At 40.7% G+C, this 66,378-nt stretch overlaps 2 protein-coding genes, 1 long non-coding RNA gene and 1 pseudogene across 4 annotated transcripts; 2 read left to right on the forward strand and 2 right to left on the reverse strand.

Annotated features, from left to right (window-relative positions):
- Positions 1–602: 602 nt before the first annotated feature.
- SLC25A4 (solute carrier family 25 member 4) lies at positions 603–4,693 on the reverse strand. Its single transcript, XM_082444862.1, has 4 exons — positions 4,461–4,693; positions 2,365–2,851; positions 1,697–1,837; positions 603–792 (listed from the first exon to the last, which is right to left on the reverse strand). The coding sequence occupies exons 1-4, from the start codon at positions 4,569–4,571 to the stop codon at positions 635–637; spliced, it is 897 nt and encodes a 298-aa protein (XP_082300988.1). The 5' UTR covers positions 4,572–4,693; the 3' UTR covers positions 603–634.
- A 7,721-nt stretch (positions 4,694–12,414) lies between these two features.
- LOC309651592 (uncharacterized protein) lies at positions 12,415–18,020 on the forward strand (the record flags this gene model as incomplete). The annotated part of the gene is made up of 3 exons (XM_082444425.1): positions 12,415–12,447; positions 12,570–13,344; positions 14,047–18,020. The coding sequence occupies 3 exons, from the start codon at positions 12,415–12,417 to the stop codon at positions 14,064–14,066; spliced, it is 828 nt and encodes a 275-aa protein (XP_082300551.1). The 3' UTR covers positions 14,067–18,020.
- Positions 18,021–19,592: 1,572 nt separating this feature from the next.
- LOC309651594 (beta-citrylglutamate synthase B pseudogene) lies at positions 19,593–32,490 on the reverse strand (annotated as a pseudogene). Its single transcript has 2 exons — positions 32,463–32,490; positions 19,593–22,744 (listed from the first exon to the last, which is right to left on the reverse strand). The product of its transcript is annotated as a beta-citrylglutamate synthase B pseudogene (transcript).
- Positions 32,491–37,642: 5,152 nt separating this feature from the next.
- Positions 37,643–49,427, forward strand: LOC309651811. Its single transcript, XR_014258417.1, has 2 exons — positions 37,643–38,271; positions 38,541–49,427. It is a non-coding gene; the product is annotated as an uncharacterized lncRNA (long non-coding RNA).
- Positions 49,428–66,378: the final 16,951 nt, after the last annotated feature.

Genomic DNA, 66,378 nt, shown 5'->3' on the forward strand with positions numbered 1-66,378 from the left:
GCTCTTGAAACTGTGATTTAAAGCTTTTAGTGGAACCTCAGAATTCCTGAAGACAGTATGAAAGTGCATAAAATAAGGTAAGATTATAGAAGCTACGATCCGTGTTACCACTAAGAGTCTACAGCAGCATCGCAGGAGGTAAGGTGAAGAGAGACGGCATAACCTATTTCAGTTTGAAAACCAGAACCTTAAGCCCTGTAGGTGCTCACGTGATACACAGTATAATATCTGACATTTAGAAGCTTGGCCACGGAGTTATAAATGAGTCATGCTAGAAAATAAGATTGATGGTCTTATGATTTTAATCCATTTGGCAGTTAATAAGAATTCAGTAAAATAGCATGCATTAAGTGGTCTTCACTGACATTTCACATTCAGTTATTCATTATTGTATCTTCAGTTAATTATATAAGTATGATAAGTTATTTTCTATTTGCTGTGGGAATTTAAATGTAAAATAAATACAAAATACATTTGTGGTTTAATGAACACTCAATGAAGCCTTTTTTTTTTTTTTCCTGAGGTATTCCTTTCAATCTGGTTTCATCCCAGATCTTTCTTTTTACTTCCCTTAGGAAGAGTCTATTAAACCACACGATGGATCTGGAACCAATGAACTTGAGTTTTAATTACATCAGACATACTTTTTGATCTCATCATACAATACCAATACAAAAGCACCGCCCATGCCTCTCAACACGTTGGACCAGGCGCCTTTGAAGAAAGCCTTGGGTCCTTCGTCTTTTGCAATCTTCCTCCAGCAGTCCACTGTCCCAGAGTACATAATATCCGCTGTGGAAACAAATGTTGGTAAGGGCTCCATAATTCTGGGGGAAAGAGACTTTTCCTCCAAAAGACATCTGCCCACGTTGTCACCAGTGCTATAAAGGTCACTTTGAGCCTTCCGCCCAGCTCTATGCACATTCAACAGGACGTCCCCTCCCCTTGCATAACTGCTGAGGGGGGGTCTCTGGTGATTCCCACTTCAGCTCAACTCAAGATCAACTGAAGAACTGGGGCGATAAACCAGCTAATTCACAGAAGTCAAACAGTGAAACAGGAAGGCAGCTGGGTAGCGCGGAAGTATTCAGCTGGGTGGTCCCCTTGTTATGGATGAGAAAACTGAGGCCTAATCTCAGATTATACTGCCTCAGGTTAAAATAAGAGACGCAATTATTTGGTTGAACCATAAGAAACTGCCAACATTCGATGTTTTTTACTGTAAACATGGCAATTTCATATGTTCCGACCTATGGAAGCTAAAACTTTTCCTATCGCAACAGACTGCTTCAGGCCATCTCTTCCCCCAGCTAAATCACCCTCCCCAATAATACTTGTAATAACTAGATAAGAGAAGAAGTATTTTTAAATAAACTAGCTGACTACTTCAATTCTTTCCCCTTGTTTCTGCACCCAGGCTCTAAGGGAAAAGGGCCTAAGGCCTCTATGATGCTAGATACCTAGTTAAGTTCACTTCTAAATATCCCATTTTTGGTGTTCTTATCATTTCTTTGATAAAAATAAAAAATCTTTTTTTAAAGGAATAGTTGAGAATGTTGGGGAGGATTCATTATCATCTTTCTTTCCTAAATTCTTAGCACAATTTTAACAACTTAGAATAGTGAAGGCTGTAAAGAGCACTGACTGGTATTCTCCTTGAGCAGAAAAATCAGATTCTGAGAGGTCTCAGGCTTACCCCCTTTCCGACCAGACTGCATCATCATCCTACGGCGGACCGTGTCAAAGGGGTAGGACACCAGCCCTGCGACCGCCGTCACGGTCTGGGCGATCATCCAGCTCACGATAATGTGCACATTCTTGGGGTCAGGCAACATCCCTGTGGGCAGAGCCAAGAAACCAAATGACCGTGACATGATTCCTCTGAGCAGCTGAGCAAAAAGCAGGTGGGGATGGAGAACAGGCCACCACACCTCCAACTCCATGCCCTACCCTTCCAGAAGAGTCCGCCCTTCGTGGGGTGCCTCGTGAGTAACCAGGCAGCCGACAAAAGTTGGTGGCACCCTCCCTGGATCCGCAAAGCCAGAGCTGTGCCCAGTGCACAGGGCATGTTGAAGTGGCTCCAAGTTAAACTTGGTAACTGATAGAGGGAGCTGGGCTCCCCCTTCGTCCGTCCTCGCTGAATAACTCAGGGCCAGTTTATTTCAGTAGAGGACAAGGAGAATCCTCCAGCTATTGATCCACGCCTCAACACCTCCTCACTGAGAAGCCTCAGTTTAGGCCAGGGACAAGGGACAAACAAGATTAACAAATACAAAGTCCTTTATCAGTTAGAGATCCCTCAGGATCCTCTCTGCACACACCCTCCTCCTCCCCACTCTGCACCCCCTGATGCCCTTCTCTCACCCTTGGCCGTATCATAGACTCCAAAGTAGGCGGCTCTGTAGATAATGATGCCCTGCACAGAGACGTTGAAACCCTGGTAGAGACCCCTCAGGCCATCAGACTTGAAGATCTTGGTGAGACAGTTGCCCAGACCAGTGAACTCACGCTGGGCAGCACCCTTGCCCACGTCGGCGGCCAATCTGGTCCTAGCAAAGTCCAGCGGGTAGACAAAGCAGAGAGAGGTGGCCCCAGCTGCCCCACCGGAAGCCAGGTTACCCGCAAAGTAGCGCCAGAACTGCTTATGGCGGTCCACGCCCCCCAGGAAGATCTGCTTGTACTTGTCCTTGAAGGCGAAGTTGAGAGCTTGGGTGGGGAAGTAACGGATCACGTTGGCCAGGTTACCCCTCCAGAAGGAGAGAACGCCCTGCTCCTTGGGGATTCTCACCACGCAATCAATGATCCCTTTGTATTGCTTCTCAGCACTGATCTGTTTGCTGGCATGCTGGACCTGTGGAGGGGAGGAGGAGGAGGGTGGTGGAGGACAGGCAGGGCAGAGAGAAGGAAAGATGACAGGAGAACAAGGTTTGCACTTCCTGGATTTCCTTGTTTAAAAAGTATGGGGAGGGCTTCCCTGGTGGCGCAGTGGTTGACAATCTGCCTGCCAACGCAGGGGACACGGGTTCGAGCCCTGGTCTGGGAAGATCCCACATGCCGCGGAGCAACTAGGCCCAGGAGCCACAACTACTGAGCCTGCGCGTCTGGAGCTTGTGCTCCGCAACAAGAGAGGCCCGCGCACCACGATGAAGAGTGACCTCCACTCGCCGCAACTAGAGAAAGCCCTCACACAGAAACGAAGACCCAACACAGCCAAAAAATAAATAAATAAATAAATAAAAAAAAAAAAAAAAAAAAAAAAGTATGGGGAAATCAAATGATTATTGAGTAAATGTGTTAGCTACTTGGATAATACGCCCCCCAAACCCAATTTTGCCTCAATTATCAGGGCATCTGAGAGAAAAGTTTCTGCTCCAAATAAACAGAAAGGATGATTTGATTACATAAAGGGAGTCATTTATTTGTTGCATTTTTTCCTAGGTGCCAGAACTATACTAGAGGCTTACTGGGAGATAGACATGATTAAAGATCCTTGCCCCAAAGGACACCTGCTCTGATTTGACAGACATGATCGGCAGGAGATGAGAATTCCTCAGTCTCTCTCTAGTCTCCCTGGAGACCAGGATCTCTGAGTAGTAGATGTTCTAACAGCAGGAGAAGGAATCCACTAGGCATTCAAGCCTGAAATTTTTCAAGCGGATTATCCAAGTAATTAATTATTGAGGGGTTTGTTGCCGTGGGCAATTTGTTGGGGTTTTTCTTGTTACTGATCATTTTGACTCCCAAATTGAGAGCGCCCAATTCCTCATTGGAGGGGCCCTTGCCTTTTGGGCAAGTGAAAAAAAAAGGATACATGGGATGATGAGGACAAGCCATTCAGAGACCAGGCTGGGGAGGAAAAGATTTGGGGACAGGATGAGTAAAGCGATCTAAGTTTATTCTGAAAATTGTTTCTTAGTCTCTCAAAACCTGTTTCTTTATGTGCAAAATGGGGAAAAATAATATCCACCTTACAGAGGTCATACAAAGATGAACGAATAATAGATATGTCAGCCTATAGCACAGCGCATGAGACATCGTAATCATGTCGAGTAATAACAATTATTTTGATGTTTTTATTGTAAAAGGTGGATGCAGGTAAGAGGGTGCAAGGGACTTTGAAAATCAAGAGGTGAGGCCGACCCAAGAAGCCTGAGTGCCCGCGCTGTCCCCGGCCCGGAGCAGGATCTGGCTGGCTGCAACCTACTCCGGGTGGGTTTCCATATATAGACACTCGCACGCGGGGCGCCACCCGACACCAGGAACCCGCTACTGACTGACGCTGGACCTGTCTCTGAGCAGAGGGCACCTTCCCCTTCTCGCAGGCCGCGCGCCGGGCCCAGGCCTAGAGCGGATTTTCGGCGGCGCCCCGCTTCCCCTCGCCCCGCAGCTCGCCCGGGCCCCGCGCGCCCCGCCCCGCGCCCAGCTCGCCGCGCCCGCGCCCGCGCCCGCTCGGTCTTCACCTGCAGCAGCAGTTTGACCCTCTCGATGGGGGCAACCGCGGTCTTGGAGATGGCAGCGGCGACGCCGCCAGCCAGGAAGTCCTTCAGGAAGCTCCAAGCCTGGTCGCTCATGGTGACAGCCGGGCGCACACCGCCTCCGGGAGCCGCGCTCTCGCTCTCTTCGCCTGACCAGGCACAGAGTCCCCGGCTCTGTCCCTGCGCGACGCGAAGGGGCCGGTCGTTCCGCCCCGCAGCCCGCCTTATATGCCCCGCCCAGCCTCTCGCGAGAGAAGTAGGGACCCCGGGGCCGTGCGCGCCCCGCGCATTGGCTGGGCAGGTGCGTGGACCCCCCCACCCCCGGCCGGCCCCCTCCTCTGCAGAGGGCAAAGGGGGCGAAGGCGCTTCCGGGAGGCAGGGGTGGGCCGGGGACTGTGCCGTTACTTGGGACGTTTAAAGGGCGAATTCATGTTATCTGTCCCGCGAGCAGAGGGAACACCGTGTCTGTGCAGCATGTGGGCCGCTGTATTTATAGCACAAGGAGGCTTAGTCCCGGGCCTTACCTGGACGCAGACACAGGACCTGCAGCTTCCAGCCCAGCTCGCTTTAGCCTCGGGCCTGCACGCGACCCGTCCCTGGCCAAGGCCTGAAATGCTACTTTTTCTTCTTCTTCCTTGTAACTGTGTCCCTCACCAGAGCTGCCTGCCTGGATGTGGGCCTCTGAAGAGTTGTGTGCGTTCACAAATAAGATCCGCCAAAATAAATACACTAACGTCACTTGATGCTGTGGTTGCTTCATCTAATTTGGCAACCTGCTGAATCCCCTCTTCTCACCATTCAATCGTTCAATCCTTCATTCTGCTATCAAATGTTTCTGTGTCGGGCACTCAGTGCCACCAGGACAGGCTGAGTGCAGGGGGCCACTAGGTGAATACTTATTTTAGCAAGTTGTGTGTGTGTGTGTGCTGTTTTTCTATTGGGTCAGCCTGTAACCCCATGATACATAGCCCCAAAGACCTTATAGGATACAGGATACCTTTTTTTTCTTTTTTTTTTTTAAATCCCTTAAGGGCTTAATGTTCCACTCTGCTCTCAATGGAATCTCAGCACATACTCTGGGCGGAATGTTCTCAGGCAGCTGGTGGCTTTCTGAGGGTCAGTGCTGTTACCCTTTCCATTGGAGTAGCTGGGTGACCGGGATGTTAAGTAAGAGAAGGTCGAATCCTTGACTGTATTTGCCTCTTTTTAATAGACACCTGGGGTGGGGGAGATATATGCTATCTAGTCCTAGGAATTGATTGCAATTAATTTGTGGAGTTTTTTTTAAGAAAATATATTACTATGAGCTTTGATTTTCCTTAACATTTTTTCTAGACAGTTCATATAATCACACAGGTTTTCAAATACAGCTGTTCCTTCCCCTAGAATGATTGCTCTAAACTCTTTACACTATCCAATTCTCTTGCCATGTTTGTTAATGTTCCTTTGTACACTGGACAAAGTTTATTCACTTTTTTCACAAGCTTGCTGTTGAATGCAGACAGACATGTTAGGCATTGAGTGAGCTGCAGCTTTGTGTCACTCTGGGTTTGGAGGCTTCAGTAGAGCTGAGGTCACTTAGCTGGGTGCCAGGACCACAAAGGGTACATGTTTATCTGAGGTTGGAGAAGACTAGAGTTCAGAAATCCAGGTGAGCTGTATGAAAGCTAGCAAAGTGCAAATTTACCAAGGTCAGAGCAGGCAGAAGGTCAAGGATTCAGCATGAACAGAAAAGTCCACAACCACTTAAAACTCAAAAAGTTGGGAATTCCCTGGTGGTCCAGTGGTTAGGACTCCGTGCGTTCACTGCTGGGGCCCAGGTTCAATCCCTGGTTGGGGAACTAAGATCCCACAACTTGTGAGATGTGGCCAAAAAAAAAAAAAAAAGTTTTGTCTGCCTACATGCCTGGATTTATTTTTACTGTCGAGCTGTTCAATTATTAAAACATCACAAGAAGATTTTTTTAAACAGACATTTAAGTTAAATATTAACTTATATTAATTCAGGAAGTTTTATCATCTTTGTTACCCTTAATTTTACCAATCAGAATTTTTAGTATTTCCTAAGTGGGAGATATCATATCTCTCCTTGGCTTCTGTCCAATTATCCTGTCACGTCAGAGGAGCTGTAGCTGGAATCCTTGACAAGAGGTTTTCCATGGACATCTGCACACTGTCCTCTCCCTCCATGGGCTTTCTCAGAAAGGAGAGGCCTCAGATGCCCCCAGGAGCATGAGCTGCCTGTGATCACAAGATCTGGGTATCACTTACACAGGCAGGGGTGAAAATGGCGCTCAGTAGAACATGCGTCTGCCCGCCAATCCCGGTACTTGGTGGCTTTCTGCCAGCCTGAGGATGGACAAGGCATCTGAGATAAGAGAGAAAACTCTGCTTTCAAATGTGGCATGGTGTCCTGGAGACTGGGGTGGGGTGGGGGGAGGGCTATGTAGAAATGAGAGTAGGGTATTGAGCGGTTTTTTGGATTTTAGTGGCAGCTTTTAAAGAATTAGTCTCTTTTTACCAAATTGGGACTAGAGAACGGGAGCTGCTAAAGAGAAAAAGGCACAAGAAATTTAAAAAAGCAAACAAAAAAAAACACTTAAGGACTTGGTGATGGTGGGGCTAATGCACTGCCTGTGTGTAGGTGTATCTCTAAAACTGCAAGGAAGTAGAACACACTATTACGATTTGTTCATGTGGTAAACTCCGGCCTTAAACAAAAAGGAATGAATTCTGAAAATTTATTTTTTGATCATATAAGACCAAACATGAATTGCTGAATTTCAGTCAAAGATTGAAGTAGACTCATTCATTTTCATTCATTGATGCATCGTTTCCAAAAGACCAAACAAAACAAATGCTATATTTCTCCACAGTTCTCGCTCGGGGTAGCTTAATTAATTAGAACGATACCTTAATTAACAAATTCTTTATAAGAAAGCGTCTTAATAGTAAAGCCCTTATTAAAGTGCACACACACATCACATGCCTTCAGAAATCATGTGTATTCATGCAAAACACTCCAACTACCAGCTCCTACTTAGCTCATGCCAAGAAAATTATGCAACTACAAAATGTGTCTTCTTTTTAACCTATTTGTTCATTGCAGAAACTGCTTACCCTTTAGTGATCAACTCCCTTGGGTACCCACTCTCCTCCTTCCTTTATCCATCAAAATAGAAATGATCTGAACCATTCACTCACCATTCATTCATTCATTCATTTCCTTTTCATCTTTCAACAAGCATTATTGCATGCCTACTCTAGACACCAAACACTGTTGGGCACTGGTGATACAAAAATCAGAAAGGTAAGAGTGCTGCCCTAGAGAAGCTCACACGGCAGGAACAGACATACTTGTGCTGCCTATAAGTGTGTTCCAAGGTGGTGAGACAAGGGTCCAAGTAGGGCTGTGGTTGTGCTTCCAGGTGAGTGACTTTCAACGTGCTACCTGAGTCAGAACTTGTATTTTTATTTTAGGAATGCTTAGGACACAAAAGTTTTGTTAGAAGGATCTTAGGCATTATTACTTAAAGGAGGTGATTTCTGGGGCAGAGGAGCCCCTGAATCATCAAAAAGATGGTCAGAGGGATTTCTTCTCCCAGAAGTCCCTCCTCGCTGGAGAAGCTGGCTCAGCTGTTGCTGGCGGGAGAAGCCTGCAAGCTTGCAGCCCCTGCAGCCGGTCCCCCACTCACAGAGTTGGACACCCCCTTCCTAAAGAGACCCATAAGCTCTTCTCTCCCACCCAATCTTAGTACCCCCTCTTTACTTTATCCGCGACCCCAGTAAGCATTTTCAGTCTTCTGTAATACAGTCAAGCTTATTTTTATGGATGTGTAATAAAGTCTTCTGATCATAACCGTCCACCCTTCATGATTTACCGGCTTCTGATTTCACTGAACTACAGCCTCTATGAATAAAACCAATACTCACCTGGAGTTGTCTTGACTGGTTTTCTAAGTGTTGTACATTTTGAACTGGCTTCCCCAGTATTTAGTGTTTCCTTATCCTAGAATTGCTTTTTTTAAATACTTGCTTTATTCCTGTTATTATTTAAATCAGTGTTTAATAAATGTTATCCAAGAGGCCATTTTTGCTCATCTGTACTGTTGAATAACAATATGTTGCTATTTTAATATAGGAAGTCTTTTCCCCCATATGCTTGCTTTTACCCCATGACCCTTCCTTTTTCTGTCAGGTAGACATTCTGTGTCATGGCCTCAGAAAAAGAAAACATTCAGAAAGCAAAGAAAATAAAGAGTCTATTCTTGGCATTCGAATTTCCAAAGGAAGAAAAAGAATTCACGTCTACACAGGAGATTTGGTAGAATACCTGAGGGAAAGCAGAACTTCCTGCTCAGCACATGCTTCCAAAGATTACCTCAAGTTTTCCCAAACCTGCGGTGAAAGGAAGAGAGTTAGTTAGAGAGAAAGCAAGGAGTGATGTGTTCGTTTGGGTCTAGAGGAGACGGGGCCCTGTACTCTCCCCAGCCCGGGGTCGCTGTGAGAAGCCAGGGAGACATGGCTGGGTGGTGGTTTAGGACACAGTCAGAGACAGCCTTGCAGAGTTCATCCAGCATGAAAGGGAGCAGGAGAACAAATCCCAGGCACCTGCAGTTTAGCCTGCTCGGGTCAAGGACCCTAGAAAAACCCATTACCTTCCTCCTGCCCCTGTGTGGTGTGGGAGCACCAGAATACCATTCTGTAACCAAGGACACGAAAGTCAGCCGAGGGCAAGACCGACCTGAAGAGCCCTGTGGCTGGAAATGAGGCAAGTGTCAGGCGTGACCTTGGCGGGGCAATGACTGAAGACCAGAAGGGAATAAGGGAGGACCTGGCAGCTGATGCCAGCGCGGGGTGATCCAGACCACGTGCCCTTCCTCCCCAGCCTTAGTGCTACAGACATCCCTGGAATGTAGATGGAATCCACCGGAAAGCGGTGGAGAGAAAAAGGGGACCCAAACTGTTTCTACCACTTGGCGAAAGGGAGCCTCTTCATAGAAATTAAATTGCTTTGCACAGCTGAGTTCGTGGGGCAGTATTTGTAGTTGCTATAGTATTTTCTTAATTAAAAAAAACAATATACTAAAGGCATATCACAGTTTCGGAAACCACTGTCGCTCATACTGTCAAGCACATTTCTTTAAGAAGGAGATGCAGACTTAATTGAGAGGGAGAGAGAGAGGGAGGGAGTGTTGAGAGGGAGGACCTTCAGGGCAGTTTACTCTATAAATCTCTGTGAGACTCCAACTTTTGCATTTCTATTAAATGGCTAAACTAAATAGGCACAGTAACTGACTCGTTTAACATACAAGCTCCATGATGTATTAAACATAATAGTTGTTCAATAAATGTTTTTTAAATGAGTAGGGAAATATCAAGCTTCAATTTCTAGTGCACTAGTTTGTTTTTTTTACAGTGAACCTGTATGATGTTTTATTTCTTTATTTTTATTGAAGTATAGCTGATTTACAGTGTTGTGTTAATTTCTGCTGTGCAGCAGTGATTCAGTTATATATATATATATATATATATATATATATATATATATATTCTTTTCCATTATGGTTTATCTCAGCATATTGAATATAGTTCCCTGTCCTATACAGTAGTACCTTGTTGTTTATCCATTCTATATATAATAGTTTGCATACCCTAACCCCAAACTCTCAATCCATCCCTCCCCCATCTCCCCTCCCTCTTGGCAACCACAAGTCTGTTCTCTATGTCTGTGAGTCTGTTTCTGTTTTGTAGATAAGTTCATTTGTGTCTTATTTTAGATTCCACATATAAGTGATATCATATGGTATTTGTCTTTTTCTTTCTGTCTAGTGTACTAGTTCTTAAATTTTTCAATAATGGAGCACCTGGAACCCACCTTAACTTTTGTGTAGCACTATGAACTGTGGGTATATAGAATTTCATCATATAAAGTAGGAGTAAATATACTAGCAGAAATATGATTGTCTCTAACATGTGTCCGCCATGTAAAATCATAGTCACTTCAGTGGTGGATTTGTCAATTTCTCCTGTAGTTGTGACAAATTTTCCTTTATACGTTTTAAGGCTTTGTTCTTACAGGCAAAGAAAATTTGAATTGTTATACCTTCTTGGTGAATTTAACTTTTATCATTAAGTTTTAGTCCTCTTTATCTGTAGTGATATTTGTGCCCTAAATTCTTAACCCCCTAAATGAACAGAGCAATACCTGCTTTTCTTTGGTTTGTATTTGCCTAGTTTATCTTTTTCTACTCCTTTCCTTTCAACCATTCTGTATATTTGAGGTATGTTTTCCATAAACTTTTATATTTTCTTTTCCCCTTTTTAAAAAAGTCTAAGTTGATACTCATTCTTTTAGCTGGAGAGTTTGGACCCATTTCCATTTGTTGTGACCATTGGTATTTTTAAATTTTTATTTTTAAATAATTATAGATTCACAGGAAGTTGCAAGGGAATCACTACACATATTTAAAATTTTTACTTGTGCCATTTTATTTTATAATTTCTATTTGTCCTCCTTGTTCATGTCCTTGAAAGTTACCATTTACATTATTTATCTACCATGAATATCCTATGTCAACCATTATATATGTTTCTGAATTACATATTAAGGTGCTAATAACACTATAATGGTTATTAATTATTTTAGGTGGCTACTGTTTTGCCAGGTTCTGAGAATGCCAAGTTTCCTCTCTTGGTCTGTTTAGGCACTGAGTATCTCTCTGGACTGTGACGCCAGTTTATTTGCTGCTGCAGAAAACACTAACGTCAAATTAATTAGGAACTGACACAGTGGTCAAATATGTGCAGCTTGCTGTGCATGAGATGCTCTCTGGAAGAATTGCTTGAATTTCATAACATTATTCAATGTGGCCACTAGGGGGGGATCACATGTAGCTATTATACCATGTAACAGTTTGTGAAGGATGCCATAACAGAGTATCAATACCACAGACTGGGTGGTTTAAACAATAAATTAATTTTCTCACAATTCTATAGGTTAGAAATCCGAAATCAATATGTCAGCAGGTTTGGTTTCTTCCGAGGCCTCTCTTTTTGGCGTGCAGATGGCTGCCTTCTCGCTGTGTCCTGGTCACATCGCTCCTCTGTGATGGGGTTGTTCTTATGTGTATCTGTGTTCCAATCTCCTCTTCATATAAGGACACCAGTCATATTGGATTAAGGCCTACCCCAATGACCCTATTCTAACTTAATTTCCTCTTTGAAGGCTCTATCTCCAAATAGGATCACAATCTGAGGTACTGGGAGTTAGGGCTTCAAAATATGAATTTTGGAAGAATACAGTTCAGTCCATAAGACACCAATAAGAGTGAAAAGACAAACCACAAATCAGAGAGAAAAAAAAGACTTTGCCCAATTTAAAAATGGATGAAGACTTGAACAGAAACATAGACTTCGCTAAAGGGATTATATTCATAGTTTAATAAGCACATGAAAAGGCGTTTGACATCATTACTCACCAGGGAAATGCAAATTTGGTTCAATCGTATAACATTGCCCTTTCTGTAAGTCAATTTTCAGCAGTTTCATATGATTCAACCTAAAGAAAACTCCACAGTGAGATGCCACCACACATCTCAGAAGGCTAAAATTGAAAAAGACAGACTGCCAAACGTTGGCAGGAATGCAGAACAACTGGAATCCTCATACACTGCTTGTGGAAATGTAAAACGACACAGCCACTTTGGAAAAAGATTTGATCGTACCCGCTAACGCTACGCATGCGCTAACTCCACCGACCACCATTCCGCTGAGAAACAAAAGAAAATACAAAAAACGTCGCAGGGAAATGCTAACAGAATGGCCTGGTAAAGAGAAGATCTGTTTAACTATTCTAACCTTCTTCGTCCGAAAAGCTGGGTACAGAGGGACACAGTAAGTCCCCAGAGTTTGTTCTGAGAAAGCAGAGACGGCTAGGATGGCGGTAGAAAGCGTTTCCGAGCAGCACCTGGTACAGTACTCGGTCCACGTTGGCTGATTTACCCAGAGAGCAGCGGGGTTATTTGCTTAACGTAGAAAGAACGGAGCTGCCTTTAGATTAACCCCTTTCTTGCAGTTACCCTCTCTTGCTAGGCCTTTTTCTGGAGTTCGGGCAACCCCGCTATCCCTGCGTTTGGAGGCGCCTCAAGCGCGGTCCCCCAAACCGGGCCACCAACCCCGAGGCGCAGGGGCGCGACCAGGTCCCTGCGCCGGGAGGGCCAGGCTGGCGCCCGCTCTGCTGTCCGCTCCCCCGTGCCTCCGGGGGAAGTCGGGCCTGGGGGCGGCGGACACACAGCCCTGGGTGCGGTGGGTCGGCCTCCTGCGTTCATCCCTCCTCTCAGCCCCAGGGCTCTGCCCCGGGCTTCTGGAGAAGTGAGGCGGAACGGGGTGCTGGGGGCTGGGCCCGTTGCCGTGGCAACCCGCACCCGGCGGCTAGCAGAGCCCAGGGCGCCAAGCCCAGCGCCTCTCGGCTCCTCCGGAACAGAAAAGCGGAGTCCGGGGGAAAAGCAGCCGAGCCGCGCGGCTGCGGGGACGCGGCCAGGGTGTGGACTAGGGGCACGGCGGGGGCCGAAGAGAGGCTGGAAGGAAGCCGGGTGGGATCAGCGCCCCCTGCGTTCTCGGTGCCTGGTTTGCAGCCCAAGCCGCCCAGCGCGCCTGGACTCTCGGCGGCGCCTCTCGGCCTCTGAGGGAGCCCGGGTCAACCTGGAACGCGGGCCCGGGATGCGCGCGCCTCCTCCCGCCCCCATAGTCCCGCCGCGGCGCCCGGCCCGGACCCTGCGCAGCCACCGACCTGGAGAGACGGCGCCCGGAGAGCCCCGCAGTGGCCCCAGCCCTCCGCGGGCTGACCTCCAGTGGCCCCGGCCCACAGGTGCGGGCGTGCGACATCCCGGGGTCAACGCCGCCAAGCTTCCGCGGTCCCTCCGGGGCGGGTCGTCCTGCATCCGTGAGACACCGACACATCACGAACGGCATCACGAACTCTCTAAATCCAGCTCCCTACCGGCCCCTCACCCATCCCCAGAGCTTCTTTTATTCGGTTTTCGAGTCTACCGCCCTGCAGGACACCGATCTCCCACAAACTTAATTTAGCCATGACTTTGTGCTGCGCACCGTACTTGGCTCTTAATCCATCATCGCGTGTAATTCTTTCAGAAAACCCAGGTAGGCGGTGCTACCTCTGTTTTGAGAGTAAGTTGCTCGAGTCTGGGAAGAGGCCCTTGCCCTGTGTGACCTCTCCAGGCCAGGGCAGAAATGTGAAGCACCTCCAGCCGTGGCCTGGTCTCAGCCTCCACAAGAGTGTAGCTGTTAAAAGCCCCGCCGTTCATCCTCAGGGTGAATTTCGTTCAATTCAGCAATTGGGATCTAGAAGAAGCCTGTCTTTTGTAGGTGGCTCTCTCCTTACCCTGCAAGAGGGGACTGGAAACAATCTATTTAAGCTCCTTTCAAACCAGAGATATAATGCATCAGTCATCTATAGCATCACACTTTATTGACATACAATAACCAACTTTTAATAACACTTTATCATTGTAAAGATCTCTCCCTTACTTTTTTTTTTTTTTGACCACAGCTCAGCATGTGGGATCTTAGTTCCCCAACCAGGGATCCAGCGGGCGCCCTCCTGCAGTGGAAGCTTGGAGTCTTCACCGCTGGAATGCCAGGGAAGTCCTCTCTCCCTTACTTTATTACAGTTCATGTCATAATCACAAGTTGCTCCATGAAGCAAGTGATTCTCTTTGTTTTACATGGATGTAAACTGAAGCCCAGAGAGGGTCAGCAGCTTTGCCCAAGGTCACACACCTATAAGGCAGTTGGTTCCTTATTTAATGCCCCCCCATATCTGCAGTTCCTATAAAGTATCACACATTTCAGCCATCACAATGTACACAAATACTATTCCACCTATTATACATGCAATTTTTTCAGGTGCAGAAGTTAAAGAAGTTTAGGACTTAGAAAACAAGAGATTTTGTTGTAATGAAGTTATTTTCCTTTTGTGTAGTTTGAAATATCCATCAAAATATTTCATAGTTCCATTATAAAAGTGATGGATATAATTTAGAGGGAATAGCTCATCAAAACCTAACTACCAAGTGTCACTTTTGAAATCACTTCCAGAAACAATCCTTTCTCGATTTCTGGAACAATGTCATATGTATATGTTGAACCATATGAAAATGATGGTATTTGACTGATTTTGGCCTACAAAACCGTAATTTCATATGGCTTAACTTATTGCGATATTAGTTATTTTATTTTACAGTCTTGGCCAGTTTTGGCCTGCATCTTTCTTCCTTTTGGGGTGTGGGGAAATCACTCTGACTGGTCTAAGAATACTTTTGTGAAGGGAGCCCTGGGTACTGTAAGATCCTTTTCTTTCTGTGCCTCTCCTTTCCAAGAGCTGCATGTGACTGTCATCTTAGCAGGAAGCTCATGTTGGTTACACATGGTCACAGGCACATGATGCCCTCACAGAGGTCATACTCAATACTTGCTACAGTAATAGAACTGTCTTCCAGATGGAGTTTGTTTATATATTTTATATTCAGAACTAACAAAATAAATTTTGCAGGTGAATTTACCTTGTGTTTTTCTCTCTAAGCAAAGAAGTGGAAGTTAAAAAAAACGATTTTCTCATTCAGTCCCACAACGGTGTTAATAATGACTTAGCTGCTAAAGCATAAAAATGCCCTTCTGCTTCTCAGGGTACAGTTTAGTATTTGAATTGTGTCTCCACCTACTGGTAGCTTGGGACCTTGAAGAAATTACTTAAATTTGCTGCATTTCAGTTTCTTTACCTGTAACATTTGAGACACTGAAGCACCTGTCATGATTGGTGTGTGTGTGTGTGTGTGTGTGTGTGTGTGTGTGATGAATGTGTGTGAGATGCAGGCTCTGGTTAAAGGTCAGCTCCTTCCTTCCTCTTCCCTTCCATGTCTCTCTGACATGTGTGGCGAATCCCACCCATATCTTACTCAGTGTGCATATAGTCCATCTGTGAGTGAAAACCTCAGTGGTTAGTAAGAAGTACTTTCATTACACAAATAAGATAGGACAGGTATGATCTTTATTTTTCTGATGGGGAAACTGGGACCAGAGATGGTAAATAATTTGCATAAGAATAAAAAAAGAAAAACATATAAAACACTAATCTTGTTCAGAAATGCAGTAACAGTAACAGATGCACCAAATATTTATTACTGGTTCAGTGACACAGCATCTAGTGGGTTCTATAAAGCAGATACAAACAATGTGCCTGTATTTGTACAGTTAACTACTTCAGATGCCTTGTGGTTAAGAAGTTTCAACTATGTTCTAAATGACTGACTAATAGGAAATAGAACAAACGTGAAGTTTAGTATTTCCTTTTTACTCAACAGTGGAAAAAGCAATAGGGGAAAGTGAGAAGGGAACTAATATTTTGGTTGAGAACTTAGACTGTGTACCAGAACTTGTGCCAAGTTACACATGTCACATCTTTTAAATTTTATAAATCTGTTAGGTAGGCATCTCCATTTTACAGATGACAAACCTGAGGCTCAGAGAAGGTAAATAACTTGCCTCAAATCATTCAGTCAATAAGAAGTAGAATTAGATTCAAACTCATATCCCGCCACTCCTAGACATTGTTGGAGAAAGTACCAATTTATAGACTTTTGGAAGGAAATGTTATCAAGAGGCTTAAATATTCAGTCTCTCTGACTCAGTTATTCTACTAATGTAAAGTTATCCTAAGAAAATAGTTTGAAATACAGAGAACAGCTTATTGAATAAAATTCTTCATTAGAGAGTTATTCATAACAGGTAGAACCTGAAATGAACCTAGTAACCAATACTGGGGAAATGGCTAAGGAAACAGTAAACTGTGGAGCTTCCGTGTGATGGAATATTACACAGCTGGTAAAATAATCCTTCCCCCAAAGTTTGTAAAACCGTGAGAAAATGTTCATGTAATAAGGTTAGGTGAAAAGAACAAGATGTTAGGATATATTTTTATCTATAATATCATTATAATAATGAATTGATGATAGTTATTAGTAATGAATTGTGATAATATACATAATAATCTCAACCATTAAAAAATATGCACAGAAAAAGAACAGGAATGCTAAACACCAAAATGTTAGCATCAATTATCTCTGGGCAATGAAATTACATTTATTACTTTTCTTATTTTAATCTTTTATTAAAATTAGTTTTATTAAAATGAATTTTTACCAAAAATTTAACATTTTTTCTGTAAGCAGATAAACTATTAAAAAACAAACAATTGTGTCTGTCTGATTCTAAAGTCCGTGTTTTCTCATCCACGCTGCATTCACTAGTGAGGTCTTGGCTCCTAATTTTATCTTCCTCGTCAGTTCCTTGGCTGTCCAGGTCCCTGTCATTGTCACAAGGGATCCGAGCAGGTGACTTGAGTGTGAACATACCCATCCAGATAGGTAATAACCGGGAGGGTCCAGGGGTAGGGAGCCTTCTGGCCTCTGCTCTCACTCCTCCCTTCTCTTTTCTGACCCCAGCGCCAGCCTGGTACCTGGCATATGGTGGACCCTCAGTGAATTCTGGTTGAACGGATGAATCCTAGCCTTACTTTGTAATTTTCTCTCAGCTTTTGCCCCTGTGTTACATTCGGCTTCGAGCTCTTGTCAGCTCTAGTCTAGTTCCAACATAGTGTTCATGAAGGCCATTCGTTGAGGGCCTGTTAATTGCCACACTCTGTCTTAGGCTCTTTATACAATGTACCATTTACTTCTTAACAACCCTGTGAGGTGAGTGTTATTTCTTCCGTTTCATAAGCGAAGAGACTGAGACTCAGAGAGAGAGAATTAGAAGTTACAAACTGCAGAGTCAGGACAGAGAGTCAGAGCCTACTCAGCATCAAACTCCAGGGCTTGTGCTATTCAACCACGGTGTTGGTACCGATTCTTCATATGTTGCATTTCTGATCATGACTTCAAGCCAAAAATGATTCACATATATATATATTTTGGATATCAGGAATGGCAGAATGAACCAACTAACAAGCCAAAGGTTTATTAGTCACCCTCTAAGGGCAAGGCAGGAACAGTTAGTTGGACTTCTCCATAATTATGTATGTAAAGGTATATGTGGTCCTGCATACAGTGATAATATATTTTTTTCAAGCCCCAAATCAGGACACATGGTCTGCCAAAGAATTTTTTTTTAATGTTTACTTTATTTATTTATTTATTTGGTTGCACTGGGCCTTAATTGCAGCAGGCGGACTCTTTAGTTGCAGCAGGCAGGCTCCTTAGTTGTGGCATGCAAACTCTTTTTTTTTTTTTAGCAGTTAGAATATTTCTTTAAAAACAATTTTAAAAATGTAAAACATTAAGGAATTTAAAACACCACATTTTCGTTAATATAGAAAGAATTTTCCCTAGAGTTAGGCAGCCACCCCAAAACAGCATGGCAAAAGGGCATTGGTATAAAGGAAATAAAATACTCCACAAAAATCCAAAACAAAACTAAAAACATTTCAGATTAAACCTGGAAGACTAGAAGATTCCAACAATAGATTTCTGGCCACTACTGAAACATTCCAAAATCCAAGCTTCAAAGGCACCTAAATGTATCTTAAATGAAATTTTTTTTAAATTAATTTATTTATTTATATTTATTTTTGGCTGTGTTGGGTCTTCGTTTCTGTGCGAGGGCCTTCTCCAGTTGCAGCAAGCGGGGGCCACTCTTCATCGCGGTGCGCGGGCCTCTCACTGTCGCAGCTTCTCTTGTTGCGGAGCACAGGCTCCAGACGCGCAGGCTCAGTAGCTGTGGCTCACGGGCCTAGTTGCTGCGCGGCATGTGGGATCTTCCCAGACCAGGGCTCGAACCCGTGTCCCCTGCATTGGCAGGCAGACTCTCAACCACTGCACCACCAGAGAAGCCCCAGAAGAGATGATCTTGAAAGTCAATTACTTCTTTAAACGCCTTCGATACCTTTTCAAAAGTCTCATAAAGCGCTTGATGAAAGCAAGTCTCTTGATGGATTTTTCTAATGTTCCAGGGTATTTTCTTATTTGATAGCATATAGAGAAATATTTCAAAGTTCAGTGGAGTTAAAGCCGGCAGAAATTACCAATCAAAAGAAAATAACTATTAAAAATTTTAAATGGAATAGTTCGTATTTGTGTGTTTGTGTATATACATAGTCCGCTTTTCATCATGGGTGACATAAAAACAATATCAGAAAGAATTACTTCTAAATACAATTCAGAATTACAATTTTAACAATGTACAATAGTTTTACAATAATTCAGATTTTTGCATGATAAAATAACAGCTATGCATATTTGATAAATACACATTTTTACCTCTCATAATAGCAATAAAGATTTTAAGAAAGTTACTAAACAATATGAAAATATATTTAACTTTCACTTAATATCTGGGCTGTTTTATTTGGGTTCTTCCAATATGGTTTGCTCATATTCTTTACCTTACTTTTTGAGGGAATTCAAGAGGATATTCATGTTTTTAAACTCTAAGATGTCCATTCCTGTCCATTCAGTACGATCCAGAAATAGTTTGGTAAGGCTATGTTTTAACATAGTGTGTATGCACAAAAGATGGATAGTGAGTAAAACTAACAGTGAAATAATCTCAGATAGTTCTTCTAATGTACTTGGTTAATTTGATAATTTTTTTAAAAGGCTACCTACATTTTTCCTGGTGCCTTATCCCACCCAACAGAAACCTTTAGTTTTTCATCAAATAGAGAGGGTGTTCTATTTGTGTTTTAAAATTCACTAAGCTATATACATGTGATATGTAACTATTCAAAGTATATGTATCATAATCTCTGTGGCAACCAGATGGTCTCTACACACTTATGAATGATGATCTAATTAAGCGATTCCTTCTCCCTTGTTTATTGCTCTATCCTGAATAGTGTGCATCTTCCAAAGTATGGTCATTTAGTAAAAGAAGTACCAAGTGAGCCAGAGGTACTTATATATTCCACAATATGTCACACAATAACCCTGTACAAGTCAAATTCTTTTAGATGAGATGAGAATATCCTAAAATAAATTAGAAACTCCTCTGATGTATCTTCTTCTAAGGTGAAATGAGACACTGCACAGATCAGAGGTACTATTCTATTTGTCAACAATCAACCTTTCACTCCATTTTAATATTATTTAATTCTATGGAAAAAAACAAGTTTTATTGCATTCCTTTTTTAAAATGGGGGGAAAACTGTGCAAGTAAGCATGATCAAACGTCTGTTAGAGCTGGTTAATACTGATCTTATTGCCTCAAAGTCTCTCCAGTAGTGTCCAAGAAATTATGTTTAAGGTCCATCTGAAGGAAAAAAGCACTGGAGAGGCAAGAAAGGACTTGGGTAAAAAGCTTCAGAGGATTGTAGGGAGATGGAACTTGCTGCTTAAAAAAATTACGTTGAGCTCTGGAGCATCTCCATTTCTTAACACACCTTCCAAACCATTCATTGCGATAGTTTTACCCATGTTTAAAGGCTCATATTATATGCAGTTTGGGGGCTTTTATAAATTCAGAAATAAAGTAATAAAAAGAGTAGAATATTGAAGGCTTCAGAGTAGGGCTATAAAAGACTCAATACTGCTAAATAAGTCCCCAAACAAAAATGTTCAGTCCACCCCGCCCCAAAACCTATGTGTAATAGAAAATGCACAGCAAGAAGCAGAGGAAAAGCATGTAGCGTGGAATAAATCACACACTGAACAGTCTAGAACCAAAGGAAAAAAAGCAAACAACGTACATATACACAAAAGCCTAAGAAGCAGCTATTCTCCTCATGTCTTTAGGTGAGTACCTCTACCCAGTAGATTATAGTTATGAAAACAACTCAGTTGTTTTTTCTTTTTAAAGTAAAAAACTGTTTCCCATCATGCTCCATTTTCTAGAATCTTTTTGATTGGTTGGTGTAAACAAAAAGCAAAGCACATAAACATGCAAGCGTGCGTGCGCATGCACACACGCACGCGCACACACACACACCCACCTAAAATGTGAAAAATGCAGATATATAACTCTGGTATTAGAAATCACTTCAACTTTATACTTAGGAACTTATAGACCCTTGATTCCCCCCCCAAAATATTTTTCCTTGTCCTTATTCTTTAAATTCCCAACCACCAAAAGAAAAAAGGAAAAAAATAAAAGGCTTTAAATGCACATGTTTCAAGTCAGTGTCTTGTTAACAAAAAAGGTAGCATTTTCTTCACTTTGCATTGTTAAAGATGCAGGCATAAATCAGGGAATGTTAAGACTAGCATGTATTAAAAAAAAAAGCAATATAAACAGAGCATATATCTTTCAAAAAAGGCTAAAACACTAACAAATACAAGTCAATGCACATATTTTTAACTAGTGCAATTGTGTCTACAGTGGAGTAAATGTTATTTTGTGTGCCAGACATTGCAATACTGTTCATCTCCCTTTTATCATGCAAACATGCCAACTTTATCATTAAAAAAACCTTTATTGGGTCACATTCATGTTGCCCTCCTACCCAAATTAAGGGGGAAAAAGTCAATAAAAGAGCTCCTCACGATTTCCTAACTATGAACATAAAGCTCCTAGATAAGAGCATATAGGCTGAATTTTTCAGATTTGTATTAAAAAAATTATAATTTAGGTAGATGTCTTCCTTACGGATTACAACACAATGTGAAGTTACACTACTCTGAAATTTGTACCAGCTGTACAAAAACGAAAGCAAGAGACCATGAAAAAATTATGTTCTTCGTGGCCTGAGAGCCTACACATTTTTGAGTAATTTAAAAGGGTAACTGTGAGAGCCTGACATTTTTCTGTATCTCACCTCTTCTGCCTCTGTAGGATTTGTAAATCAAAGTCAGTAACATCTTAGTAGCAAAGGTCTCGTCTGTCTCCCCCTCCTTCCCTCCTAACTAATCCTACTCAATTTTCTCTCATCTTCCTGAGCATTTTCCATGAACAGCATTGCAAGTTGGTTTAAAAAAAAAAAAAGGAAAGAAGAAAAAGAAAGTTTTACAAGGGTTTTGTTGGTTAATTATTTACTGGTGGAATCACTCCACCAGGAGTTTGATTTCATTGGCTAGCCGTTGGTTCATGTTGGATAGGCCCCCTGGGAGCTTGGTGAGCAGCTCTCGCTCCGTGGTTTCAGGGTCGCTGTCAACAGAGCTGGAACTTGCGCTCATGTTGTCGACAGCAGTGTTGGCTGGGGGACCCAGCTCCTGCTCACTAGTCTCACTGGCCATGGACACCGCGGAGAGCAGGGACACACGCCAGGTGAGCCGGCCAGAGGGCAGAAGGGAGGCGGCATAGTCCGCCATGATACCAGCTACATCCAGATTACAAGCCTTATCAAAGGCTATGAAACCTACATTTGCATTGGCCTCTCAGACGCAGAAGGAGCCGTTGTCTTTCATCAACAGGTCAATGCCACACACATCCATTCCCAGGATATTAGACACCTGGATAGCTAGCTGTTTCCCTTGTTCACTCAAGGAGCACATCATCCGTACACCACCTAGTGAGCAGTTGCTTTGCATCCCCCCATCTGTTGAACAGCGTAACATGGTGCCAACTGCACGGCCTCCCACAACAATGACACGTACAGCCCTTCCATGAGACTCTTTAACATACTTCTGAAACAGGTATGGAGCTTCATGGCGAATAAGATGGCTTAGATCAGCCAAATGGTGCTTATCGCGAGCCAAGAAAACTGCTTTGCCTTTATGACCCCGTGTATTCTTCACTACCATTTGGAACTCCAGTACTTCAGCTTCATCAATCATTTTAGCAAAATTTTCATGACCACCATAAGAGAAAGTATCTGGCAGAGGAAAACCATGACCTGCCAACTCTTGAAACTTCCAGAACTTATTACCACAGTTCAGGATGGCTTGAGGTCAGTTCACCAACCTGCATCCCATCTTCTCTAGATGGCGCAAAACAGTAATGTCACTATCACTTTGCACCCAAGGGGTTGGTACTCTCGCTACCACCACCTGAGGGTAAGCAGTAATTAGTTCTCCTTTGGTACGAAGACCCAGGTTTCCTTGCTCAGTTGTTAGCACCACCTCATCCATCACCACAGCCCTAAAGTCCAGTTCCTCCTCGCGACATTTGGCCTTTAACGCTCGTAAGATCTCTTTTTGAGGATAGTCTTCCCTGATTCGACGATCTGTCAAAAACCACAACTTGGCGGCCACAGAGCTACACGTCTTGATCTGCCTGTTCTTCCTTTTCTGGGATTACTTCCTCCCGAATATAGACTCTTTCTAGGAATGTAGGAGCTCTCACAGAGTCTGAAATCTGTAGTGCAGGCTGGCAGGAAGGGCAGGTGAGAACTCTAGGGCCAAAGCTTCAGTCCTCTGCTGAAAAATCTCCCAGGCATGCAAACTCTTAGTTGCAGCATGCATGTGAGATCTAGTTCCCGACCGGGGATCAAACCCGGGTCCCCTGCATTGGGAGCTCGGAGTCTTAACCACTGCGCCACCAGGGAAATCCCTACCAAAGAATTTTTAAAGAATTATTCATTTTTTACATGGAAAGAATAGATGAATCCATTATGTATATGTATATGTGTGTATGCATATATGTATATACATATACACATAAATAAATATATTTCATGAACACAGAAATAAATAAATGTCTGGTAGGACTTGTGAAAATTTCTGAGGTTGAGTCTGGGCTTAACAGAAATAATGCTGTGATTAATAGAGTTGCTGGTATGGGCCCAGGAGGCAAAATCTGTGGCCCACATGGCTCACATTTGCCATCTCAAGATCATGTACTTGTCAGTTTTATAAAACTTATATGTTACATCACATGTATCATTTCTACTGATGCAGGTTTGATGAGAACAGAATAGGTGTTCTCAAAAGAGATGGAACTCAAAAAATTGAGGATTGACGATCACAATGCATCATCCAAAAACACCAGCAGAGGAAGAAAGCTACCTATGTTGATTATTTGACACTGTAAAGTATCATATAATAAAAGTCACCTTTTTTAAAATATTTATTTATTTATTTTTGGCTGCGTTGGGTTTTCGTTGCTGTGCATGGGCTTTCTCTAGTTGGGGTGAGCGGGGTCTACTCTTCATTGTGGTGCACAGGCTTCTCATCACGGTGGCTTCTCTTTGTTGCAGAGCACGGGCTCTAGGCACACGGGGTTCAGCAGTTGCAGCACGTGGGCTTAGTAGTTGTGGCTCGTGGGCTCAAGAGAGCAGGCTCAGTAGTTGTGGTGCACGGGCTTAGTTGCCCCACAGCATGTGGGATCTTCCTGGACCAGGGCTCGAACCTGTGTCCCCTGCATTGGCAAGTGGATTCTTAACCACTGTGCCACCAGGGAAGTCCAAAAGTCACTTTTCTTAGTAGAACGAAACCAGAACTTCCAAGGTGAAGAGTGGAAAGAGACTCTCCTTGATTGAGTCACAGACTCTGTTCCTGAGACGCACTTTTGCATCGAAGTCTCATTAATTCTTGCTGCTGCCACTGTGCCCTCCACAAGGACTGCTCTCCCCAGCTGTGGCCTAAAGTCCCCCTATGATTCTCTGAGGCACAGCTGACACAAAGCTGACGGTTCAAAAGACTTTACCAAAGGTCGATGGATTACAAAAGAGAAATAAAAAGATATACCATAATTTGAGTACTCCTAATCAGATAGAGCTTATCTCCGGAGTTCATAGGCCCTATCCTTCCTTACATGGAATTCTGCAGAAATGGAAAGGCCTCTCCTGGGTCCTTTCTACTGATTTCTAGCCTACCCCCAATGAGGGCAGAAATTAGCTTAATATACACCATTTGGGAGTGCCCCGACACCTAACCCAATGGAGAGCACCTGAGTTCCCCATCCTGCCACAGATCTGGATTCTTACATGATGACATGCATTTCCCTTCAGGACTGACTCTGGGGGTGATCATGCCAGGGCAGTCCTACCTCAACGTAGTAATGCAGGAGCCACCAAATACACAGGACAAAAGGTAAAAGTTCACGGTAACAAGGCGGGGGTCATTTGCAAATTGAAGTTAGTCTAGAAACTAAGGAAAGATACCAGGAGCTTTGGTTTATATACAAAATAATTCTCAGGACATAGGTTAAATAAGAAGATATGGCAGTATTCTGATTTAAGAAGTAGTCTTCTAATTTTTACTTGTACATTCAATTGAGTTTAATTAAATCTTTGTGTTATTTTTCATCTTTCTTGGATTTCAGATAGAGTAACCACCATCCTGGTTTACCTAGGACTGAGAGGTTCCTAAACTCAGGACTTTCTGTGCTAAAAGCAACAGTGCTGGTCGAACCAGGACAGCTGTCACTCTGATTACAGCCCCGACTAAGAACCTACTTAAACTATGAACTCTCTTCCAAGGAAGAGGCAAATACACTTGATATTTTGTGTAAAGTTTCATGAACTACCTGAAACCCACTTGTGAACCCCCAGATGTTCATGGAGCCTGGGTTAAGGAATCCAGACTTATATAAATACATTTTGGATTTTTATGTAAACTTATTTAAATCTTTATTTCCTGAAGTAAAATCATACTTTTTGCAAAGGGTCAAATCCAATTACCTTTTTGAGATTTTATATTATTTAATTTAATTTATTTATTTATTTTTGGCCATGTGGCATGTGGGATCTTAGTTCCCCAGCCAGGGATTGAACCCAGGCCCACTACAGTGGAAGTGCAGAGTCCTAACCACTGGACCACCGGGGAACCCCTAGATTTTATATAATTTTAAATCAAGATTTATTTTGGTGTGTTTCCTTTTCAGTCATATCTAGAGACCGTGTTGGAAAATATCAAGAATAGAGGAAGAACAAGAAGATTTACCTGATGTTGAGAAGTGGCTGGAAGGATTCAGAAACTTGAGAGAAGAATTTGAAAAATATGACCCAGAAAAAATAGGTAAGGTAAATGTGTTTTAAGAATCATACTAGGCCCACATTTAATTATTTTGTACTTAAGAACAGTTCAGATTAAAAATAATACATATTCACTGTGGAAAAATTAGAACCTACAGGAAAGTACAACCAAGAAAACATACATCACCTAATAATTCCATTACTTGGTGACCATCACCATTATCATATTGGTATATTTCTTTCTTTTTTTAAAAAAATATTTATTTATTTATTTATTTATGGCTGTGTTGGGTCTTCGTTGCTGCGCGTGGGCTTTAGTTGCGGCGAGCAGGGGCTACTCTTCGTTGCGGTACGTAGGCTTCTCACTGCGGTGGCTTCTCTTGTTGCGGAGCACGGGTTCTAGGCACGCGGGCTTCAGTAGTTGTGGCACGCGGGCTCAGTAGTTGTGGCACATGGGCTTAGTTGCTCTGCAGCATGTGGGCTCTTCCAGGACCAGGACTCGAACCCGTGTCCCTGGCATTGGCAGGCGGATTCTTAACCACTGCTGCACCAGGGAAGTCCCCATGTTGGTATATTTCTATCAAGTCCTTTAAAAAGTAAACAAATAAATAAAACAAAAATTAGGGTCAGCCCCAATTACTTTTATTTGTGAACATAGTTACTATTACATTGTGAATATTTCAACCAACCATTAACTAGAATTTTCACATGAATTTTAGTCTGCTCAAGATTTTATCAAATGACATACCGTAAAAAAACCTATTTTTTTCTACTTTACTCTCAACACTCTACGCTCCAATATTTCGCTTCTTGTCACCAAATGTGTGTGGGTTTTTTCCACACCAACCAATTCTCCAATTCTCTGTGAGTGCCACCAACTGGGTGTCCTGTGATTTAATTCAATTCTGCTACCTGGAGATAGCATCAGAGCCCTCAAGTTACAGGCTTAGTCTCACAAGAATGCCTTTCCCCACTCCAGACACCAAGTGCAAGTCCAGGTTGTCACCTGTGCTTCGGACAAACTGGTCATGAATCGGAGGTTCCCATGACCCCTCCTCAGGTTCAAGAATTTGGTAGAATGGCGAACAGACCTCAGGAAAACAGGTTACTTACTACATTACTACTTTATTATAAAAGGCTACAACTCAGGAATAGGCAGATGAAAGAAATGCAGAAGATAATGTACGGGGGAGGGGTTCGGAGCTTCCATGCCCCACTGGGTATGCCACCCTCTCAGCACCTCCATGTTTTCACCAACCCAGAAGCTCTCCAAACCCTGTGCTTTAGGGATTTTTATGGAGGCTTCATCACATGGGCATAATGGATTATTAACTCAATCTCCAGCCCCCGCTCCACCGAAGATGGGGTGGGGCAGGGCTGAGCAGCCCAAGCTTCTAATCATGGCTTGGTCTTTCTGGAGACCAGCCCCCATCTAGGAACCCAGCAAGAGTTGCCTCATTAGAACAGAAGACATTCGTATCACTCAGGACATTCCAAGAATTAGGTTCATCAGGGGCCCTGGGTCAGGAACTGGGGTCAAAGACCATATATTAGAACAAAAGATGCTCCTAGCACTTTTATCACTTAGGAAATTACAAAGGCTGTGGAAGCTCTGGCCAGGAACCAGGGATAAAGACCAAAATATGTGTTTCTTATTATATCACATCACAATTCTCCAACTAGTGTTCGGCATGTAAGTTATTACCAGTTATTCACTATTATATTTATTATATTTAATAGTTCAATGAATATGCATCAATTTTTGTGTACTTATTTCTTTAGGGCAAAAAAATTGTGAATATCTTTAGGAATATTGCCAAAATTGCTCTTTAGAAATTCCAATTCACATTCTTACTAACACTATACACCAGCATTAGCTTCCCTGGCCTACATTGGGTGTATTAGTTATCTATTGCTGTATAACAAGTAACCCCCCTCCACCCCAATTTGTCAGCTGAAAACAGTAAGCATTTGTTATCTCTGAGTTTCAATTGCTCAGGAATCTGGGCTGGGTGTCTCTGGCTCAGAGGCTCTCATGAGACATGGTTCAGCTGTCAGCCAGAGCTGCTGAATGAAGCCTCAACCCGGGGAGGATCCACTTCCAAGTTCAGGTACTGGCCGTTAACCAGACACATTCATCCCTTGTGATGTAGGCCACTCCACAGGGCAGCTCACAACACAGCAGCTGGCCTCCCTCAGAGCAAGCAAGCAAGACAGAGAAAGTACCCAAGAACGAAGCCTCAGTCTTTTTATAACCTCATTTTGGAAGTAATGTCCCATGATGTTGCCATATTCTGTTTGTTACAGCAAGTCACTGAGTCCAGCCCACGTTCAAGGGGAGGGCATTATACAAGGGCACGCACACCAAGATCTGGAGACTATCACAATATTTTCATTTTGATAAAGCTTTGCCAAAACTAACAACTCAATTTTATTTTACTTTGCTTACATTTGATTACCTGTATAGTTGAACACATTTTTTTTCTAAGTTAATATTTTATCTAGTAAGCTAATGTTTATTGAGCATTTTCAATTAGCCAGACACTGAACTAAGCATTTTATGTACATTTTTTTATGCAGTCTTCCCAACAATCCAATAATGTAGGCAGTATTATTAATCCCATTTTACAGATGAGGAAACTGAGACAGATTTTTTTTTTTTGTTATCAAAGATTATATAACTGGTAAGGAAGCTCCACAGTCCATGCCCTTAACTAGTCTTGTCTTATATGCTTCTCATGCCCATGTATGTATTTGTACTTTATACATATGTATATATCCATAAATAATATATACAACTTCATTTTAAAATTACACATACATATCATACTGTACAAATAGTTTTGAATTTTTTTCGCTGAACATTGCTTTTGAGATTTATCCAAGTGGATACATGCAAATACATTAGTTCATTCATTTTGGCTACTGTGTAGTATCCTGTGGTGTGAACGAATCATTTATTTATTTAGCTCATTTCCTATTTTTTTAAAACATATTCACATGGGTATTATTTATTAGAGATTTTAAAGATAATGGTTTATCTTATAGGTTATTTGCAGTGTTTTGATTTCTACTTATTTGTATCAATGTTCTCATAAGGGAAGGTTAGTTTCAATTTCTTCACATTAGAGGTAATGCTACACTGAACAGCTTTCTATACATTTTCTTGAGCACATTTTCAAGACTTTCTCCAGGGTAGACACCTCAAATGGAATCATTGTCCAAAATCATTGTGCAATTTAATCAACGGCAATGTATAAAATTTTCTGCTTTGCCTATATCCTTGCTGTGTTAGTTTGCTAGGGCTGACATAATAAAATACCACAGTCTGGGTAGCTTAAACAACAGATATTTATTTTCTCATAATTCTGGAGGCTGGAAGTCAAAGATCAAAGTGTCTTCAGGGTTGGTTTCTTCTGTGGCCTCTCTCCTTGGCTTGCAGATAGCTGTCTTCTCCCTGTGATGTCATTTGGTCTTCCCTCTGTGAGAGTCTGTGTCCTAATTTCTTCTTATAAGGACACCAGTTATATTGGATTAGGGCCCAACCTAACAACCTCATTTTACCTAAATTACCTCTTTAAAGATGCTCTTTCCAAATAGACACATTCTGAGGCGCTGAGGGCTAGGACATCAACATCATCATATGAATTTTTATTTTTTTTATTTTTTAAAATTTTTATTTACTTATTATTTTTGTTTGTATTGGGTCTTCATTGCTGCGTGCGGGCCCTCCCCAGTTGCAGCGAGCGGGGTCTCCTCCTCATTGCGGCACGCGGGCCTCTCAACGGGGTGGCTTCTCTTGTTGCGGAGCCAGGCTCCAGGCGCGCGGGCCCCAGGAGATGCAGCGCATGGGCTCAGCAGCTGCAGCTCACGGGCTCCAGAGCGCAGGCCCAGCAGCCGTGGTGCATGGGCCCAGTCGCTCCGCGGCATGCAGGATCCTCCCGGACCAGGGCTCGAACCCGTGTCCCCTGCATCGGCAGGCAGACTCCCAACCACTGCGCCACCGGGGAAGCCCCATCATATGAATTTTGGAAGGACACAATTCAGTCCCTAACACTTGCAATACTTGGGTCTATCAATCTCAATGGTTTCTAAAATCAATTTAATGGTTGTAAATGGTATTGTGTCATTTAACCTGTATTGACATGTCTATTTTCCATACTAGACAGTAGTTCTTGAAGCTAGGGCCTTTGTCTTACTGATCTTTGTGACCCCACTGGGCAACGCATAATTGGCATTTAGTAAATACTTACCATTTGAATTACATTTTTAAATCAACTTGAAGACATAGAAGCTAGTAGGTTCTGCAGGCTTAGCCTGGTTAGAATTCTTATTTTCTTCTAAGTTGTTTTTATTAATTTCTTAAAATTCTATTAAATTTCTTAAGTTGTTTTTTTTAATTTCAAGATTCATGAGGTACATAGTTGTCATTCATGTAAATAATTCCCTGTCTTGATTATCCAGTTTGCATCTTATCAAGGAGTTCTGCTTTCTTCTTCTTTTACTGTGAGTCTCTGAAAAGCATTTCCCTGATTTTTAGAAATCTCAAGAAGCCTAGGCAAGGTGGGGACACAGTAAACAAAACGCAAAGTCAACCTAATTTGCTTTGGTTTTTAGTTCTGCCAAAGGTATGAATCAGTTGAGTTAAATGAAGATTGAGAATGAACCTAGAGATTAAGTTATCAATTGGAAAAGATAATTTGATTTAAGTGTTGAGCATTTGTTTGTATATATTCTTTCATCATTTTATGAATGACATTATTTTATAAAATTTTAAATTAAGTTAGTCTTAAATATACAGGTTCTAATTAGAAAGAAATAATCTTTCACTAAAAAATTTCACAGCTGCCTTCCTATTTCTGGATGTTTTAGCAGGGAATGAGCTCTCCCTCTTCTGGACTGTTGTAGCACCTTATATGTAGTTGTTATCTTGTATAAATGACTATTAACATGGAGTTTTAATTCTCCAGTTGTAATATAAATCCCAAGAAGATAGTCACTATGACTTTACAGCCCTATTGTGTCTTATACGTACACAGTAGATACTCTAAAAAAATATGCTAAATGCAGTCCCCAAATTGTTCCCCACCATCCTCCCCATGACACTTAACAGGAAGAAAATATTAAAAAACCCAGACCTATGATTTATTTGGCAACTCTGTAAGTAGCAGTGTGTGATTCTCTCTCTCTCTCTCTCTCTCTCTCTCTTTCATTCTCTCGGAGGTTGGAAAGAAAGATTTCAGTCCTGAAAAAGTTTGACTTACATCTGCAGGAGGAATATTCAGACAATTTCCTGTAGAGATACAACCTTGGAAATAGTCCCAATGGCATTAATTATTTGGATCTTCTGAGAAATGTGCAGGATCACAATGATGAAGGAAGGGATCACACACAAAATCCTCCCTAAGCCCATCCACGTGCTCCATATTGTTACTTCCTTTCTTCTAATCCACTAAGTCCTACCAGACTACTGATAAACTTTCAAGGAGACTCAGCTCCTTAGGTTCCTCACCTTTGTGGTGCTATGTCTCCCTGGGGACCTTGAATTGTGGACAAGGGGCAGTCTGGTCCACAGATGGTCCACGAGAAGTTGGCCTTTAGGAACAAAGGTGTTAACATGAAACTGCTCTGCGTTGTTACTAAAATTATTAGTATTATTATAACAATGACTTTCATGGAAGGATCAGTCTGCCTTCGCTCGCTGAGGAGGTTACCACAGTGCATGGGAGGATACAGAAGTGCTAATCTGGTCTGACTCACTCCTTAATTTTCCCAATGCCACACTTTATTTTTAGCTTTGGTCTTCTGCAGCACTTGACCTTTTGCCTGTATAGAGCAATGTACTGTGGAGCTCAAACCCATAAGCCTCCCTGTCCCATGCAATGTAGGGCATGTATGTGTTAGATATGCCTTCTTTGGAAGCTCTGCAATCCAGAATGGTCTTTTAGGACAAAGCAAAATGGTTTATATTCACACACACACCGAGATACTCATGCACACATACCTCTTTGGTAACATTTCCTTGCGTGTCTAGGGACTTCCCTGGTGGTCCAGTGGTTAAGACTGTGCGCTTCCACTGCAGGGGGCACAGGTTTGATCCCTGGTTGGGGAACTAAGATCCTACATGCCGTGAGGTGCAGGGGTGGGGGGCAAAAAAAGTTTTAAAAAAAACAAAAAACATTGCCTTGCGTGTCTGGTAAGACAATGTTTTTTCTTTTACATCTCTTCTGCCATCTGCTGCAAGAGATTAGTATAATCCTAACATTCATGAAAATATTTTTAAAATGTGGATAAGGCTCTTATACCAAAATATGCATCCCACTTGTTTTATTTTATTTTATTTTATTTTTTAACATCTTTATTGGAGTATAATTGCTTTACAATGTTGTGTTAGTTTCTGCTGTATAACACAGTGAATCAGCTATACGTATACATATATCCCCATATCTCCTCCCTCTTGTGTCTCCCTCCCACCCTCCCCATCCCACCCTCTAGGTGGTCACAAAGCACCAAGCTGATCTCCCTGTGCTATGCGGCTGCTTCCCTCTTGTTTTAGAACAACAAAAACTTAGAAGCTTTTCCCTTCAAAAATAGAAGAGTAGTTAAATAAATCATGGAATATCCATACAATGAGCTACCGTGCAGCCTTTAAAAATGATTTCCTGGGCTTCCCTGGTGGCGCAGTGGTTAAGAATCCACCTGCCAATTCCGGGGGCACGGGTTCGAGCCCTGGTCCGGGAAGATCCCACATGACGCAGAGCAACTAAGCCTGTGCGCCACAACTACTGAGCCTGCGCTCTAGAGCCTGCGAGCCACAACTTTGAGCTCGCATGCCACAACTACTGAAGCCCACATGCCTAGAGCCCATGCTCCGCAACAAGAGAAGCCACCACAATGAGAAGCGTACGCACCGCAAGGAAGAGTAGCCCCCGCTCATCTCAACTAGAGAAAGACCGCGCGCAGCAGCGAAGACCCAACACAGCCAAAAATAAATAAATAAAATAAATAAATTAAAAAAAAAATGATTTCCCTGGGAAAGCTCCTTCTCCGTGCTTCCACTGCCTTCTGTATGCCCCCTTATGGTAGAACGTATTGCTTTTTAGTGTAATTGCTGATTTCCTTACCCATGAGAGCTGGGTCTATGTCTGTCATGTCCACTATTTTGTTCTGTACCAGAGTGTAGGCCCTCATTAAGTGGTGAAAAATAGACCGTGACCATATCTGGCAGATAAGTATCATGTGGTTAATAGAAGTTTTCTCTGAGTGATTGAATATTGGATGGTTTAACATTTCCTCTTTCTTCTTATACTAAAACAAAAATTTTTATTGAGGTAAAAACATAATATTGATTTTACCATCTCAACCATTTTTAAGTGTACGTTTCAGTAGTGTTAATTATATTCACACTGTTGTGCAACAGATCTCTAGAACTTTTTCATCTTGCAAAACTGAAACTCCGTACCCACTGAACACGGATTCCTCCTCCCCTCTGACGCCAGCACTTTTCTACTTTCTGTTTCTATGATTTTTGCTGCTTTAGATACTTCATATGAGAGGAATCGTACGGTATTTGTCCTTTTGAGATTGTCTTATTTTGCTTAGCATAATGTCCTCGAGGTTCATCCATGGTAAATCAAATTTTTGATATGAATTCTGTTACCTCTGTAACCAGAAAAGAAGTTTTGCATAGACTCATAGAAGCTAGAATAACTCTAGAACTTATCGAGACCAATTTCCCCCACCCCTAACTTTACTTTTTCTAGACGAGAGACCCAGAAATAGAAAAGTAACTCGTTCAACGTTAAACGTTAAATAACGGCAAAAGTGAGCCCAACAAATATAAAAATAAGTAACAGAGGTAAATGTTTAGTCCTTTCACACAATTTACAGCCCTTTTAATGCTTTTATTTTCTACTCTGTATTTAGCTGTTTAAAAACAATTGTGTCTTCTAATATTCCATTTCATCTTTGAAACAGAATCATCTGCCCAGGTTATTTCTTTGTTCAGAAAGTACCCAGCACTTTGTTAGGGATTGTGCTTCAGTTTTGTTTGTAAAACGCATTCCACGCATGGTCAAGACTTTCCATTCTGGGCATGGGACTCCTTTTGGCAGGATGAATGGATTTTTTTAGGTTAATGGGGGAATTTGATTCCTGAGCCACACAAATCTAATGGGGTGGAGTCACCAGCAGAGTACCAGAGATATTTCAGTTCAACTGCTTGCTATTATGTAGCATTCTCTCCTCCTAGTCTGAAAGAGAAAAATGTCTGTAGTTACAATTTATCAAATAATTGCCAAAGAAGAGCCTCTTTTTCTTAGTGCCCAAATTAATTAATTAGTTCAAGGAACATGTATTATGAGTTTACCATGTGCACTACTGTCATTTAGAGACACTTTAATACACATATTTCCTGAGATGATAAAAAAAAAAAAATCAGTGATTTTTAGAGCTAAGGGTTAAGGGCAGTTAGCAATCACATAGTCAATTTTTTGACTTTTTATTTATGGGAAACTGAAGCCCAGAGAGGGACTCAGAGTCAAACAGCTAGTTAGTAACGTTCTAGAACTGAGAGGCCTGCTTCTGGCTTCCTGGCCGGGGTTCTGGGCAGTGTTCCCAAGAACAGTACATCCATCACGGAGGATGTCACACAATCCCGGATCGTATGTGGGCTTTGTTTGAAGAGGGACACGGAGAATCTCACTCAGCTTGCCTTTTTATTAACAGTTGTTTTGTTTTGTTTTTTTCCCCCTAATTAACTTGTCAGCATGATTTTCAGTCTTAATACCTGCCCTGGTTTTGAATCGTGAGGAGAAAACTCTGGAGATTTCCAGCCTGAAGTGATGTCAAGCTTGACAGTGTGTTCCAACCCTGAGGGATTATTTTTTCTGCTCTCCAAGAGAGAGAATCAGGAAAGGAAATTCCAAACCTCACCTGAGACTGGGCCCTGTGATATATCATGCACGTCCTTTGGTTGATGTCAAAGGATGACCAAAATCTGCTCTGAGAGGGGCCTTTGGCTTGGTGCTTTCAGTTTTGTTTATGACTGGAAGGTAGGAGTTCTTCTCTAAGTGTGAGGTTACAGTACATTCTGGCAATCTTTCTAACAGAAACACAACATTTTACCTGTTAGGATTTGAGGGAGAGGGGCCTCTCCAATGTTTTACTGTGATTCTCCCACAGCATCCTCTAAAGCACGGTGAAAATGACTTCAGGAATTTTTTTGGTAAAGAAAGACTGCTTCACACTTTGTACTATTTTATGACTTTGTGAGTATATATTACTGATATGAAACTTAGTGGATATATGTACAAATAAATGATCATAATATTCAGAAATGTGGGAAAAAATTATGTCATTATGATACCTTGTTCTGTAGAGTTCCAAAAGTCGAAATGATATTCTTTGGACAAAAAGTACTCCAAACTGGGCTTCCCTGGTGGCACAGTGGTTAAGAATCCGCCTACCAATGCAGGGGACATGGGGTTCGAGCCCTGGTCTGGGAAGATCCCACATGCCGCGGAGCAACTAAGCCCGTACGCCACAACTACTGAGCCCGCGAGCCACAACTACTGAAGCCCGCGTGCCTAGAGCCCGTGCTCCGCAAGAAGAGAAGCCACCACAAGGAGAAACCCGTGCACCGCAATGAAGAGTAGCCCCCGCTCGCTGCAACTAGAGAAAGTCTGCTTGCAGCAATGAAGACCCAAAGCAGCCAAAAATAAATAAATGAATAAATAAATTAAAAAGAAAAAAAACCCCTGCTCCCCCTTCTGCTTTTCCTGTCTGGGCATCTGTCCAAATCATGTAACTAGAAAGCATCCTAGACTTCCCATTCTTCCTCATCCCACATTTAAAGTCACCAAGGATAGAGTCTGCTTCCTGATCGTCGCCCTCATCTCTGCCTTCACTCAGGTGCCGTGTTGTCACTGTGTCATCTTGCCTCGATGGCAGCAGTAGCCTCCTAGCTGGCCTTCCTGCCTCAGCCTGGAGGCCTCCACACTGCTGGATGTATGATGCTTCTAAACTGCAAATGTAATCGTGTTGCTTCCCTGTTCAAAATCAATGACTCCCCACTGATTTAAGAACAAATTTAAAACCTTTTGATTTAGTATGCCAGGTCTTGCATTATCTGGATATACGTTCCTCTCTAGCCTCATCTCCTTTCACTCCCACATCCACCCTCCCTCTCAGCCACTCCAAACCAGACGTAAGTTCTAAAATGTAGTGTGTGCTTTCTTACCTCCACTTCTCTCCATGTGCTGTTCTTGAAATACTCTCCCATCCCTCCCCTTTTTTCTAGTTAGCTCATTCTCATCCTTTAAATTCAGTTTAAGTGTCACCTCCTCCAGGAAGACTTCTTGGATCCTTCCATCTGATTTAGACACCCTGCTCCATGTTCCTGTAACTCTCTCATAAAACTCACTACATACTCTATTATAATTGTGTCTAAATTGCAAACTCCTTAAAGACTGAATTCATTTTTGGCTTGGTCTATTTATATTGGATTTACAAATTTTACTTTAATTTTTCCAATTAATGGAGCATATTTATCTAGAGCACGGGGTGATTATGCCCCCAATTTTACTTGCCTTCTATAGCTCCAGGGGCCTGGAGACAGGAGCAGGATCCGTCTTCCACTCCTCAGAGCCAGGAGGTGCACTCACTGCCCCCTTCTCTAACTGTCACACCATACCATCTCCTCCCTTCTCTTGTAAGTCCCATGGCCAAGCCGCAGCCTCACCAGGAAATGAGATGTCAGAATCCCCCTGCTTCTGGGCCTCCACAGCTCTACATGTTATTTCCTTGGCCACCCATGCACAAAACTGCCCCCTCTCCTTGGGCAAGTGAGATGAGGTGATGGGGATAGCCTCTCTTCATGGACACTGTGCTTTCTCCTTAACCCAAGTCCTCTGCCATATTGACGGGGCTGGATTGAGGGGATGGGGAGGGTGTCGATGCCAGTTCTGTTGACTGGCCCCTTTGGGGTGATGACTGGCCCCAAGACATGGCGCTTCTCTGAGCTTAGAAGGTGGAAGTCTCAGCACCTTTTCCCCCCTCAGTCAATTCCAGAAATAGCTGTGATAGCTGAGTGCTTACTATGTGCCAAGAACAATTTTGAGTGCTTTACATTGAATCCTTAAGCAACCCTATGATGACTATATTAATATTATTCTCAATTGACATATGAGGAAATTGAGGCAAGAGAGGTTAAGTAACTCACCCAGAGTTATCAGCTAGTAAGTGGCAGCCCAGATCAAACCAAAGGAGAGTGGCGTACAAGTCCATCGGTGCAGCCACCTGGCCCGCTGCCTCTCCGCACACGGCCTGGGCAGTTAGACGTACTCAGTCCCGCTAGTGACAGTTCACCTTAGTGCGTGGCGAGCAGGAGTCTTTCCCTGTGCCCTGGTGACTCCATGAGCGTTTGTGCTGCCCTCCACCACTGCTTAGTTTTACTTGCTAGATGTGGTTTTCAAGTTATATAATTTCTTGGCTGATCCACTACGGCTTTTAAAACAATGTTGCTATGAAAAAGAATGATTAGTTATCTATCTTCTATTTATTTACTGTTTTCATACCATTTGCTTTTTTTTTTTTTTTTTTTGGTCGTACCGCATGGCACATGGGATCTTAGTTCCCCGACCTGGGATCAAACCTGTGCCCCCTACAGTCAAGTGTGGAGTCTTAACTACTGGACTGCCAGGGAAGTCCCATACCATTTACTTTCGCTGGTTTTTACTAAGCACTCTTTTGTTTTTTAATTGACAAGGTAATATATACACAGAAAGATATTCAGACTGCACAAAGTGTTCAGAGGAAAGTAAGCCTCCTCCTCCGGACTCCCAGCCTCCCCGTCCCCTCCCCCAGGGCCAACTGCTGTCACTTTCCTAGGTCTTTTTAATGAAATATTGTGTGTAGCAAGGTCATACATTTAGCTCACGTTACAATTTAGATGTGTTGATGAAATGTATGCTCTTTATTTTTGCCTGTAATGAATCTGGCTTTCCTCTGCTCCCGCCCTGGCTCCACCTCTCCACCACCCCTACTCATGGGCTAACGGCAAAAAAACTAACCCAGTGTCCAGTTTCGTTTAAACCCTAGTCTACCTGGTAGTTTAAGCTGCTCCTTTAGGAGAGGTGTTCAGCCTTACTTGGATGAAAAATGTCAGTCTCTCAATAGCCTGTCCTTCACCCTGTACCTTTCAGGAAGGCGGCGGGGGTGGGGGGCAGGGGGTGGGGGGCAGCTTATGTGACCTTCAGCCAATATTCTCAAGTCCACTTGGTGTGTGTCCGCTGGCCTCTGGCTTCCGCCTCTGGGCCATGAGCTTTATCCCTCTGGTCAGGGCTACCCTGCAGACCTTTGAGGGGGGTCAGTGGCCTGCTGTTGGCACACCACTCCTGGTGGCTGCAGCCTGGCTTCTGATGGCCCTGTGGCCCTCCTGGGTTAGGCTGACATGCCCCATTCTGCAGCCTTCCCCACAGCAGTTTGCTCTTGCCTGGCAGCTGCCTCGGCTCAGCTGCCCTGCCAGGTTCTCAGTTACTTGTGGGGCCTGTCAGCACGTGAGACCCAAGGGCGGCTCCGCAAAGCTAACCCTGGCATTAGACCTTCCACCTGACCACAAGCACGATGATGTTTGTCCTGATGTGGCCGCACCAGGTTGGAATGGGACACCCCGAGAGGTGGCGCCTCCCAGAGTCAGACAGAGGGTTGTGGAGTGGGTGCAGCTTCTCCCCCTGCCCTCACTGTCACCCGTGCTTGTCTAACCTCCCCCCACACCAGAGGTCATTTATTAAAAGACAAACACATGATCTGATTGTCCCTGACAGATGTGCTAACTTCTTCACCATGTGGGGAACCCAGTGAACATGGGTCCTCTGACCTTGGATGCTGATATACTCAAGGGACAGATAAGGGAGTTTGAACATTCTTTTCTCGGTAAATTTCTGTTTTTATATATCAGTAATGGCACATTACCTCTGTCAGTCTTTAGACATTCCTCTGTAATGTAGAAGTTAGAATGATTTTGGCTACAAGTGACAATATCCAACTAAATGTGGCTTAAACAATGAAGACATTTAATAATCTTACAAAACAAAAACTCTGAGGGTTAAGGGCTCCAGAGTTGATTTGTCAAGTCCACAATGCCATTCAAGGCCCAGACCTTGTGCTCTGCCATCCTCAGCATGCTGATGTCTCATCTTCAGGTTTATCACCTCAAGGTCGCAGGATGGCTGCAGCTGCTCTGGACATCACTTCAGACAGCCTCATTCAAAGGTAAGAGAAATGGGGCTTTCATAGTGGAGAAACATCTCCCCATGTCTCTCTACTTTTTATCATGGTGAAAAATCTTTCCAGAAGCAGTTCCAACAGATTTCTCTGTTTTTCATATTATCCATAACCATGTCACATGGATACCCACAGCTGAAAGGAAGACTGGGGAAGAAAATGTCAGGCATTTCCACAGGATCTATTGTGGGACTATCTGTCCCCGTGGAAGAAGGGGAAGATAAAGTGTAACTGGCTAAGTCACAGTAGCATCTACCACAGGAAGCAGATCCCAGTCTTTCTCCTGGGCAGGTAGATACCTTAAGTGTCCTAGGCCTGTACTAAGAAAGGCAAAGAGAAGAGTCCAATAATAATTTTAAAATATTATTCCCTTTATACAGCTACACATACACAAATGAATATGTGCCAATACATTATTTTGCGCTTTGTTTTCACTCAACAACGCCAGCATTATCATGTACTCACTTCCACATGCACTCCAGTCCTTTTCTACTATTGCTAAGGTGTCTAGTCACGTGCAGTATGACCATCTTAATTACAGTAACTTTATGTTTTACTATCTGGTAGGGCTGGTCATCTTCACTACTCTTCCTTAAAACTTTCTCAGTTATTTTTGCCAGTGTATTTTTGTAATGTTAGCCCCATTTAGTGCTGAGCTATACCTTCAAAGCTTGTTTATATTCACACACACACTATATAACACTATATACACATATATTAGTATATTATTTTATTAACATAATATGTTTAAATAAATTGGGCTTTTTCTTTTAAGGATCATCCATAATGCAAGCCAAAACCCAAAACAAATAAACCAAAAATCCCCCACCAACTTCTAGAATAGAGTTCTTGTTTTCATTATGAAATCCAAACAATGGAAAAATTAACCAAGGTAAAGCAAGGAACCAAAAAAAAAAAAATGCAGGTAGTAAGAATTTACATATATACTTTTTCAATAAAGTATGGAATCTTTGGTAATTTCAATTTTCTACAGTGCACAGAAATGGGTCAAAACTTTTTTTTTCTGTTTCTCCACAATAAAATGACAGAGAAATTTGCTTTTACTCAAGTTCACAGAATAAAACTGTATTAATTATCATTTTAAGCATTTCTGAAATTAGTTGATCTTAGGTGAGAGATTTTAGATATTTTCCTACCCTGTAAAAAACTACCAATGATAATTCCCTGGATTTGCAGTGATAATATTCAGAATTTGCAGTGATAATATTCAGAATCATTTTGCTTCCTTCTCTGTATCCATACATTTTGTAATCAAGGAATTCATCTCCCTGATTGTGTATATTATGAATCAGTTCATCATCACGCCTGGTCTGAGGAGAGGTTTTTATTCCTGTCTAGTGACCATGAAAATTTCTAAGCCACCAGGTGGCAGAGTATCCTTGGCTTAGTTTAAACAGTATTGCATTTTTCCACTGATCGCCAAATGTAGTTTATAGCTAATGTGAGTGGCCTACAAACCTTTCACTCATGTATGCCTAAAATATTTTAAAAATCATATACACCCTCCACAAACTTTTAAGTTTATGCATAAAAGTATTCAACAAAAGTTTAAATAACTAAAGAGAGGTAACTTCTGGCAAACTGTAAATACTGAAATTTAAAAATAAAACTTATGTCATTCCTTTAAATAAATCTAATTGAATACAAAATATTGTAGGGGTTTGACAGCCATCATCATCTATTTAAAAAAATTCCAAAATGAGCTTGTCTTTTACAGTTGGATGCTTAATATCACACCTTTTTCTCCTTGGCATCTTATTTTTCACTGTATTTCCTTCACAGAATTTTATACTAATAGAAAGTGTTTTATGCTTAAAAGATTTGATCACCCTATTTTTCTTCTCTGCTACAAGAAGAGAACAACATTTATGTGTATAAATGAAATAAATTGTTTTATATTTCCTGTGACCATGAAGTAATGTGTGAAATTCTTATATTTCTACATTTCTAATATATATTTCTAATATACATACATATATATTTCTAAATTTGTCCAGGATACATTTATTCTTTCATTAATTTGAAAAATTCTGAAAAACATAAAAACACAAAAATGACCGTTAATCATACCACTTAAATATTTTTAGAGAACAGTAAATGGCAACCCCTGTTATCTTCTCTCTCCCTACTTTGTCTGGATTCCTTCTGTTAATTAGTTGATGCTCATTCATTCATATTTCTTCTAAGTTTATAAAGATCTACTTATACCTTTAAAATTTGAAGTACAAAATACTGAGGTGCTTCCAAAATTGCCTTTTTAAGAGATTCTCTCTTTCCCAGCATTAAAAGCACAGTGTTCCATTGTGGGTATGTGTGTGTATACTTGATTACATGCACAGATGCACAAACACATACGCACACATGCATACGTAGTAGATGAGGGAAAACGACCACTTTTAAAAAAAAATCACCTTTATGATATTGCTAAAATTTAGAGCTAACTCTTTGGGAGTTTTGGAAACTGCAGAATTAACAGGAATACAGTTCTCCATAAGACCACTCTCACTTCCGACACTAATTGCACGTGCGGAGTGGGAGCGTTCCCCAAACTACCCTCAGGTTCAATAATTTGCTAGCAGGACTCAAAAAAACAAACTGAAAGCTCGTATACTCACAGTTATAGCTTATTTTTGGGAAAAGATACAGATTAAAATCAGCCAAGGGAAGAAGAGCACAGGGCAGAGTGCAGGAAATGTACTAAATACAGAGCTCCCATGGTCCTCTCTCAGTGAAGTCCTGGATGCATTATTTTCCTGGTACCTGTGTGTAACACGTGGAATATTGCCACTAGGGAAGCCTGCCTGAGCCTTGTGGTTCAGAGTGCTTACTCAAGTTCCATTACATTGGCATGACTGGTTGCCTGTGTGGCAATGGTGTGTGTGTGTGTGTGTGTGTGTGTGTGTGTATACATACATATATGAGAGGGCTGAAAGGAGGCAAGGATCCAGGCCTAGGGGACAGGAAGGATCCAGCCAGAGGGGCTGCCACTTCTCCTCACTGCCCCGCCCAGCAAGGGGCAGCCTGCCTATGCCGCCTGCACCCCTCACCCCACTTGTGTGCTGATGAGACTGAAGGCTGGAGGGACTATGGCCAATAAAGAGCAAAGGTGACCCAGCAAAAATCATATATATAAATATATATATGTATTTATATATGTGTTTATATATAACATATATTTTATTTATTTTTAAAGGTGTTTTATTTATTTATTTATTTGGCCGTGCAGCGTGGCACCCCTTGCAGTGGAAGCATGGAGTCTTAACCACTGGACCACCAGGGAAGTCCCCTATGACATATATTTTAAAATTTATATCTATCTATCTATCTATCTGTCTATCTATCTATCTGAGAGAGAATCACAGTATGTTTTATTTGATGTCTGTCTTCTTCCACTCAGCATGTTTTTGAAATTCATCCATCGTTCGGCAGTAATTTGTTGGTGCTGGGCAGTATTCAACTCCCTGTATATGCAACAATTTGTCTATCCATTCATCTGTTGAACATTTGGGTTGTTTCCAGTTTTAGGCTGTTATGGACAAAGCTGCTGGTCTTTGTGTAGACATATGTTTTACTTTCCTTTGGGTAAATACTTAGGAGTAGAATTGTTGGGTTGGACGATAAGCATTGGTTTACTTTATAAGACACGGCCAAACTGTTTTCCCAAATGTAATATTGTAATATTTTATGTTCCCACAACAATGTTTGAGAATCCAACTCCTCCAACACTTGATATTGTCAGTCCTTCTAATTGTAGCCATTTAAATGGATGTATAGGGTAGTTACTCATTGTGGTTTTAATTTGCATTTTCTTCATGACTTAGGATGTTGTGCATCTTCTCATGAGTTTATTGGCCATTCATATATCTCCTTTTGTGAATCCGGTCAAATCTTTTGCCCATTTTTAATTGGATTGTCTATCTTCTTATTACTGAGTTATAAGCTCTTTATATTTTCTTCTTTTTTTATTGAGGTGTAGTTGATTTACAATATTATGTAAGTTTCACATGTACAATATAGTGATTCACAATTTTTAAAGGTTACACTCCATCTATAGTTATTATAAAATATTGGCTATATTTGCTGGCTGTACAATATTTCCTTGTAGCTTATTTATTTTATTTTATACATAGTAGTTTGTACCTTTTAATCCCCTACACCTACCTCCCCCCCCTCCCTTTGCTCTCCCCACTGGAAACCACTAGTTTGTTCTCTATATCTGTGAGTCTGTTCCTTTTTTTTGTTGTATTCACTAGTTTGTTTTATTTTTTAGATTCCACAAATAGGTGCTATCTTACAGTATTTGTCTTTCTCTGTCTGACTTATTTCACTAAGCATAATTCTCTCCAAGTCCATTTTGCAAATGGCAAAATTCCATTCTTTTTATGGCTGAGTAGTATTCCATTGTGTGTGTGCATATATATATATATATATGTATATATATATATATATATATATATCACATCTTTATCTATTCATCTGTTGATGAACACAAGTTGCTTCCATATCTTGGCTGTTGTAAATAATGCTGCTATGAACACTGGGGTGCATATATCTTTTCGAATTAGTGTTTTCCTTTCCTTTGGGTATATACCCAAGAGTGGAATTGCTGAATCATACTGTAGTTCTATTTTTCATTTTTAAGGAACCTCCATACTGTTTTCCACAAGTGGCTGCAGCAATTTACATTCTCACAAACAGTGTACGAGGGTTCCCTTTTCTCCATATCCTCACCAACACTTGTTATTTGTGTGTTTTTTGATGATAGACATTCTGACAGGTGTGAGGTGACAGCTCATTGTGGTTTTGATTTGCATTTCCCTGACGATTAAATTTGTTGAGCGTCTTTCCATATGCCTGTGGTCATCTGTATGTCTTCCTTGCAAAAATGTCTATTCGATTCTTCTGCCCATTTTGTAATCAGGTTATTTGTTTCTTTGATGTTGAGTTTTATGAGCTGTTTATATATTTTGGATATTAACCCCTTATTGGTCATACATTAGCAAATATTTTCTCCCATTCAGTAGGTTGCCTTTTCGTGTTGTTAACGGTTTCCTTTGCTGTACAAAAGCCTTTAAGTTTAATTAGGTCCCATTTGTTTATTTTTGCTTTTGTTTCCTTTGCCTTAGGAAATCCAAAAAAAAATGTTGCTACAATTTATGTCAAAGAGTGTTCTGCCTATGTTTTCTTCTAGCAGTTTTATGGTTTCCTGTCTTACATTTAGGTCTTTGATTCATTTTGAGTTTATTTTTGTATATGATGTTAGAAAATGTCCTAATTTCATTCTTTTACATGTAGCTGTCCAGTTTTCTCTTTATATATTTATTTTTTAATGTAAGTCATTTTTCAAACATATGTTTGTGGCTTGCTTTTTTCATTTCTTAATGATATCTTTTGAAGAGTAGAAGTGTTAATTTTAATGAAACAAAAGAACACATTTTAAAATAGTGCTGTGAACTCCAACTATTTTAAGGCTATTTTGCCGCCATCCAAAAATTCTACAAATGTTATCCAACTGATGCATTATGAGGATGTATCTACTTACAAAGCCTTTTTTCTGATGAAGTAAGGTGGTATTAATAGTAAAATTACACAGTATCTCATATGTTATTATCAGCAAAGTCCTTCTTTGGTGGGAAGGGTGAGTACTTTCTGGGAATTAGGTATTAATTCTATCTTCTGTTCTATTCTATTTGTGTGTGTGCGTGGGGGGGTGGGGAGAGAGGGAGAAGACATATAAAGACCAATCAGGAAACTTAATAATAATACTGGTACATTCTTCTGGATGCTACATTCCAGGAACTGGGCTAAAATAAATACTCCTTATGGTGACTCTGTGAAGTATTGATAGAGATTTTTGTCCTCCTTATTCAGATATTCAGACGAGGAAAATGAGGTTCAGAGAAATTAAATATCTTGACTGGGATCCCACAACTAGTAAGTGGCTGAGCTGGGATTCCAAGGCAGGTTTGTCTAACTCCCAAACTCACGCTCTTCATGGATGCTCCGTTCATGTTCTGGCCTCATTTGATTTCAGATATATTGAATATAGATTTTGGCAGGGGGTGGAGAAAGCAGGGGCTTGGGGGAGGGGAGAGGAGGAGAGAGGTTAGGGCCAGGACTTATTTTGGTAGGAGCTGTTCACGCTTCCAGTTCCTAATCCCCTAGATAGCCTGGGTAACTTCACGGAGGGTCCAGGGTAACTAAGCCAAATTAGACCAATATAAATACAAATCCAGAAGCATAACTGCCTCAGATAATCTAACCAGTTAGCAGGCCATTTGGCTTACCACATCCTCTGCCAACATTTCATAAGGTCTTCCTTTTGTTAAAGAGTATTCTGTAGTGACTTCCTCAACCCTTTATTATGTGAGGGCTTGATTTATAATTTTACATGTAATCAACTCTTGTAATCAACTCTTTTGTTGGTACCGCCTATTTCAGATCTCCTCATTAAAGCCATGTAGTTATTTGGAATCTTATCCTCGTGATTAACACTATTTACACTCAACTCCCTTCTGAAATCTTTAATACACTAATGTTTTCCAATTTGGCAGATATGAGGTTTCTATAGTTTATTGGAGCTGTAAGTTTGGGGCATTGGCAGTCTCATGTTACTTGTCACAAATTCTATTAAGGCCCTTCCTTCTACTTGATGGCCTGAGTCTCTGTAGTTTGCACAGCAAAGATGAAATGCTTGGTGGGATCATTAAATTATAATCACTTTAATCAGCAATATGATATCCACTATTGTATAGTTCTACTGAATGCTGAGTCACCGGGCTTTCTTTCATTACAGTGAAGTGTTACCTTTGAAAATTCAAATGATGTTGATTATTCAGACTGAGATGAGTTATGAGACTGTGTATAATCTATTAGAAGTTATGCACTTATTAATAAAAGACAAATTTGCATTTTCCCCCTTCCTTAAGAATCAAAGGCCAAAACAATAGTGTATTGTTGGAATTTATTGATATGGTATTAAAATTCACTGGGGAAGGAAGAACTAAATTAGAAAGGAAGTGATAGTATTGGATGCTTAGAAATGGGCCGTTTTCTTAACTAAGGAAAAAAAAGAACAGTTATACATAGCCAAGGTTCTTTTTATAATTGAAAAACAAATTTAATGACAGTTAAAACAGAATTTCTCATCCTTTTCTTTTACCATGAGAGCTTCAACTTTCTGAAATTTTGTCCCTTTTAAATTCCTAAAATGTTTCTTTATTTTAAACCTGAAAAGCATTAAAACACCTTTTTCCTAAGGAGTTCAGTGTCATTTAGATTTGTTCTAACCATCCCACAATCTGTCATTTGATTATTAGAAGGCAATTGGCATTTGGTATCAAAGTTCCACCAGTGTTAAAGTTGGAAGGTTCAGGGAATTCCCTGGTGGTCCAGTGGTAAAGAATCTGCCTTCCAAAGCAGGAGACGCAGGTTCAGTCCCTGGTCGGAGAACTAAGATCCCGCATGCCGCAGCGCAACTAAGCCCGCACACCACAACTACCGAGCCCACGCACCTCAACTAGAGAGCCCACGTGGCGCAAACTACAGACCCCACACACCCTGGAGCCCGCACGCCACAACTAGAGAGAGAAAACCTGCAGGCCACAACTAGAGAGAAGCCCACGCGCTGCAATGAACAGCCTGCGGTGCTGCAACAAAGATCCCACATGCCATAATGAAGATCCCACATGCCACAACGAAGACCCGATGCAGCCAAAAAAAAAAAGAAAAAAGTTGGAAGGTTCAAATACAGAGAGATTAAGACATTGGCCCAGAGTCAATCAAACACCGAGTTGGTTTAGGGGTTTGGTTTTTCTTGACCAACTTATCTATGGCTTAGAAGAATTAGTCTAATTTTCTAAGTACCTAACTTACTATCAGACAGGAGTTTAGTCTCCCTATAAAGTTTTTTTGCTTATTTGAATGTTGCCACTTGAAACTAAGGCCTTAATAATCATATAAAAATTCCAGAGAATGTTTCAGCTATAAAAGAAATTTGAGGAACATAAAAAAATTTTACATTAAAAAAATGACAACAGCCATGTCTTTCTCTCTCTCTGAACCCACCCCACTCCCCTCAGAAACAAACAACAACAACAAAAAGCCACCAAAACCTCTGCTGGTCTCACTGGAAGAAGGTCTCATTGGAAATAAATATAGATATACTGTTGTGTTTCATAAATAAGAACTAATTCATGGGAAGGAATAGGTATGTATAGCAGGAAAAACCAGAAATGAGTTGCAGATATAAACAAAGAAAGTCAGTTAAAATATATATACAAAAAAGAAGAGACATATAAAATAAGAAACTCTGTTTCTTTGGAATTTTATTTTCAAAGTGTTTTATAGATTTCCATTCTTATAGTGTTCTGTGAGTTAAGTGGACAGTTAATGTTCTTAACTGGTATTTGATAACTAAGATCACAAAAAGATAAATTATACTAACTTTCTGCACAGACTCTGAGCCTGCAGCTGAAGCAATAAGAGAACCTATGTCCTAAGACTCAGCCTTGTACTTTGCCCTTGTTCTACTCTCTGCCTGTGGCACTCTGCCTAGGGGATGGGCAGAGCCATCCCACCCTATAGGGGTTAGCTGGGCCCACTGAGAAGGGGCCATGACAAAGAACAGCATAGGCCTCACTCCACATCAGGCATAGAAAGAGAACAACTAATGGGTAAGAAGAGTCAAGTGATATTGATTGGTAGCTCCCCAGGGTTGAATTCAGAACATGTTCTGCTGTCTCCTGGGTGCCAAGATTTGACAGAAAGGGCAAAGGACAACTTGAACAATGTGGGGTGGGCGGGTGAAATCTCCATTCATTGTGGTTCACGTGGGAATGGAGTGCTCAGAATGAGGGAGATCTTGACAAGGCTCCCTCCTGGTAGCAGCCCCTTGTTTCTTATCAGAAACCTGATATTAAGCACCTCTTTTTCTTCACTGCTGGGGTTGGGAAGAGTGTGAAGACAGCACACTGGTACTAGAGAGGAGAGATTTTGTATAAGAGGTTTTTTGTCCTTAATGGGGAAAAAAAAATAGGAGAATAAAAAGAGAATATTCAAAACAAAAGGACAAGACCTGAAAGTCAGAAAAACATTTCAGAAAACAGGCTAAATGAAAAAGGAATGAAGTGGTCCTGGTCACTAGAAAACACAAAATTTGGGGTGGTGGTGATTTGCAATGGAAAGGAAAAAAGACACAGCTCAAGAGGCTGAAATGTAAGGAGAAATTAGACACAACCAATATATACATTAGTAAGGGGTTGGTTTTGTAAATTATGGTACATCCACACAAGGAATACTATATAGGCTTTTAAAGAGAATTAAGTATACAAATATTATCACAGGTATCTGGAGACTGATTTAGTGGAAAAAATAAAATGACAGAATAATTTGTCAAGTATAATTTGATTTTAAAATAATAATGTATGTTAGTATATATATGATAAAAAATCTGGAGGATGAAGCATCAAGCAGCCAAAGGTATCAATAGTTATTTCTGGGTGAGGAAGGGAACCTTTACTGTGGAAGGGTGTTATGTTTTACATCACACATTTTTGTGCTTTTCCAGACAGTTTTTATAAAATTCATATAATTTCCATTGTATATTAGGAAAAAAATCAATAACGAGTATAGAAATAAGTTACATTGCAAAGAAGAAACAGTACATGTAAAGTTGAAGAGATATATTGCAGTAAAACTTAACATTGAAGTAATTTATACAGAGGTGTGTCTATATTTATACTTATATCTATATTTTTATCCATGAAATGGTGATCCCAAAGTAAAAGTTTTAATTGCATTTAAAATTGTTTGTTAGTTTAAAATGACACAAGTGATAGACTTTTTTTTTTTTTATAAATTTATTTATTTATTTATTTATTTTTGGCTGCATTGGGTCTTCGTTGCTGCGCACGGGCTTTCTCTAGTTGTGGTGAGCGGGGGCTACTCTTCGTTGCGGTGCGCGGGCTCCTCATTGCAGAGGCTTCTCTTGTTGCGGAGTACAGGCTCTAGGTGCATGAGCTTCAGTAGTTGTGGCACGCAGGCTCAGTAGTTGTGGCTCATGGGCTCTAGAACGCAAGCTCAGTAGTTGTGGTGCACTGGCTTAGTTGCTCCACGGCATGTGGGATCTTCCTGGACCAGGGATCGAACCCATGTTCCCTGCATTGGAAGGCCGATTCTCAACCACTGAGCCACCAGGGAAGCCCACAAGTGATAGACTTTTAATAGATGATGATTATGATTATAAATGTGTTCTGTATTATACTGTATTCACTATAAAATAGAATATTAGACATAATCCATAACTTACCTATTGATGTACTTAATACTTTGTCAGTGATTGAATATTTTCTTCTGATTAACTTGGATTATTCCCTTCAACTCCTCTGCTATATTTAAATCTCATAAAGCAACTCTAATTGCTTTTAACTTAAAGACAGTCCTTCCCACAAATTACAAAGCACTAAGAGGAAAGGGAAAACAAGAAACATTTAAAAAGTGTATTAAACTACACTGAACAGAATATTTTAAATCAGATTTTAAGAAACAGAAGAAAAGAAAGAAAATGCTAACTGGATTGCAATGGTTAATCTGTACAGATGGATCTAATTGCCCTAAATTTTGAACTAACTAGATTACGTTACATATAAAAAAGAGAGTAATGATGATAATTCCACCTGGGAGTTAGGATATTCTTCCACTTACTTAGGAAAACCTCCACTGTGAAATCAGACCAAGAATCTATCCAGTGCATTGTCAATCTCAGGCACAGTCATATAGAAAAAGAGAGAGAGAGAAAAAAAAAAAAATGCTGGGAGAGCAAGTAGGAGAGAGAGGAAAAAGTGTAAATCCTTTATCCTTTGTTGTGTTCAAAATGACCCAGAAGCTGTGTTCCAATTTGTTTGCATATTGCAGTCAGGTCCGATAGAGTTCTGTTTAATAGGATTTCGTCTATAATCCACTCACATAGGGCTGGGGCTCTGTCCCAAATTAACGCAAGTGTAAAATGAATTTTTCTAAAATGAAAAAACACTGGGATTTGAAGTATGAGTTTGGAAAGTTCTGAGGGCCTGGACTATCCATTTCAGGTGGAAAAGTAAAACGTCAGAGACATTTCTCCCCGCAGTGTTGTAAAAACTTAGAGCCCAGGTAGAGAAGGCTTAACGAGCCAGGATGAGGAAGTCAGTACAGGTGGGGATCGTTAACATTTGGAACAGTGGGAAGAGGATACAGGAAACAGTCCCCTTTGGGCCATCTGGACCAAGCTGAGGTACTAGGGAAACCCAAAGGAGGAGACATCTTTGGAGAAGAGATGCTAGTCGAAAACAATCCAAGCTGTCTTGTCTTGTGAGAACAGCTCTAAAATGGACACTACTAGGCCAATTTTACTTCTGGGATAAATGCTGCTGCTTTTTTTTTTACGTGCTGCTCCAGGGCCATCTCTGTCCCGTAAAGGTCCCAGGGCCCTGCATACCACTCTTCCTCCCTCAGGGTCAGCACGGCGACTTCCCAGCATACCCCATAACTTTCCCAGTAGGCCCCGCACCTTCCCGTCATGCCCTGCACCTTCCCGGCATTCCTCGCGTCTTCCCGGCATGCCCAGCTGCAGAAGACTCTCTCTCAGAGGCCTAAGGGCGTCTCTCCACAGCAGTCTCTGGGCAGGTCCGGCACAGACTGGAGTTTTCCTGCCGCTGCTTCAGGAAAAGGGCTTGTGTGTGGTAACAAGACTTATTCAAGGTAAGATTTCCACCCAGGCCCCTAATACTTGGAAAATCTCCCTGACCTCCTCCCACAGGATTTCCTGTGACGGTCCCAGTCCCGAAAAGCCAAGGCCCCAAGGCTTACCCGCCCGGGAACAAGCCCTATTTTCCAAATTAAATCATCTTCAGGTTAGACAGTCTAGGGAGAACACCTGCTCAGGATCAAACAGCTTCTCATTCTTTTGCACAGATCCTCAGCTGTATCCTGTCTGGGCTATTATTCATTGTCTAATTGCTTTGTTTCCCAGTAACTCAAATTAAATCATATTCTTCAGGAACCAGGTTTTACTCTGTCTGGAGGAACAGGGAATGCAAAGGGAGTGTGAGGAAACTAGCCACGCACTTTCAGTTATAGTGTTGAAGTGGATGCAGACTTTACCCAATGGTATTGTTAAGATTATGAATGTCGGACATCAAGACACTGCTTTAGAATTTATAGAGTAGTTTTACATGTTTATTAACCAGTTTGACCCTAGAAATAATCCTGTAGGTGGGTAGGTTAAGTGTGATTATCTTGCTCATTTCACAAATGAAGAAGCAATCTGTCAGAGATTGAGACTTGCTAAAATCGCACATCTAGTAAGTGGCAGAACCGAGGACTGAAACCCAGGACTTCCCACTTTATTACCCATGCTGAAATTCCTTAAAAGAAAAAAAGCCATTATTCAAAGTGCTTCACTGGTGTTCATTTTGGTTAACATCAGTAAAAGACTACCCTACAATATCAAATATCTTTTTCTTTTTGAGGGCAGTCTGATTAAAAAAAAAGAAAAAGCGAACAGCAACACCCCCCCCCCCGATACATATACATCTCTTATCTCTGTCTGTCTGCCTATCTGTCTGCCTATCTATCTATCTGTCTATGTGATATGGCTCAAAAAGCACCTGGAAGGTCCTTTGGGGATTTGGAATGACCCTGATCACTTGGGGTTGATAATACAAGCATCACAGTAGTGATTCGCACATCTTAGGCTCAGTTCCGTCTGTTCCCCCGAACCCTTCAAGCTCAATCCCATGGATCTCCTAGGGTAGTTCAGCTTGACTTTGGAATACAGGATGGAGAAAAGACAATACATATTACTCAGGACAGGTAGCAGGTGTGTCATGTGCCAGGAGATCTGGCATACTTGGTCTGGGTTAATGGGTTTTCCGTCACCCTGGGTTTGATCAGTGTTTTTTGATATTGTGCTTTTGTTTTAACATCTAATAATGTTAGCAAAATATATTCCTGGAACATTACCTTAGATTATTTCTCCATTTTGAAGTAAAGGCTTAAGATATTTTTTCTGGAGCCCGAGAATTTATTTTATAATAGTACACAGATGTTTTGTGAGAGAACATGGTATTAAAGATTTTGACAATAATGAAGGGAACAGGGATGATGAACACTTTTTTTTCTGCACTGTATATCCTTGTTGATATTTTAAAGATAAAGTGGTCTAGTTGGAAGAAAGCTTGATGTAAGAAGTTAAAGTTGTAAAAACAAACACCAAATACTGCCTTTAAAGAAAAGAGTATCATTCTTAAGTACTTTTTGAATATTGAATGTGATTTAATCACACTAAAATAATTTAAGTATCCAGTTAAAGATAGATTAATTAGGAAAGTATATGGTTCCATCCCCAGGTATTTGGTTGAAGAATAAATGCTAAAATACAATGAAACAAACCTAAATTTATGATAGCAGACATAATATTATCTCTACTTCAAAATATATTTAGCTAATATAGATTCTACTCTTTTCGTAAAAATTACAGTCCTTACTGAAGAGCTCAAAAGTAATTGGTATATAAATACTTCAATTTTAAGCTTTCCTATTGTAGTTACCTGTTGGAGTAAATAAAAGATCTTCATGAAGTGTGAAGCCTCACACCACATTTCTATTTAAGTCCTTTAGTTTCCTTGGAAATGCCACCCACTTAAAGCAAAGTCTGATTGCTAAATCAACATTAAGATAGTTAGAATCCAAATGTGGTTTGTTTCTTTGCTGAATCTCTACTTTATTTTTTAATTAACGTCTTTTTAAAATTAATTAATTAATTAATTAATTAATTAATTAATTAATGGCTGTGTTGGGTCTTTGTTGCTGCGCGCAGTCTTTCTCTAGTTGTGGCAAGCAGGGGCTACTCTTCGTTGCGGTGTGTGGGCTTCTCACTGCGGTGGCTTCTCTTGTTGTGGAGCACGGGGTCTAGGCGCACAGGCTTCAGTAGTTGTGGTGCATGGGTAAGTTGCTCTGCGGCATGTGGGATCTTCCTGGACCAGGGCTCGAACCCGTGTCCACTGCGTTGGCAGGTGGATTCTTAACCACTGCGCCTCCAGGGAAGTACTGAATCTCTACTTTTTATTACTTCTTGCATTCTATACACAGACAACTGTAGTCCCCTGTTATCCACAGTTTCATTTTCCATGGTTTCAGTTACCAGAAGTCAACCTCAGTCTGAACATATTAAATGGAAAATTTCAGAAATAAACAATTAATAAATTTTAAGTTGCTCAATGTTCTGAGTGGTGTGATGGCATCTCTTGCCATCCTTCTCTGTCCTGCCCAGACGTGAATCATCCCTTTGTCCAGTGTAATCCATTTGTTAGTCACTTAGTAGCTGTCTTGGTTATCAGATCGACTGTCAAGGTATCACAGTGCTTGTATTATTAAGTAACCCTTATTTTACTTAATAATGACCCCAAAGCACGAAGAGTAGTGATGCTGGCAATTCTGATATGCCTAAGAGAAGCCGTAAAGGGCTTCCTTTAAATGAAAAGGTGAAAATTTTCGACTTAATAAGGAAAGAAAAGACATTGTATGCTGAGGTTGCTAAGATCTACGGTAAGAATGAATCTTGTATCCATGAAATTGTGAAGAAGGGAAAAGAAATTTGTGCTAGTTTTGCAGGCACACCTCAGACTGCAAAAGTTACAGCCACAGAGCACAATTAGTGCTTAGTTAAAATGGAAAAGGTATTAAATTTGTACAATAAGGTATTTTCAGAGAGAGATCACATTCACATAGCTTTTATTACAGAATATTGTTATAATTGTTCTATTTTATTATTAGTTATTGTTAATCTCTCACTCTGCCTAATTTATAAATTATACTTTATCATAGATATGTATGATAGGAAAAAACATAGCATATATAGGGTTCTGTGGTTTCAGGCATCCACTGGGGGTCTTGGAACATATCGCCCTTGGATAAGGGGAAACTGCTGTGCTTTGATATTTTAAAACTGCTAAATAACAGAAAAGAGGGATTTCTGTAATGGGTTTTCTGCTCATTTTATAAGTATGAAAGCTACTTTGATAGTGTTTTTTGTTATAAACATAAAAATGTATGGAGCTAAAAACAACAACAACAACAACCCAAGACATCGTCTGTTACAGAATTTAAAATGTCAAGCCTGACAGTAACTTATTTTTTGTCCTCAGCAAGAAATATCAGAGACTAGTTTCCACCCTGAGGACAGAGTAAAGTTATTGTGCGACAGACGATTTTTTTAAACACACTAGATCTGTGCTAAAATACTATGTTTGGGCCATATGCCTTAAGACTATCTTCTTAGTAAGGTATGTCTTTGGGTACTGAAGAATGTAAGCTCTCTTGGATAAAGTCCAAGATGACTGTCCTTTTTTCAGAATCCACTTATAGAGTATATTGTTAAAGGTTAGTTTCAGATGTATTGATATTGTCATAATCTGTCATTAAGTTTCTCTTAAATGTTAATGTATGGAGAGACCTTTTTCTGCTACAGGAAGTGTACAGTATAGGAAAGACAATTGTAGGGAGAGAAATGACAGCCCTGATCAAGTAGTAAGAATTACAGCATGGTAAGCTTTAGGGCTCCAGAGTCAGTGAGCAGGGCTCAAGTTCGAGCTCCACCAGATACTAGCTGTTTAAGGTTTCACTGTACACTGGAGATGGTAACAGTACATACCTCATAGTGGTGCTGTACAGATTAAATAAGTTAATGCATGTAATGGGTTTGACGTGTAGTGAACAGTCAGCAAGTACTGGCTATTGTTACAGTCTGAGAATTTAAGTTACTTATTTAAATTGTTGCCTGTAGAGACAGACTCAGCCATAAAAAGAAATGAAATGGAGGTATTTGTAATGAGGTGGATGGAGTTAGAGTCTGTCATACAGAGTGAAGTAAGTCAGAAAGAGAAAAACAAATACAGTATGCTAACACATATATATGGAATCTAAGGAAAAAAAAAAAAGGTCATGAAGAACCTAGTGGCAAGGTGGGAATAAAGACACAGACCTGCTAAAGAATGGACTTGAGGATATGGGGAGGGGGAGGGGTGAGATGTGACAGGGTGAGAGAGTGTCATGGACATATATACACTACCAAATGTAAAATAGATAGCTAGTGGGAAGCAGCCGCATGGCACAGGGAGATCAGCTCAGTGCTTTGTGACCGCCTGGGGGGGTGGGATGGGGAGGGTGGGAGGGAGGGAGATGCAGGAGGGAGGAGATATGGGAACGTGTGTATATGTGTAGCTGATTCACTTTGTTATAAAGCAGAAACTAACACACCATTGTGAAGCAATTATACTTCAATAAAGATGTTAAAAAAAAAAAGGATACATTGGAAAGACAGAAAAATAAATAAATAAAAATAAAAATAGGGGCTGGATGGTTCTGTTTGAAGGTTTCTTCTAAAGTCTAAATCCATGTGGCCATACACCCATTTTCCTTATCACACTACCCATGATGTAACCCCCTCACTTATCTAACCTATATACCCTCTCAGTGTTCTCTTATCCTAATGTTCATCTGGGCTTCTTGTTCCCTCTTCCAAACTCTCATTCCTCCCTTCCCTCTAAAATCCTCCCACTGTGCCTGTCAGAACACCCAGTGCACAAGGAATAAACTTTGCTACATCCTCAACCTCTTATAAGTGTTACAGTCTAGTTTAACCGAAATCTGGTCCCCGGAAGCCTTTCAATAGCAAGCTGCTCGTTGTCCTCACTCCTCAGTGCCAATTCCAGACCATGTCTCTTCTACCCTCCTTAGGCACCTCAGATCTCACTGACACTACCAGGACAATGTTGGGGACAGTAATAATACTTAATTGATAGTTGTAGGGATTATATGGGGACAGTGCATGCAAAATGCTTAGCACAGTGCCAAGAACACATTAAATTCTAAGTAAATATTAGTTTTTATTCTTATGTCTGTTTGCCTCTCCCAAGAGAGTGCCATCATCCAAAATAACTGCAACTATGAAATCATACTTTCAGCCTATTCCTGGCTAATATCTTCTATCTGTTCTAGTCCTTTGACCCCTCTGCTTTTCCCCGAGTCTATCGCTCTGCACCTGTTCCCGCTTCCCTCTCTAAGCTGGAACACCACTTAGATTTTATTCTCCCACATGTTAATCATTTTTTTCTCAATATTACAGACTCTCTTGCTTTGTTGTCTTTCATTGACATCTGTCTGGCAGATTCCCAGACCTAGATGAGCCCAACTGTCCATCTTGTCGTCACCTGTATTCAGGTTGCTGGGGAAAATCACACTACTGAGTAGATTTATATCACTATAAATTCAGTGTCACCAACCTCACCTGTGCTCTCAACATTTTCTGTTCCTCCCTACTGTGTTCTCTTAGTCAGCTCAATATCCCATTCTCCACTGTGCTTATTTCAGACTTTTTTCAATTTCTTCAAAACACATACCCTCTCACTTACCTTCTTTCCCTGCCTCACTCTCAGTAAATAACCTTGCATCTTACTTCACAGTAAAAAGGGAAGAAAAAGGGAAGCTGATATTTAAAAGCTTACAAACCTATTGTTTGTTAATTTCCTCTCTCTCTCCCTGTGTTCTTGATCTTTCTTTCACTGATCCATCAGTAATTCCCTGTCTTTCTTCTCTGTTTTTAACTTCTGCCTCGATACTGCCCCTGTCAGCATTTAACAGTTTAACAGTGCTCGTACTACTCGTCTAAAGGAAAAAAAAAAAAAAGACTCCCTTTTTGACTCCATCTCTCCTTTCTCTTTGTCTTCTCTTTCTTTTCCCCTTCATAACTAAACTTCTTGAAAGAGATCTTCATTCTCTGTTTCTGTTCCCTCAAGTTCCACTCACCCCTTAATCCACTACAATATGCTTTTGAACCCCATCACTCTACTAGAACTGCTCTCACCAGAGTCATCAGCTCCATATGTCCCAATTCAATAAAAACTCATTGTTTGCTTAACCTTTTGACTGCTTTTGAAATGACTGACCACTGCCTCCTTCTGGAAGTGTTCTTGGCTGCCATTACCATTTCTCTTTGCTTCCTTTCTGTCATTCATTCTACTACTTAGATTCTCTTGCCAGCACCTCGTTCTCTGTTCATTCCTTAAATAAGGGTTTCTTGTTTATTGTTTGTCTTCCTTGCTACAGAGTAAGATATCTTATCTCTGTATTCCAAGCATTTAATACAAGTGCCTAACATATAGTAGGTGGTCCCCAAATATTTGTTGACTAGCTAGAAGAATGACTAAATATGGTTTTATTATTTTATTAGAAGTCTGGTTAAATTTGTGAATATAAGATATCCATACTTAATTAGAACTGTAAAATGTATTCCAAATGAAACGTATCTGACTTTAATTTTTTTCACTGTTATGGGTCATCCAGATACCTTTTGTTAGACTGGGTAATAGAATAGTAGCTTTAAAAAGTTCCACTCTTTAGAAGTACATATACCCTTATGGGAGACATGAGCTATTCATTTGTTCATTTATTAAATATTTATTGAGCACCTTCCAGTCATTGTTATAGGTTCTGGGGATACAGTGGTGAGCAGGACAAATAAGGTACCTCTTTTCATGTAGCTTACATAAAAGTGGAAACAAAAGACAGTCAGTACCCAAGTAGTCAGTAAACCAATAAGATAATTTCAGGCAGTGATAAAGAAAGTAATAATAAAAACAGTGTGATATGGCAGTGACTAGGACACAGAGGTGGGATTGAAGTTAAGTGTTAGGGAAATCCTCATTTTATCTATCAATAAAATGAAGGTAGTTTAACTGTTAAGAAAATACATTTCCCATTAAAGAGAGTATGTGCATATTATATATATGTATATTTGCTTGTTCAATTTTAAAAGTAACCTTTCTTTTTATAGATACAGAAACTGAGGTTCAGGGAATTAAGTAAATCACTGAAGCCACATATAGCTGCTAAGTAGCAGACCTGGGATTCAGCTGCTGGCCCAATTAATCTGAAACCCATGCTGTCTCCATCATATGATACTACCACCCAAAAAGAAGGCCTCTTGAGGAAAAGGGCTCCTTGTGTCACTGTTAGGTTTAAGCAATCTATTCTAATATTTTTTTGAGGATTTTTAAAAACCCGTACTCTATATCAATAATAAAAATGCACAATACATAATGTTCATATGATACTTGCTGTTTTTTCAAGGCACTTTTATTTTCATTATCTCATTATCCTGTGACCACTACTAATTAAGATAAAGAGACCTCGTAGACCATTTGAGAGTTGAGAAAACTAAAATATGAAAGTTAAGTGATTTTGCCATGATTACACAGCTCTGTAATGGTGGATATAGACTAGATTCAGTTCTCTTGACTTTTAGTCTGGTATTTTTTCCAGTATGTCTATGAAAAACTTATTTTCTTTTTTAAGTACTGAATTTAAGAGTTTAAGTACTGACTTTAAGTCCAAATAAAACCTGAGAATTAATTTTAATTTCTCAGGCAAAGTGCCAAATGTTTATTCATTAGTACTGGTAACTTCACTGTTAAGAAATGAAAAAGAAAAGAGAGTAACAGAGACTAAGATAAGAAGTGTTATATGTCTCATTAAATACTTGATTCTATCCTTTTTTTCTAATCTTATGCGAGTGAAAAAAAGACACCCAATTGCAAAGTCCCTGAGATGCTGTTCAAATTCACATACTTGTGAAATACAAATATGTGATAACTTAATTCTTTGCAGCCTATGAGAAAGTCATTTTTGCTTGTTGCATTATTCTTGATGACACATATGTTTTGTTTTATAATTATTGAGGAATTAATAAGGAAAATGGAAAAAAACTTTTTCATGTTTTTGCCGAAAGAAAATATATTCTACTCTTTTCCAAAAGTCAGCTGGGTCTTATCAGCTTTGCAAAATGATGAATGAATGCCTTGTTCATTATTATTGCTTAGGTCATTCTTATTTATGCCAGTAATTCAAGGATTATGTTTTGATTGTTCTTGAGAGATGAAAACACTTTCTTGCTGATGAATAAACACTGCCAGTTTTAAAATATTTGTATGCAGAATGTCTTTAAAGCCATTATGAAATGCTTTGCAAAAGCATTAGGAAGCTGTTTTTCGAAAGGCACTTTTTTTTCCTACCTTTTCTTTCATGCTAAGCAGTCCAGTTGAAAGGCCTTTCAGAGTTGTTTAAGCAATACCAGTGTTTTAGTGTAATGAATAACTTTTTATAGAAGACAATCACACACAATTCAGCATGCCGGTATTTCTATTTCTGTGCACCACCAATGCAGGGATTCTGTGGTAGACTCTCATTCTTTGAGAAAGCTGAAGCCATCAAAACCCTGATTAACCTCTGATATTCACGTGGTGCTCTTGATCTTGAGGACTGCAGCAGTCACAAAGCGTTAATGGCAGCCATATGCTTAGGGTATTGTGGGTATGGGTGACCCAAATGTGAACTTGGGGGTGACTGATGCTAACTGCTATTTGTTTCACGTTTGGTGTGGAGATTACTGATGAAGAGTTTGAGTTGCTACTTGACAGAATCCCCCTTGATGAAGATGGAAATGTCAGATACCTCCAGTTCATGGCCATGTTTGATTCGCGGTACTCTTCTTTCACATTTTCTCATTCCTTAGTAGTTTTCTATTCTTGATGTTTTTATTTTCATTTTTATTATTTTTATTTTTTATAAATTTATTTATTTATTTATTGGCTGCTTTGGGTCTTCCTTGCTGCACGCAGGCTTTCTCTAGTTACAGCGAGCGGGGGCTACTCTTCGTTGCAGTGCGTGGGCTTCTCATTGCAGTGGCTTCTCTTTGTTGTGGAGCACAGGCTCTAGGCACTCAGGCTTCAGTAGTTGTGGCACGCAGGCTCAGTAGTTGTGGCTTGCGGGCTCTAGAGCACAGGCTCAGTAGTTGTGGCACACGGGCTTAGTTCCTCCGCGGCATGTGGGATCTTCCCGGACCACGGCTTGAACCCGTGTCCCCTGCATTGGCAGGCGGATTCTTAACCACTGCACCACCAGGGAAGTCCCTATTCTTGATGTTTTTAATTCAGAGAATAGACCCCCAAAAGAATTAAAGTTACTTAAAAATTCTCTTTATGGATTTGTATCTCATTTATTAATATTTTACAAGTGACAAAGGTTTTCGAAATAGCAATGTTAACAAAAAAGTAGAATCTTTTAACATCGATTCATGGCAATTCATTTAAAAATATTTAATACCTCAACATCTGAAAAACTGACATGAGAAGGGATAGCGTAACTGAGGTCACAAAGGGAGAGGAGTGTAAACTGCAGAGCTGGGAAGAGAATTGTAAGTGGCAAAAGTCAAGTCCTGGAGATGGACTTTCTCAAACTGCATTAGACACACTCCCCCCCCCCCCCCAGTGACTGACCTTTTGCCCCCTCACTTACCTCCCAGGTGCTGCCCATTTACAAGACTTCTTACTACTTCCTTCCAGTGGGGTCCAGCATGGACAGTAGAGTACATGGCTTTTGCCAGTGATTGTGTTAAAAGCAGAGCAAGAATGCTATCTAAAATATTCCCAATCTAAATTCTCTATCATGGAACCCAAGTTTTTACTGTTTTCTAAAATCTTTTATTTTACAGAGTAGTTCAAAGCTTAAGTATTAAAAATTCTGATTAGTATTGACCATTATTCCTCAAATACTGTAAGGGATATTGCAATCCCAGACATCTGCTGCTTTTTGGCTGAGACCACTGAAAGGTGGTCTCCTTCTTCGTAAAGGCAATTCTTTTCTCCAAGGCAATTTCAGGAAATAACTGTCTTCATCCCATACATCTCCTACACCATCTTCCAAATCACATAACTGTACTCCTTAACCATGAAACCCACCCATCATTTCCTGTTAGCTTTTTGATAGCAGAGTAGACCTGATTTGATTTGAAGGGTATGACAAGACACATCTCTCCAAAATTATTTTCCATCATCCCTATCATAGGGTCTGAAATTCTCACCTTAAGAGACCCAGTTCTTGGAGTCAGAAGGTACTGATCTGCAGAAGAAGCTGTTAAGATACTAATATCTCTGAGAGGGGTGATACTTTAATTTGTCAGTCTTTAATGTTTAGTTTAGCATTTCCCAAAGTGTATCAGAGGAACACTGGTTTCCTAGGATGGTCAAAGCTCTGACCCTTAAAAAAGTTCCCGTGGCCAGATAAGTTTGAGAAACTTATTAAATGAAGTTTCTAAAAATGAATTCGTTTCCTGAAAGAAAACGAAGGCTTCACATAACCTTTAATATTGCTAGCATGTGTTGTGAATCTCCAAGGGAGAAGAAACAGATCCTAAGACAAGTAGTTTTTGTCAACGAGGATCCCAGGAAATACTAGTACGTTATCAGGGAAGTGAAGTGACGGGGAAGAGAAGAAAGCCAACGTAGGACTCATTAAACAGCAAGTTATTGGTGTGGGCATCTGGGGCTCTCTCTTGCCAACGACCTCTGGGAAACTGTATAGAACCGCCTCAGAGCTGTGCCAGCTGAGGACAAGAAAGCTGGAGTAGATCTCCAACAACTCCCACCTGCCATTGGTTGAGGGCTACTCTTGGCAGCATAAATACCTGGCTCTGCACAGAGTCTGGCAGAACGTGCTCCCAGTCAGAGAATGTCCTGAGGCCGAGTCCATAGGTGCTTGCAGTAGAAAGCCCTCAGTGTAAAAGGGTACTGGGGGTGTTGAGGAGATATGGGTAGGCCTTATCTAAAGGTGGCATCTGCTACAGCGGGATTTAGTACACAGCATTTCCCAAACTTACTTGACCTTCTTTCATGGAGCATCTTAGAGGCTAGTTTTCCACAGAACATAATTTGGGAAAGCTACCATAGTTAGATAAGTTAATCTGTTAAGTAGTCTTTACCTTAGAAAGTCAAGATCAGGTGTCTGAGAAAATGAAGTGAAGGAAGGCAGAGAGTTTTTAAAAATATGGAGCCTTATAGAGAGAGACTCAAGCAGGGTGCTTCGGGGGTGTTTCCTGAACACTCAGAGGCAGCAGTGTAAGGGCACTTAGGCTGAAGTGTCAGTGCCAAAGGAATGGTGTGAGGTGGCGAAGGAGTGAAGTAGAGGGGTAATAACGATACAGCTGATGTCAGCCTGGCTTATTCAGTTTTGGGTGGATAAGTTTTAATGACAGGAGACAGCTCTCTTAATTCTTTATATTCTTTTTTTTTTTTTTTTTTTTTTTAGAAGGATTGTTATCTTTTTTTTTTTTTAATTATTTATTTATTTATTTATGGCTGTGTTGGGTCCTCGTTTCTGTGCGAGGGCCTTCTCCAGCCGCGGCAAGTGGGGGCCACTCCTCATCACAGCGCGCGGGCCTCTCACCACCGCGGCCTCTCCCGTTGCGGAGCACAGGCTCCAGACGCGCAGGCTCAGCAACTGTGGCTCACGGGCCCAGCTGCTCCGCGGCACGCGGGATCCTCCCAGACCAGGGCTCGAACCCGCGTCCCCTGCACCGGCAGGCAGACTCTCAACCACTGCGCCACCAGGGAAGCCCCATTCTTTATATTCTTGATTAAAGATACCAAATAACAGACTGTAGCTTCATTATTGATATTAACAAATACTTCTACCAATCTGATATTTGGCATTCCTTATCTCATTATTATTGCCATCTTGCATGTGAGAAAACAGATGTACAGAAAGATTAAGTGATTTTCCCAGATGACATAAAACAGTGAGTAGACACTGCCAGTTGAACCCAGGTCCATCTGACTTGAAAGTCCACAGGCTTTCTACTATTCCACAGTGTAACTCTGAATTACACAACAACAACGAGAATAGTTCCATTTAACTAGCGTTTGTAATTTGCCCCACATAGTGCAAAGAGCTATACATGCATTATTTCATTTAATGGTAGAGACCGTTCTTCTAAATTCTGCTTAAATTCACTGATTGATTGCTAACTATCCACCTCATCTGCCAGACAGGATGATCATATTTATTTCTTGGTGTTGTCGGATAAGGGCCCCTGAACTGGGTTTCAGGAGACTTGGGTGATAGGAGTTATAGTTTGAACTTTCATTTAATAACTCTATGACGTTGGTCAAGTCTTTAACGTTTCCTTGCTCTGGTTTTCTCATCTGTAAAATGAAAAGTTTAGGTCAAAATATCTCCGAAGTCCTTTCTAGGTTTAAAGTTCTGCTTGAAGCAGTTTATTTATTTTCTTCCTTACCATATTTATTCAAAAATTCCTTACATTTATATATAAAATATACACACACTTATATTTTAATTTTTAAAAAGATTTTATAGATAATCTTCATCTGTTCCCATGGAGTGGTCTGGGGAACCTGTCTCAAACCTCTCTTCCTCTTACAAAAAACACCTCCAAAACTACATTCAAATTTGGGAGAAAACAAGGATTGAAGCAGTCTATATTCTTATGAATATTAATGGAGATTTGAAGGGGTCATTTAATATACTTAAATGATGCTCTAGTAGAAACATGTTTTCCTGGCAAATACAAAGAATTAACAAAACATAACATTGAAATGAAAGTATTTTAGAATCACCAGATTAAAATCAATACAGTAAACATATACTGAGTATTTTCTGTGTTTTCAGTCAGCACTCCTGAATCAGGAAAACAAATATTTCTTTTAAAGAAATTATTTCTTTGCTAATTTTGTTACAAAACCTGCATAATTTTTACATTTTTTTAATGTATACATATGTGGAGGAAAGGAATGGAGCCGTCAATAATTTAGGAGAACAAAGAACTGTAGAAAACAGTATATAGAACAGTTAACAGTGCCAAGAGTATTAAAAATATAAAAATCCATATCACTTTAAATTATTCTTTTTAACTTATTTGTATGCCCCACCTTTTAGTGCCCTAGTTTTTAAGGATATACAGGAATACTCAAACTTCGTAAAGAACCCAATTAAAATTAATATGTTTTGATCAAAGTAGACTGGAAAAAAATGTGGCCAAAAAATTACCAAGTCCATTAAAAACAAAAGCTAGACTTTGTGATGTGCTCACACCAGTATAATTCCCAAGGAACCAATGGAATTGTTTCTCTGGGTTTGTGACTTAGCTCATTCATTTTACAGGCAGCTGTCCCACTGAGATACCATCTCCAAGGGCAGGATTCTCCTTCGAAAGTGTATATATGGAGCTAGGGACCAGCTTAAGATCCCTTTGGAACATGGGACTGTCCAGACTTTATAAAAGCCTCCATTGATTCTGGGAGACTTTGCAATTGCCACGTTGTCAGTCATCCAAACCTTGGCGGTTTGTAAGACAAAGTGCTTCCTTTTGGGTGAAGAACCCTGTATTAGTTTCCTGGGGCTGCCATAACAAAGTACCACAAACTGCGTGGCTTTAAGTAATAGAAATTTATTCTCTCATCATTCTGACGGCTAGATTTCTGAAATCAAGGTGACAGCAAGGCTCTACTCTCTCTGAGACTCTAGGTAGAATCCTACCTTGCCTCTTCCTAGCTTCTGGTGGTGACTGGCAATCCTTGACATTCCTTATCTTGACACTGCATCACTCCAGTCTCTGCCTCTGTTGTCACATGGTGTTCTCCCTGCATGTCTCTGTCTCTAATTTTTCCTCTTATAAACCAGTCATATGGGATTAAGAGCCAACCCTATTCCAGTATGACCTCACCTTAACTAATTATATCTACAACTACCGTATTTCCAAATAAAGCCCCATTCTGAGGTACTAGGGGTAAGGACTTCAACATATCTTTTTGGCGATAATTCAACACATGACAAATCCTGTTACAGACCTAATGTGTTGGATGTCTTACTAATTTCTTTGGGGGAAGGCACAAATAAGAGTTAGTTCCCATGTGTTCTGTGAGATAGCTACAGCTATAACTAACATTTAATGCCTACTACTTGTCAGGCACTAAATATTAACTCATTTCATTCTTAAAACAGCCCTATTAAATATTTTATGTATAAGAAGCCTGGGGCATAGAAAGTCAGTTGCCCGTTGTCACCCAGTTAGCAGTGATGGAGCCAGTATGCAAACCCAGCCTGGCTGATTCCTAATACTACCCTGCCTCTGTGGACAGTAAGTAGGAGCAATTTGCACTAACCGGTAAGGCTACATGTGGCTATTGAGTACATGAAATAAAAGAGTCAGAGATTCCAAGGAAATAATGTTTTCTGGCCACTTATTGTTATGATTTTTTAGACCCAAATTGATATTTTTTATAAGTGTAAGACACCAGGTTTCTAAGATGTAGCATTAAAAAAAGAATGTTAAAATATCTCATTAATGATTTTTATGTTTGATTACATGTTGAAATGATAATTATTTGGATACATTGGGTTACATAAAATAAATTATTAAAATTAATTTAACCTTTTTAAAAGCTTTTTAAAATGTACTATTAGAAATGTTTAAATTACTTATGGGGCTTGCAATGTATTCCTATTGGACGGTGCTAAATTAGACAGCAAATCTTTCTAATTAGAGTAGGCAGCATAATGGGAAGAAGGAGTTATTTCAGTCATTGTCTGACTTCAAATAAACCAGTTCTTAAAGTCTCTGTGCCTTAGTTTCTCTATCTGTAAAATGTGATAGAAAAAAATTTTTCCTCACAACTTTAATTTAATTAACAAATTGAGCAAAAGTAATTATGACTCATTTTTCACACTGTTTACAGAAAATTAGACAATTATCTAGGAAGGCAGGAATGATATAAATAAGTAGCTAGTCTAGCTTAAATACGAATTTGAAGCATTTACTTATTATTTTCTTTTAGCAAATTGACGTGCAGCTTTGAACTCCAGATACACAAAATATTTTTGTGGTGTGGAGGGTCACTGTCATTTCTGGCTTTACAATCTTATTTAGTAAAATCATTATTTTAATAATGATCATTTACTTTAGTATAGGTCTATGAGGTGGCAAGGGCAGGTATTGTTATCTCCATTTTACAGATTTAATAAGAGATTCAGAGAGGGTAAGGTGCAGGGCTCTCACTCTTAGCTCTGAGGCTAGTACTTTTCTCATTATACTTTCCAGATAATGAAAATTATACTTAAATTTTAGGTGTGGTAGTGTTCAGCTATGATTCGCCTCAGGAATGGAAGAGGGAAATAGGTAGATCAGATGAGATTAAAGCTTCTATGCTTTTATTTGACATGATGTATTAATTTGTGTAGCCGATTTTGACGTAAACCAGAATCCCAGCACTTTCACCCTGAATTTGCTGTGACTGTAAAGTTGCCACAGTGGCACCTTCATATGAATAAGTTTCAAAAATATGACCACTTAAAGAGGATAAGAGATTCAGATTTCCAAGCAATCCATGTTTTTTGGCCACTTATTGTTATTATTTTTTAAGTTAGAAAAGCAACACATTCTTATTGTAAATATCCAAATATTATAGAAGTGTATCATATAAAGTCAAAAGAAGATTTGGAGATGGCCTCACCATCTTCCACCAAATCCAGTTTCAAAAATAACCAGCTAGGACTTCCCTGGTGGCACAGTGGTTAAGAATCCACCTGCCAGTGCAGGGGACACAGGTTCGAGCCCTGTCCCGGAAAGATCCCACATGCCGCGGAGCAACTAAGCCCATGCGCCACAACTACTGAAGCCCGTGTGCCTAGAGCCCATGCTCCGCAACAAGAGAAGACACTGCAATGAGAAGCCCGTGCACCACAATGAAGAGCAGCCCCCACTCGCTGCAACTAGAGAAAGCCCGCGCACAGCAATGAAGACCCAACGCGGCAAAAAAAACACACCAAAAACAGCTGATTATTAATTTTAAT

The sequence above is a fragment of the Balaenoptera physalus genome (assembly GCF_965194825.1).
Source record: "Balaenoptera physalus genome assembly, chromosome: 21".
Lineage (NCBI taxonomy): Eukaryota > Metazoa > Chordata > Mammalia > Artiodactyla > Balaenopteridae > Balaenoptera > Balaenoptera physalus.

Coding starts and splice junctions, on each gene's coding strand:
- SLC25A4 (XM_082444862.1), bottom strand. CDS start 4,571: ATGAGCGACCAGGCTTGGAGCTTCCTGAAGGACTTCCTGGCTGGCGGC. Junction 2,852..4,460: donor GGGTCAAACTGCTGCTGCAG/GTGAAGACCGAG, acceptor TCCCCTCCACAG/GTCCAGCATGCCAGCAAACA. Junction 1,838..2,364: donor AGTCTATGATACGGCCAAGG/GTGAGAGAAGGG, acceptor CTCTGCCCACAG/GGATGTTGCCTGACCCCAAG.